Raw genomic sequence first — 72,089 nt, forward strand, 5'->3', positions numbered from 1 at the left:
CGGAGACAAGAGACTTCAGTTTGCCCCGGCCCGACCGAGCGGGCAGCTCCGCGCCGGGCCCGGCCGGGAAAACCCGGGCGCTGCTGAGGCGGCGCCGCTCGCCCGCGCCGTAGCCAGGCAACGCGTGGGGCGCGGCGCTCTGTGCCTTTAAGGGGGAGTCGAGCGCCTACTCGGCGGATAGGCTGCTCTGCGGCCCCGCCCCCCGCGGGCGGCCACTGAGTGAGCGGATCGACAGATGCGGTGTTGGCGCCGCGGACGAACTCGGGGCTCGGCCGGTCACGCCTGGACGCGCGGGGCGTTTGACGGGCCGCCGCGCCGCGCCGCTGCGGCAGTTGCCGTTCTCGCGGCGCCCCGCCCCGCCCATGGCCTCCGCGCTGGTAAGGGCCCGGCCCCGGGCAGCCAGGGCGGCGCGTCGCGGGCAGGCGAGCTGCGGCCGCTGGCCTGCGAGCGGGCCCCGCGGCCGGCGGGCCCCGCCCGGCGCTGAGGGCTGAGCGGTAGCAGCCGGTGGGAGCGGTCAGGGTGCAGGGACCACTCGCCGCCGTGCTCCTGTCGCCTGTGGGACGTTAACAGTGCCCGAGGGGTGGGGGGGCTGGCGGGGGGGCCGCCCCCGCCCGGCGGCTGACGGTGCGCACCCTCTCCCCCAGGAGGACCCCGTCCTGATCCGGCCTTTCCGAGGCCACAGAGCTGCGGTGACGGGCGTCAGCTTCAACGCGGACGCTGCGGGTCTGGGTGAGTGCGGGGGGCGCGGCGGCGGGGCCGGGCGCCGTTTCCTTTCCGGGCGGGTCGCTCGCTCGCTCCCTCCCTCCCGGCAGCCGGCGGAGCCGCCGGGCGGTTCCGGGTGCAGGTCCGGGCGCGGAGGCGGGGCGGGCTCCCGTGCCGGCCGGGAGGGCCGCGGAGTCTCTGCCCCTTCCTTAAGCGACAACTTTTTGAGCAAACCACAAGGCGGGAGGAGGGGTTTGTCCCGCGGCGAGAGGGGGGGAGGAGGAGGAGGAAGTAAGTGAGGGGAGCGCCGAGGCCGGAGGGGCGGGGGGCTGCTCTGCTGCCTTCTCTGCTGCCCCGCTCCCCCCGCGGTCCCCCGGAAACCTCTGGGCCCGCTGCGGAGGGACTGGTAGCCACCTCGGCCGGCGGCCCCAGCCCGAAGCTGGGAGTGCCTGCAGCCCCCTCCGTCCTGGGGGCGCGGGGGCAGCCAGCAGTGGCGCCTGGAGCTCTGCTCTGCTAGGAGCTGCTCTTAATCGCCTACGATGAGGATCCGTCTGGCAAGAAGATGGACGTGGGTCCGCAAAAGCTGCGTATTTCTCGGCTTCTTGATGATCGCTTACTTTGTGGTCGAGCTGTCGGTTTCTTCCTTCGGTGCCTCCCTCGCCGGGGAGAGCATCACCAAAGGGAAGTGGGAGAGGCGCTTTTCTGACAGAGCAGAAGAGGCTGTGGATTTGGCTCGTCCAGTTTATGACAAATCCCCGCCTGATCCTTATGCCCCTGGAGAATGGGGTAAGCCCTCTCGCCTGCAGCTGAGTCCCGAGGAGAAGAAACAGGAAGAAGAGCTGATTGAGAAGTATGCAATTAATATTTATTTGAGTGATAAAATCTCTCTTCACCGGCACATTGAAGATAATCGACTGAGTGGTTGTAAAACTAAATCTTACGACTACAGAAGACTGCCCACAACATCTGTTATAATTGCTTTTTACAACGAAGCCTGGTCAACGTTGCTGCGGACCATACATAGTGTTCTTGAAACATCACCTTCAGTGCTTCTAAAAGAAATTATACTGGTGGATGACTTGAGTGATAAAGTGTATTTGAAGACTGAACTTGAAAAATACATAAGCAGTCTGAAAAGAGTTCGTTTGATAAGAACCAACAAACGAGAAGGATTGGTTCGTGCACGCTTAATTGGCGCTACCTTTGCTACTGGTGATGTCCTCACGTTTCTAGACTGTCACTGTGAATGTGTCTCTGGTTGGCTGGAACCACTGCTTGAGAGGATTGCTGAGAACGAGACTGTTATTATTTGTCCTGTCATTGACACCATTGACTGGAAAACATTTGAATACTACATGCAGACGGCAGAGCCCATGATTGGGGGGTTTGACTGGCGGCTGACGTTCCAGTGGCACTCGGTGCCTAAACATGAACGCCTCAGGCGCAAATCTGAAACTGACCCAATCAGATCCCCAACTATGGCTGGTGGCTTGTTTGCTGTCAGCAAGAAGTATTTTGAGTACCTGGGTACCTACGATACAGGAATGGATGTTTGGGGAGGGGAGAACTTAGAATTATCATTTAGGGTTTGGCAGTGTGGAGGCATGTTGGAAATTCATCCATGCTCCCATGTAGGCCATGTGTTTCCAAAGCGTGCGCCCTATGCTAGACCAAATTTCCTTCAGAACACGGCACGTGCTGCAGAGGTGTGGATGGATGAGTACAAAGAGCACTTTTACAACAGAAATCCTTCAGCAAAAAAAGAAAACTATGGAGATATTTCTGAGAGAAAGATACTAAGAGAGCGTTTGAAATGCAAGAGTTTTAACTGGTATTTAAAAAACATATTTGCTGAGTTGCATGTACCGGAAGATCGTCCTGGCTGGCATGGTGCTATCCGCAGCGCAGGAATAGCTTCTGAATGCCTTGACTATGTCTTACCAGAACATCATCCTACAGGGGCTCACCTTTCTCTCTTCGGATGTCATGGTCAGGGAGGCAATCAATTTTTTGAATACACATCAAATAAGGAGATTAGATTTAACTCTGTAACTGAGCTATGTGCTGAAGTCCCTGAGCATGAAGACTTCATAGGTATGAGGAGCTGCCCAAAAGATGGATCTCCTATCCCAGAAATTATTATATGGCATTTCAAAGAAGATGGGACTATTTATCATCCTCATTCGGGAAAGTGCCTTACTGCTTATCGTACAACTGAGGGGCGTGCTGATGTGCAAATGGAAGCTTGTAATGCTGCAGATAAAAATCAGATTTGGAAATTTGAGAAATAATCACTGCTGGTAGTACAAGTCAAATGGACTGTGATCTCCAAGGTTTTTATATGCGTGAGCAGATAGTGACGTTTAGTTGTATACCTTGGAATGTCTTCAGATGCATTTCTAGTGGTGTAAAAACTATATTTGCTGTGGTGAACTGTATGGAAAGCAAAAGTAAATACTGGGATTTAGTTTCTAAAACATTGAATACAGATCTAATGTCTTTTATTTTTGTAAAATTTTGATCTGTTATTTTCTTTCTTTGGTCTGTCTTGATTATGGTTAAACAAAGGCTTTTGAGTGGACTGAGAAGGGATTTTTTTTTTCTTTAAAAAAAAAAATTCTACAGATTAAACCTGCAAGATAGTGTTACATGAAAGTAAAAAAATCTTTACTTACCAAAGTAAAAGTTAAGGTTCTTGCAGTGGAATTAACTGACCTATGTTGCAGTTACATTTTCAGATATGTATCTAACACCCTAAGTAATGCTACAGTAGCATGTGATTGAATCAACATCGATGTGGAAAGTTGAGTCTTAAGCCTTGTAATATTTTGCAGTTTTCTGGGAATTTACAGGCTCTTAAGGGTTTCAGGGTGACAACTAGCTATATTACAGTGAAGAAAATGAAGTTTTTTTAGCAGATGGGCTTTGGCACTGCTTTGCAGTCTTGTGCCTATTCTGGAAAACTTACCTCATGAGGGTGAGTCAGGAGCTCTCATGCGTTTAGAGTGAGGTAGCAGTGGAACCCAGGGATGTGCTGGCCATACCACAAATGGGAAGAAATAGTTGCCTTACGAGAATTCTGTTTAAAGGTAATGGAGAAGAAAAGAAAGCACAGAATTGTATTGGCTACTGCTGTTTCTTAGCTATATCTTTAATATTTACGTTGCCTCTGTGTAAGCTTTTCCACCTTAAGCCTGGCATCCTAGAGACACCTAACTTAGGTGACCATACAATGTATCCTTTTTTTTTTCCTGTCAGTAGCTTAGAGGAAGGAGATGCAGAGGAAAACTTGGGCTGTTTTATTTTGCATTGTTTGGCAACAGCTGGCATGCATCAGCCCTAGGTAGAGTTTTGAGATAATGCAGCATATGTTTTCTAGCCACGGTAGTACCATGGAGACCTCAGGTAAGGTTGGGAAGCTGGTGTTCCTGAAGTGAGGGGAGTTGAAAATGCAAAGGGCAGCTTGGAGGAAACCAAGATTTGTTGGTTAGGTGGTTCACAGAACAATTTATTTAGGATGTTTTCTATATCCTGTTTTGCTGAGTTTTGAAGAACATTGATTCTTGAATTGTGTCACTAATCTGGTTTGAGTGCGATTATAGGCAGTAGATGTGATAGATACATTGTGTACTTGAAAAAAATAATCTTGTAGCTTTATATGATTTAAGTTGAACACTTAATGTTTCAGGCATTCCAGCTTTTTTGATTACTTTCACTGAAGTGATGAATGTTTTCAGTAGCCACAGTGTAATAATTCTTGACATGGGGCTGGCAGGTAGGAACTTGAGCTAGTGAGCAATAAGAATCTGGATACTTGAGGAATGTAGTAGCTGGGCATTTGCTGCAGGTGTTAGTAGGTAGAAGGGTTAAAAGGGAGCAAGTGAGACCTGAAATAAATGAAGATTTGCAAAAAAAAAAAAAAGGCAAGAGTAATTTAAGAAATATTCTTGAATCTTAGTGGTTTTAAAGATTTGAGAGGTTTGGGTGGAAGCAGGCTAAGATAGGAGGGGAACATAAGAAGAAAATTTGGAACGGAATGTAGCTTTGAATCATGCTAAAAATGCTTGCCACTGTGTGGCATGGGTTGTTTTAAGTCTTTGACTTATTTTTAGGAGGTTATTCGCTATTATTTTTTTTTTCCCTAAGCTGATTTTTTTTTTTTTTTTTTTTTCTTTCTGGAAAAAGGGAACTTCTTTACTATATAAGGGAGACAGTCCTGAAAAATTCCATTCCACTCTGCAGCAGCAAATTCTTTTGTGGACCTACAAGTTATGAACCATTTATCAAATTTTAAAAGGCAGCCAGTCACTATGTACTGGGGCAATAAATTATATAAAGTATGTCCTTTTGTGAAAAACTTGCTGTAGACTGTCACAATCAATAGAAATGACAGGAAAAAGGCCTGGGTTCTCCTACATGGCAGAACATAAGTTGTATGTGCGATGCGTGTTTCCTCAGATGAAAGTAATTAATTAAATGGTGTGAATATAGACTATGCAACTTTTATACAATTAACTTTTTTAGGACTTGGCAAAAACTACATTTCATATAAAGAACTACCTTCATGTTAAAACTGACATCCAAAGTGTTCCTTACCTATTTAAGCAATAAGTCTAAGTGAACCTGCCTCTTAAAGTTTGGAAAGTTACTCTTTCTGTATGAATCTGAACCCTTCCTCCTTCTTCCTACCACCTCCTATTCTATTTTCATGGTTATTTAAAAACTAAAAAAAAAAAAAAAAAAAAAGCATAAGTAAATAACCTGGCCCTATAAATAAAAAAAAAAAAAAATTGTTCCCAATGGGAATAAAAAAGGTTGGGGGTGGTAGAGGAACTAGAGGAGGAGAGAGAAAGAGAAAAAAAAAAAGACCTTGCCGTTTCAAGTTCTACTAACTTTGAACTGAGTTGCAGCAATTCTACAGAAATACTCCAATCCAGTTGTTTTTCAGTGTGTACGGATTTCTAGAAAATCTGAAACTCTGAAAGATTTTCTTTGCTGTTAGACTTTGAAAACTTGGGGAACACTTGTGTATATTTTAAACTACTGATTTTAAGTGACTTAAAAGAAATTGAATGTAAGCTTAACACTGAATAAATGTGGGAGGGCTTTGGGATTTCTTTCGAAAAAATAAAATCCAGAATTAAAAATGCTGGCTAGTGTGTTGACCTCTTTTTCAGTTCTTTTCCACTTGTGTAAGTACATGTGACATACACTAAAAACTGCCATGAACTTGAACTTATGGAAGTTATTAAATGTTCACTGTACTTAGAATTCCAGATTGGTTCCCTTGAGAGAGGTTCAATTAATAATTGTTTTCCTCCAAGCAGGAAATCTTGCAAATCACTGGTAAATGTGTTTGTATAGTGACATTGCACTTTATCACACTGAGATTTGCAAGGTTCCTGTAAAGTGTGTGGGTTTTTTGGTGGTGAGTATTTGCTGGTTGAGTATTTGCACACGCATCACATGCACAGCCCTGTACTCCATCTGACCTGTAATTCTTGCACTGCCTGAGATAATTATGTTGGAGGTGCTTCAGGATGTGGGGGGAAGAAAGGGTGACCAAGGGGTACATCTAGCTGTTAAAGCCTGGCAGAGTATGTCTCTTCTGATCTTTTGCACAACTTGTAGTCACTACTGTGGTATTCAGGGAAATGGAGTGTAATGGTAATTCCATATTGCGGCAACTTGTGTCTTCATATATATATATGTGTATATATGAAAATGTATACCATCAATATTCACAACTTGTAAATTGAATTTGATTTCATCTCAAATACTGTAAAAAAATTTTTGTGGCGTATGTGAAGCCCAGATATTTGTTTAAGAGAACTGCAGCAAAGCAGTGTGTAAACTTGGCCTTTGCTTAAGGCCAAGTCTTAATTCTTTTGTGTTCAATTCTGTTATGACTCATCACCAGAAAAGCAAATTATCTAGAGATGTGTCAGCTATACTTGGGTGTGTGCGGAAAGCACTGATGTTAAAAAAAAAAAAAAAAAAAAGCACCGAGGCTGTAAACTGGACTAAGTTGCATATTGAAGTCAGCTCAGTGGGAATTTTCAGTTTTCTTCTAGTTATATTTTTCAGTTGATCAAATATTTTCATTTCTACATCAAGGACAAATTTTGTCTTTCACCTTTAAACATGGTTCTGGTTATGTTGTGTCTTCTGGGATACATGAGCAACAGACCTGTTTGTGGTACAGCCCATCCTATAAATTTCTTTTCTACCTTCTGCGTTTCTTTTGTTTCGATTTCAATATTTTAAATTTAGCCTTGGAGATCTGTTGTGGACTGGTGGTCTGGTAATTGAAAGTCAGACTGCAGGGCTCTGGCATACTTAGCAAGTGCTGACAGAACACATCAACTGGGTCCGGTCTGTGTTGCTGTAGGACCTCATGTGTAATCTGTCCTGGAAGGTTCTTGCTTCCCTCCTTTTGAACACTTAAATACATGGACAATATGGACTTGAGGGGAGAAAAATGCATAAAGGATTAAGAAGCAACCCTTAAGATCCTGTGCTTGTGTAAATTGGAGAAGTGTTGTTATGAAGTAGGCAAAATCCCTTAAAACAGAATAAAAAAAGAATTAGAGAAGTTTATTTGATAATAGTAAAGTACATTTTTCATGTATTAAACTGTTTTTAAGATTAGTATTGATAATGGAAATCATTACTGGCAACATCATTACCCTATAGACCCTTGTATTTAGTGCCTCTGGTTAGCTAAGATAAGATGTTTACTGTTACAGCAAAATGCATAGGTATTGGCCATATGCACCAAAATTGATTTCAGCCTGCCTGAACAGGGAATATCTTGGTTTGGCTGAGGCTTGTTAATGGTAAAGAGACCTGGCTTCCTTGGCAGGATAAGGGCCAAAGTTGAATATAGGTTCAGAGTTTTGGCTTAGAGTTTCTTTGTCTGGGTTTCTGCCTCTCCTGTGCTTTTCAGATATAGAGTCACATCAGCCTATGCTCCTTAGGAAGATAATTCTGCAGCAGGTCTACCAGTTACTCACCCTTTCCTGTGCAGGTCCTGAACTTCTTCCCTCCTTCACCCCTGTGGTGGTGTCAGCTGGGCTGGAACTGCAGTATCAGAGATAATAATAGCCTTTGAGTGTCATGGTAATGAGCGTGTGGCTTCAAGAGGGAAACCTACCTAAGGATGGAGAGAGGATGCTGTGTGAGCGTAGGCAACAGGGAGAATAGGGAAGACGCTTGTGGATGTCCCAGGGAAAGGAGAAGTTCAGATCCCTGCTTGTGTCTCATTAACCTTGGGATAATCCATCTGTGAGAGAGCAAGTTATAAGAAACCAGACTTTGACTTTATTGTAGTGTCATCTTTTAACATACTTCCTTCAGTTTTTAGAACTGAAAGCAAAGACCGCTGGTATTACACGGCCTTTGTGCAGTTCATAAGGTACCACAGGTATTTGCTATTTTGTGCATTATTTCTTTTAGAAACCATCAATCTTGCTTGTTCCACGTATCCAACGTGATGCTTTCAAATTCTATTTTAGCTTACATTTCACTTTTTCCTTTCTGTTTTATGCTGCTCTAGGTCACATTTTTCTGAATCAAATGGGGAAAAAAGAAATCATTCGTGTACTATTAGGAAGAGCCTGCTGTAAAATAGAGTTCTGAAAAGTTAAAGGGGGGAAAATATCCTGTATTTCTGGCCAAATTTCAGCCTATTGATATGGATGTAGGGATAGTCTGGTCCCATATCTTTTACCAGAAGCCAGTCTTTTGGGAGTAAAATAATATCTCAGTGCCAAATCTCTAAGGAGAATTTAATATATAATATTTTGTTCAAGGCTTGCCTTGACACACATGCTAATAAACGGACTCCATTTCTTTGTGCTATGTTGGTGCTTGAAAGAGGTTGGGAAGGGAAGAGCCATCCTTTTCATGTCCTCCTCAACTTCCAGGAGGTTCCTGTTCTTCCTCTCCCTCCTTTTCTGTACTAGGGATAGGAATTTTATAACTGAGGGGTGGGAGTTTTGAATCCCTTGTTTTTATTTATGTCCTGCATGCTAGCACTTAGCAGAAATGAAGATAATAGGGGTGTAGGAATATCACACTTGTCCGTTTAATTCAGCTGCTCATTGCTTTTGCTGCTTATAGTTTCCTGAAAAAGATCAAGCTCTGGTAAAAGTTTTATGTCTGCCCTCTCAAATGTAGATAGTATGGGCCACCTGTAAAGTGACTGCAAAAAAAAAGTTCATGGTTGTTTTTATTACTGGACTGAAAACTTCACATTGTGTTTTGAACTAGGCAAATGTTAGTATTAAAAAAATTCATACTTAAATACCTGTGAAGAATTATCCTTTACTCCTCCCAGTCTTCTGATGTCCTTCCAAAAGCCTGGTGTTGGCATTGCTGTCTGTTAGGCTTCTGCTTAGGCCAAGTATCCCATTAAAACCCAGTAACTGCTCCCTTTCCCTAATACCCAGTAAGTTCACTGGTGAATCCAAATTCATAGTCATTAGCTCTGATTTTTCTAATGACAGTGAGTGGACTCATAATATTGTTTATTTCTTGGCAGCTACCTCCTCTTTGGATAGGTTTCTTATGGTGTGGAAGCTGAAGACACAGTGCAGAGCTTACAGATTTGTAGGCCATGCAGAAGCCGTGACCAGCGTACAGTTCTCACCAGATGGGCAGCTACTTGCTTCAGCTTCTCAAGATCGTACTGTCAGACTATGGATTCCTTGCATGTGAGTATAACTGGACAATGCTGACTATGTGTTTCATTAATGTGAATATTGGAGTCTTTACCCAAGAAGAGTTTCTATTTCCCTCCCACATTCCTGGGCTTTGACAGAAATAGAGTTTGGGGATCACAGGCAACATGGTTCTTTACTGTCTCATTTTGTTCTTACTGAATATTCTGTAGTTTCAAAAGAAAAATATAGCAATTCACAGGTGATAATTTCATGTGTGTAGGACTATGCTTGGTAGTATTTCTCCGGCTTAAAGAATGTATTTCTTTTAGTAAGGATTGCATGGCTTCACTTCATTTTGGGGAGACAAGTGGTGAAGGAAACAAAAAAATAGCATTTGTGGAAAAAATATTTTTACTTGTCTTTTTAGACTGTTCTTAAGTAGTAGTGATTACGAGAACTATTCAGAATGATCTTAGAAAGACTGGTGTTACTTTAAGCATTTAGTAGATTACTATCAAAATATAATAAATTATTTTTCAAATACTGTATGGAGGCTAATGTTGCTAGTTAATTGCACTGTTCTCTAAAATTGGTCATATTAAATACATTTACTTTAAAGTGTTATTCTAATAATCAGTATTCAAATAAGGTAAAAAATATTGGCAACACTAAGATTTAGCCTGTATAAGTTGCTTTTTCATTGTATAAGATTCCAAATATGTTAACTTTGAGTTTTATGGGATTTTAAACTCTCAGTTTAATATAATTGTGTTTTGGTGGTTGTTTGTTTGTTTGTTTTTTTTTCCCTCCCCTAGTCATGGAGAATCATCAGTACTGAAAGGTCATACTGCATCTGTTCGTAGTGCGAGCTTCTCGCATGATGGCCACTTTCTAGTTTCAGGATCCAATGATAAATCAATAAAAATATGGAGTGTTCGCCATCAGTGCCTTTTGTTTTCCCTGTTCCAACACACTCATTGGGTTCGCTGTGCCAAGTAAGCATTGTTTTTATTCTCTTTGTAAAGAAGCAGAACTCCTAAAAAAAGGGGATTTATCTCCCAGGGCAGAACTAAGAGATGAAAAATCTGTGAATGATAAATATGATCTATCACTAATAATGAAATTTTAATAAATCAATCTTATGCACACACATTTTATATATGTTTCCTAGTTGAAGTCTGAAAGCTTGCTCTGTGTAATATGTGTACGTATTAAATCTGTTGCTGAGTGTTAATTCTTTCACTTTAAAGGACAAATAGGGCCTTCTGTATTTATTTTCAGTCAGTATTCTGTCTTTCCCCAGTCTGGCATGTTTTTGTGCTGTATGAACTTACTTCACAGCATTCACTTGTTTCAGGATTTGTTATGCACAGTAGGGGTTTTCTCAACTATTCTTGGAACAGTAGTGGCATAAAACGAATGGTTATAAGTCAAAATGAGTTAAGCTTACGTCATTGGAAAAGGTAGAAGAAATAGCCTTTGTACTGCAAGTTAAGATTCGCACTCTATTTAAAGGCAGGGCAGCTCTTCAAAGACAAGAAAAGATTGTTCTTTTGCTGATTTTTTTTTTTTTTTTTTTTTTTTTTTTTCCCCTCCATATTAATGGAAAATCTGCAGTTGAGAGGCCTGATTTAAACCTCTTGAGAAAGAAATTTAACACTGGTGAAGTGCAGAGCCCTACAAAGTTCCAAAGTATCTGATTGTTAAAAAATAAATCATATTTGAAAGTTCTTGAACAGTGTTCTAATGTCCCTGTGCAGTTGCTCAGTATGAAAGATAGTAATGATTGGTGAAATTATAGAGAAATCAATTTTCCTGTTTAAAAACCTAGTCTGCTAGTCTAGGAATAATCATGAATGTTTTGCTGACAGTCTGTAAGTCTAGAGAGAACTCACAGGAGAATATATATGTAGGTTAAAATTGAACGCAAGGTTCTACTGTGTCCTCTTTGTCTTTTTGCCTATAGTTTTCTATAATAATCTCTTTGGCATCTGAAGTGACAACCTTAGGCTGCTGTTACCTTCATCCCCTCCCCCTTCTCTTGTTATTGCTCTGTTTTTAATTGTAGCTGATTGTGAAATGGAGGGGAGAGGAGTGAGGTGAGAAGCTTTTCTTTTCAGTTTTGTTACTCCATGAGAAATATGAGAAATTCAAGTGTCCTCTGCATGTTATACATTTTAACAAACAGGCTTTCTTGGTTTTGATGTTTTGTTACTTATGTCTCTAATGCTAATCTAGGTAGTATCAGTTGTTTAGCAATCTATACACTTGCATGTTCCAGATTTTCACCTGATGGAAGACTAATAGCATCTTGCAGTGAGGATAAATCTGTTAAGATCTGGGATACAAGAAATAAAACTTGTATCGATAACTTCTTAGATTATGGAGGGTAAGTGTTACTAGAAAAAAAGGAGAAATGTAAATGTGTCATTTGAATGAGATTAAATTCATGTTTTGTGGTATTAACGTCTATATGTGTTATATCTGAAAATAGATCAAACTTCTACCACCCATGTAAACTAAAATAATTAATTTCACGTTTTTCAAAAAAGGTTAACTGACTGTATTTATCCATCTGTTTTCCAACAGTCAAGGAGTAGGCCAGAGGGAAGTCAGATTGTTTTGGGATTTTTGAATGTTTTCATGTTTTTCCTCCATTTTGATAATGGATGCTTCAAGAATAGAAGTTTGAGTTCTCCACTTGTTGAAAATGGTATTCTGTTAGCTTCAGTGACCTGCCTCATTTACGTTTAGAAAATACTTGCTTTTACTTATCTGCAGTTTTCTTAAACATCTTGAGACCAGAGTTTTAATTAAGAAGTGCAATGGAATATTAATCTTGTATACGTGCTTTGCTAATTTCATGGCTGCCTTCTCTATCCTTTTTCTAAGCTAAAAGGTTGTGATACCTAGATATTCTGTTCTTAGACAAAATTATTTTACTTGCTGTTTTCAAACTCTTTGCAGCACTTTCTTCTAGGAAGTTTGTACTCTGACGCAAACTGTGAAGGTTTGAGTCAGGACAATTATACTATCTTTTTAACAAAATCCAGATTATATAGTCTGACTTATCATGCACATTTTGTTTTCTTCTGCTTATTTCAGTTGCTTGAAATACCTTATTTGATTTTCCATACATGTGGATTCCACACAAGTTTGTAGCAACTTAGGGTTAATTCTGTGGTGTTTTTATATATATATATATATATATATATATATATATATATATACACACACACACACTCCCAAATATTTCTGTGGCAACATGTAATCAATCTATTTTCATTTATATATTTAGATTTGCAAATTTTGTGGATTTCAACCCAAGTGGTACGTGTATAGCTTCTGCAGGTTCCAATCATACGGTGAAACTCTGGGATATTCGAATGAACAAGCTACTGCAGCATTACAAAGGTAAAAATGATTTAGTTTATTATATTTTCTTTAGAATGGAGCTCTTTGCAACAAAATGTATTTATTTAGATTATATGATTTCATTCCTTGATGGGGAAGGTGGACAAGCAGGTCATACTGGCATTTTGTAAGTAATTTTTTGTAGTCTAGCAACCCTAAAAATACAGTCTGAATCCTGATTATTCCTTTGCAATGCTTCTCTTATTTGCTTAGTTCCGTGCTGAAAATTACTTTGTAGAGGCTACTATGTCCTGACACTTTGGTTGTTTTTCTCTTAACTGAAGTAGGTTGTTCTTTGGGAAGTAAAAAAGAGCAAAGAAATTAAGTATACATTTCCTGTTAGTAGATATCTACAGTCTTTGAATATTGTCTTCTGTAAATTAGTTCACAGAGCAGGGGTTAATTGTGTATCATTCCATCCTTCTGGTAACTATCTCATCACTGCTTCTACTGATGGTACCCTTAAGATTTTGGACCTCTTAGAAGGAAGACTTATTTATACTCTTCATGGACACAAGGTATACACAATAATCCTATTTAAATAGACATTTTAATAGATTATTCAGTATCTTTTCAAAGGGAAAGTAACATTTATGCCATTGTGTCTTTTATCTGCAAGTTGCAAGATACACTTTATTGGGCAGCAAAGTGTTGTATTAATATACATTGTCGCAAGTGCATAAAGAAATGCATCAATTTTGCCTATGACCATGCAGTTAATCTGCCAATATTTTATGCATGCTTAATGTTAAGTAATAGATCATGTTCTGAATTCATTAATAGTTCACTCCCTTGGTTGTCAAATCTTTTTGTCTATTGAAAAACAGTGCTTTCTAAGGAGGGGGAAGCATATGGAAGGTAACTTCTGTGAAGAATGGCAGACATTTTCTCCCTTTCCTCTTAATGCAAAACAAACCCTACTTTTGAAAATGAATCACTCAAACACATTGTCTTGAGTAATGTAATATATATTTGATAATTTTTTATTGCAGAGTTAAAGCATAAAAATCTAAGGAAAATGCCGCTATTTTCCTGGTATTGATTGTAGTAACTGCAATGCAGCATTGCATTACAGATGTGCAATATTGACTCTTCAAGTTGTTTTGCAAAAATTTCACTACAGTTAAATTGTTCCTTATTTTATTAAAATTGAAAAATCTATTTATATTAGATAACGGCATAAATGTTTTTCTCTTTGCATTAAAATACCATGATTACAGTAATAGCATAATTTTACTCTATGTTTTTTTTTTCTTTCAGGGACCTGTACTTTCTGTGGCTTTTTCAAAAGGTGGTGAAAAATTTGCCTCAGGTGGAGCAGATGCTCAGGTTTGTGGTATTGTCTCTTTAAATTAAATGTCTTAATGCTTGTTACAGTGGAGGAGAGTTAAATATAGTGTGTTGCAGTAACATGCTAATTACAGTATGCTGACATGCATTCTGACTAGTAGTGTGCTATATAGACTTTGTTTAGCCTAAAGGTAAATTTGAGGAGAAAAATAAATACATCATTTAAATGCTTGATCTTAACTACTTTCAGTTGGATGTCACAATGAGAAGACCATAATACTAGCCAGTTCTGTTTTACATATTAAACTAAACGAATGACTTTTAAAGAGAAATATTTAAAATGTTGCAATTCATTGTCAACAAAGTAGTTGTGTTGCAACTAGTATTGATGCCTACGTGCTCCGTTAACTTTTCACTTCTTTTAAAGTCAGTACTCTGTAACTGTAAGAATTAAGTTGTACTGGGAAAACTTTGGCTAGAATTGGGGAAAGATATCTTGTGTTAGCTTTGCTAATTTACATGGGTGGAACAGTGAAGTACTGGATTTCATATAAGGAAGACTTGTTTGAGCATTTAAAACAAAAAAAAATGTAAACAGCAAATCATACACTTCATCTGCTGTGATAAATCTTATAACTACAAAAATACTGTCAAGCTTGGAATCAACTCTGTCAGGTTTTTATATTCTCCAAAAAAGAACGAACTTGTGTAGCCCAAGACTTAGAGTTTTACAGTCTGAAATGTTCCTTAATACTAGTTCTCTTTCATTGTTTTCTGTTATAAAAAACGAAAAACTCAACGTAGACACAGAAAGCCATGCTGTAGAAATGAAGATCTTTTGAATTCACCATAAATCATGTTTCTATTTTGTGGAGTTTGAAATATGTTTCAGCTAGTAACAGAGACAGTCTTGAAAAATAATACATACTTTTAAATTAAAAACTTCAGTATCATTAGAAAGAATACAGTCTGCTTCTGGTTTTTATTTGCTGCTTCAGATAGCACACTTTCTAGAATGACTTGAGAGCACTCAAAGAAAACTTAAAATTGCTTTCTATCACAAGACATCAGAAGCAGTGCCAAGGCTTGCAGCTATTGGAAAAGCGAAAATGTTAGCAAACTTCCAGTATTAATTTTACAAGCAAAAAAAACCAAGCCCAAGAATGGGAAAAAGATATTTATTTATTCCTTAGTCTAATCTTTTATTTTCTGTACTAAAGTGGTTTTTAATTAGAATTTTTTAGTTCCAAAATGAAATTTGATTCTTAGGTAATCCTGAATTGTTGACCTTACTTTTTATGAGTACTTTCTTTTATGATGATTGGTATATTACACTTAACTTGAGGAAGTGAAGTGCATGTATTAAAAATGGGGAAAGCTACATAAAAAATTTGAATAACTTTATGCTGGATTGGGGTGATGGAAGTAGTGGAACTACACAGCTGAGGAGGAAGAGAAAGCAGGACCTACCTCTTACAGCACAGTGAGCTGCTGTGAATCAACTAATCTAACACTTAACTGTCCTGCAAGTGCCAGGTTCTGAGGCAGGTTTATGTGGTTTGTACTGAGATCCATGCATCCCGGTTTCACTGTTACTAATGTCTGAGTGAGTGAGGGTCCATCTTTATTGGCGCACTGTCTCCCAGCACACGTTTAGGGTCTTCCACTCGAGTCATGCAAGATGTTGAACCTGAAATGAACTTGTAACAATGCAGCTACTTAGGAATATATTAAAAATATTTAGTCTGCTTGGAATTTCTGTGAACAAATATATGATTTGTGCTACTTATGTGTAGTTTTATAATTTCTGAAAAATACTTCTAATGGTTGTCAAAAATATTTTCGGCTGGACAGGCAAGTAATTTTAAGTCAGATCATGGTCCCATCTTTGTTTCCTCTAATTTAGGGAGCAGCTATAAAAATCAGTGTTAGGCTTTTGGAAACTGCCATCTTCTAATTGTTATGAACTTCCTTTTTAATTTTATTTTTTCCCTTAGCACTTAAAGTAACAAAGCTGACACAAATCATGCAAAGTTGTGGTAAACTTAATTGTATTTGTAAGTTATTTAATTGTTTTGTGACATGAGAGAGCAATAGCGTGCATTATGATTTGGTTTTGTGGTGTATCCGTAAGGCTGGATAGACTACCTTCTGCTGTTTTACCTCTGCATTTTATTACCTTACTTCTGCATTTGGCCATGATGTGACTGTTGTACATTGTTTCTAACTTGAATGTAATTGGATAAGGTTCAGAAAACAGATTCCTGTTGCTAAAACACTGGAACCAGGTGCTTTAGAGTTCTGTGGAACTCTGTCATTTCTCTTACCTGCTCAGATTTTCTCATTTGACCTGCAAGCCTTTATGGGGGACAGAAATTTGATAGTATATGACTCCTTGACTTGGCAGAAAAATAACTTATTACAGTCCAGTGGGAGAGAAGTTTGCTTTGTTTTATGATTATTGAGACATCTTTTAGAGACCTCCTTTTTTTTTTTTTTTTTAATAGCTTGAACCATATTTATTAGACTTGAAGTACAAGATACTCTGGGGAAGTGCCTGTGCTGTAGTAGAGATCAGACTAAGTGATGAAAGCAGTCTCATTCTGATGTTGTGATCTATTAGTGATAACAGACTTCACTGAATAGTTATGTTTTGGGCACTGAATAGGCTTCAAGTAGTTGCTGATATAATGCCTTCTTACAGGTATTATTATGGAAAACCAACTTTGATTCATTTAATTATAAAGAAGTTCTTAAACACCATATTAGAAGAACACATATTGATGGTCCTCCTCATCTTCTTGATATTTACCCAAGGTCACCTCATCTCCATGATGAAAAACTTCAGTCAGTTGAGGTGAGTGCAATAAGTACACTAATATAGGAAGCCAGAAGCTTATGTAAACGCTGTCTGTCTAGCATTTATAGTTTAATGTGTTTTATGTATACCAGAGAACTTTTTGTTATGTATAATACTTTGGAAGTAACCATAATTTATGAATCCCCTTTAAGGTTACTAGACTAGCTGATGCTGTCAGATTTATCCTGGTGAATTCCTTTCATGTTTCTTGTGTAAGTCTGTCCTCTACACCTGATTTAAACAAAACATAGGTGATAGTCTGGTTTCTGAAATGTGGCAACTGTTGCAGAAGATATCTGAATCTTCAGTGAGCTTTAGGATACTACTCAAAATCTAACATTAGGTGATAAGTGTTGCACCACCTGTGGCAGGACAAGGTAGTGTTATTACTGAAAGTCAAATACTCGATTGTCACCAGTTGTCCCTCTTTCCAAGACCTTTAGGTATTGTGAGAAGATCTTGCTATCTAAAAGTTTAGAAAGCCTTTCTAGACTAGTAGTGTAGTTTATGTCACTATGTAGTCTGTTTTCCTGATAATTTAGTTCTTCAGCTACTTCACTGTTAAACCTTCTACCAGCAACCCTTGAAAGTATGGGGAGTTAGGGAACCAAAGTGAAATGTCAAATATTCTGTGTCAGTATTTGGAAAATCCTGTGTTTGTCAGGATGTCTGAAAGCTATGCTAAATAGGAAAACAGTACTATGCCTTAGACAAGACTTGTTTATGCTAAAACCCCAGGGATATATTTGTGACTGTCCTTGGTAGATCTGGCTAGCTTCTGCATGGTGATTACCTATACTTTTACCTGGAGAATATGAAAGAAGCTCCAGGTACCTCTAGTGTCCATGAGCTTTATCTGATATAAATCTAGGAACTTTCAGCTTGCTGTCATGTACTATAGAAATTCATCATTACCTGCTTTTGTTCATTTAAAATGCAGATACTGCTGCCACGGCATTTGTTTCCTGCTCAGACTTTTAAAATGCTGAGATTTGAGGATATTGAGCTTTTTGAGTGTGTATATATGCAATATGAATATATACAATATGAGTAGTATAAAGATTGAAAATATTTTGATGGAGGAGGGGAACCCTAATAGGATCCTTCACTAAGTATCCTCATGTGTCTGGTTCTGTTGTCAAGTTGGATGTGAAGCTTTCTGATGCTTAGCATTTTAGTCAGAACAAGATCATGCCAACTGCATGTATGACAAGCTTCATAAAGAAACTTCTGTCCTAAACTGTCATACTCATTGTAAGGTCAATGAATGAAGTTCAGTTTACTAGTAGCAGCCTTCAGTATAGGTGGTCAGTGCTGGAACAAACTCAATCACAACATTTGCCAGCAGATTTAAACCACTCTTGCTGTATCAACAGTTTGCTTCAAGACCCATTCAAACTGCACCCAGTTATAACATGTGCTAAACAAACACAGTAGCTTATAGCTGCAGGGTTCAGTTACTTTCTTTTCCAGACCTCTTCTGCTCAGATGCCTGTCAAAGATATGAATAGTCTCTAAAGGAATTTTCCAGATAATTTTTTTTTTTTTATTTTCCCTGCTCTCAGGTAGCTGAGAAACTCTGGAAAAACATTGAGTTCAGGCTAAAGTTAAACTAAGGCTAGGAAGCACCTCATTACCAATGCTGAAAGGGCACATAAAGGAAATTTCATAGTTGAATATCAAGAAATTATTTATCAATTAGCTTTGACAGATTTCACTTAATCTAATGCCTGCATTTCTTCATGGCTGTGACATTTGTAGCATCTTACAGGCTTCTGGGTTAGGTGCTCCGTAGTAGTGAGAGGGCTCTATGACTTTTTAATTTGTTGTAGCAAAGTTTTGGGCTCTTGTGGTATATTTTCTGTCTTGATTTCAGGATTTTAAGAATAAGCTTGCTGTGTTTAGTTTTCTACTAACATCATGTTAGAATATCTTGCTCTTAAATAAACATGAAATAAATTATATTCTTTGAGACAGAACAGTGTCTGATAGTTTCATCAAAAAAGATATTAATGTACTCTATATTTCTAAATTAAATAACATAATAATAATGATTAGGATCTCTTGCAGCTTATTTCCAGAATTAATGTAATGATATAATAGTTTAGAGAGTGTTAAAGTGAAGTTATCAAGTTTTGTTAATCCATATGTCTTTTCCTTTTTTTTTTTTTAACTGCCCCCTGTCTGTCTCAAAAATTATGGGTTTTCTGTTGTGGCAAGGAAGAATGGATTTCGCCATCTGAACGGAGACATAATTTATCCAGACAAAACTAGTATCAGGTTACTACCAGCAGTAACATGCTTTAGTGGCACTAACTATGCTTGAAATTTTTCAGTGTTCCATCTTAAATATTTCCTCCTGTAACTGAGAAAAAAGAGCATTTCTAGCCCCACTGTGCTATGCTGTACTCTGGAGAAGAAAAAAAGAAGAAAAATATTTTTGTCCCTTTTTAGTTAAAACAAACATACTTTTTTTTTTTAAACATCCCAACCTCTTTCTAAGCAACAGGCAATATAGAGAATTGTAGCACTAGGCAGTTCCACCGCAACACCACCCTCATCTTTCTGTGGCTCATCATGTTTCTAATATATGAGGAAAAGGACTAACTGAATCACAGGCATGTCAGAGGGAGCTTTTGGAGGTCATCTGGTCCTGTTGCCAGTGGTACATTGAGTCAGCCATGTCTGTGTCTAGTTAGGAGGCCTTGAAGAGAGGTGGAGATTCCCCAGTCTCTCTGGGTGATCTATTCCAGTACAGCACAGCAATTGTAAGGACACGGTTTTTGCTAGTATCTCATCTGTACCTCAGGTAAAATGCAGAACTACCTCCTTTCTGGGAAGATGATTGATCTTAATTAAACTGAAGTAACAGTATTTTAAGGGACTTGGTAACATATGCAAGAGTTTCAGGCAGGGGGAAATAATTCTGTCCATGCTTTTTAAATTCCTAATGTTTCATGCCTATCCAGGTTTCTTACTGCTTTTGAATAATTGTTGCTTCTCTATCCCTCCTTGCCTCAATGTGGCAAGGTCCCTGCTATTCCAGAACTTTGCTCAGAATTTATTCAGTTGGATTCAGACACAGCTGTAGTGTTTTCACACATCACCAGTTGGAAAAGCTGTTTTGAACAAAACAGCTTGCACAGGGGCATTAAGAATTGTTGGTATTTTGCCTTCAGGATAGTGACAGAAATGTGGAGCTTGGGCATACTCTCACCTTTTCTTAGAACTTTTTCTTACTCATCAAAGCTATACGCAGAGCCAGTAATAGTTAAGATACCTTCTATAGGTTTTTTTCTTTCCCTCTGCCTACTTTTTGAAGCATAATTAACTTTTACAAGAAATTCCTTACTTGTATCTCCTTCCCTTCAGACCAGCAGTAGCCTGAATTTTAATGCAATGCTGAATTTCATGTTCTTGACTTATAAATCTTTACACTTGTACTCCAACTGCACTGATCAATGTGATTCTTGAATATTCAATCAAGTAGAGATTTAGAGCTTACAATCATTACAATTGTTCAGAAAATTTGGAACTGTAAGTAAATGACTTTTTCTCTGAAGGCACCTACTTTTTTTCCATTGACCATAGAGGTAATCTTGGATGACCAGCTCAAATACAGGTGTCTAGCAGTATGTCTAAATTTAGATGAGAAAAAAATCCCAGTTATAGCCTTCCTTTGAAATAAGGAGCTTTTGGGCATATTTGAAAATAGTATGTTTAATCACTAATGCGATTTTAGTGTAATATACTAAAAGAAATGCATTCCATTTGGTGACAGTTGTATTTCTGAATTTCCTGTGTTTGCATATAATTAATCTTTCATATACTAGAGACCTCTTTAAAGCAGATGGAAGATAAAAATAACAGTTTCCTTTAAAAACATAGAAACTCAACACATCTTAATATGTTCAAACCTCGATACTATCTTGACCATGAAAGCTACTACTGATTTAGTTAAAATTTTCAGTATAATTTCAGTTCTGTTTTCTTAGATGAAGGAAACCAAAATATACGCTAGGTGGCAGTAGAAATAAGAATATATGGCTTACTTGGCTTGAGGGCTTCAGTCTAACACAAAGAACAGTGTTTAATCAAATTAAAAGCTAAATTTCTCTTGCTATGTTTCGAGAGACTATTTCACAGCTAGCTACATCACTTTCCTGGGAAATACTTTGAGTAATTTAAAACTTCCTCTTTTAATTTTACTAATTTTTAGGTTTTTGATATACTACCAATGTTATGAAATACATTATAAAAATAAGGTGAAAGGTGGGGGATTTTTTTTGAGATTGGATATACTTTATTAAAATCAAAAGAGGGATATTTGTAGGTGCATAATCATTTACTTAAAGCGTATGGCGGAGAATCACATAGTTAGTTGAGCCTGCTTCTTTTGTTACTCCCCTAGTTCTCTGTCCTAAGCAGTGATCCTTATTTCTGCCTCTCACTTTCTTTAAATAATATATTTTTGTTTTGCTCCACTTCAGTCTTTAGAAATCTGTAATTCCGTACATTAAAGGTTCTGTAGAAACCTTCCTTCATTTTCTTGTGCTGTGGATCAAAATGTGGTAGTTGTATCATCATATTGGAAGATGATAATGAAAGTACTCATATATCAGTTTACCAGGTAATTAAAGGAAAGCTTTGTAAGACTGTTTTCGAAAGCCTTTAATACATGACAGTTCTCTCTACCTTGCTTTTTGACAGTTCTCTCTACCTTGATTTTAGTGTTCTGGTTTTTCTTTCTTGTTTTCTAAAGTTAAGTTTTTTCCAAATATGTTTGGTGAGATTATTTGACAGCTAACTACACCACCTTGTCAGGAAATGTCAAGTCATTTGAAACTTTTACACTTAGCTTCGTTCCATTACCCCATTAATGTTTAGTGTGACATTAAACATGAATATCTTCAAGAAGGGTTTAGCTATAGCCTTCGTGTTTTTGTGCTCTTTTCTTTAGACACTTTGCTATTTCTGACTTATTGCTTAATGATTTTATTTATCTCTATATATATGGATAATGTCTTTTTATGTGGCCTATGACAGTTTTTGCACCCCTATGCAATGCCCTCCATCCTCCCCTTATCTCTGATAAAGCAATGAGCAGAACTCTATGCAGAGGAGACTTTCATTCCAGCTCCAGGATGTGACAATTCCACATAATGAGCACATTTTCTTAACTTAATCATACCATGTATTTATTTAGTAACCCTGTATCCAAAAAAGCATTTAACTCATTCTACAATATCTCTGATGTATATAACAAGGAGATTATCTCACAGAATCATCTAGGTTGGAAAAGACTTTGAAGATCATCCAGTTCAACCATTAACCTGACACTGCCAGTTGCCAACTACACCATATCCCTCAGCGCTATGTCAACCCGACTCTTAAACACCTCCAGGGATGCGGACTCCACCACTGCCCTGGGCAGCCCATTCCAACGCCTAACAACCCGTTCTGGAAAGAAATGCTTCCTAATATCCAGTCTAAACCTCCCCTGGCGCAACTTGAGGCCATTACCTCTTGTCCTGTTGCTTGTTACTTCATTAAAGAGACTTATCCCCAGTTCTCCGCAACCTCCTTTCAGGTAGTTGTAGAGGGCGATGAGGTCTCCCCTCAGCCTCCTTTTCTCCAGACTAAACAACCCCAGTTCCCTCAGCCGCTTCTCGTACGACATGTGCTCCAGACCCTTCACCAGCTTCGTTGCTCTTCTGTGGACACGCTCGAGTAATTCAATGTCCTTTTTGTAGTGAGGGGCCCAAAACTGAACACAGTCATCGAGGTGCGGCCTCACCAGTGCCGAGTACAGGGGTAAGATCACTTCCCTGTCCCTGCTGGCCACGCTATTTCTGATGCAAGCCAGGATGCCATTGGCCTTCTTGGCCACCTGGGCACACTGCTGGCTCATGTTCAGCCAGCTGTCAATCAACACCCCCAGGTCCCTCTCTGACTGGCAGCTCTCCAGCCACTTCTCCCCAAGCCTGTAGCGCTGCTGGGGGTTGTTGTGGCCGAAGTGCAGCACCCGCCATTTGGCCTTGTTCTTAAACTCAAAGAAGATGTTTCAAGAGCTATTAGTAATAACATAGCTCCTCTACATTAGAGTACTGATAGGTGATAGGCACCTGCTGTCCCTCTTCTGGAGAGTCCTGCAGGTGCATTGCCCTCTCTTCAGTCCCCAAATGATGCATGTCAGAAAAAGACTTTAGGCTTAGATGTCCATAGTATGATTGACAGACAGATAACATGTTAATTATACTTATTGCAGGACTGACTGATGGTCAGAAGCAAATGACCCTGGTTATGCTGGGCACTAAATAACTGTGAGGTCTTTGGAACAGTTGTCTGTCTAATCTAAATAGACAGGGTATGTATAGAGTGTGGGGGGGAAGTAAAATCTGCAATTCCCCTCTTCCTCACCTTAACTCTGATAAAGTGGTAAGCAATACTATATGTAGAGGGGACTTTGATTAATCATGTTTCTGTAGAGAAGAATTTAAAGGAGAAGTTCAGTTAAAAAGGTAGAACTTTCAGATAAATGGAAAGTTATTATTTAAACCATGTTACCTAGCTTTGGTTCTCCTTTTTTCCCTTTCTTTCCTCCAAGCCCATTTGGCAAAATTGGAAGAAAGCAAGACTTGATCCTAATATCTGCAAATTGAGGGAGAATTTTAAGTTATCAGCTCTGATGGCCCGGTAGCAGAATGGATTTTCCTGCTTGTCTCTGGGTAGCTTATTCTCCACTGATGAAACTGTAATCTGATTTAAAAGACAATACTTACAAAAAAGAGCTCATGGATGAAGAATGGCTTGTTGAAACTGAATCCAAGAAAGACCTAAGCACGGCTCGTCAGAAAGGTTAACTAGCTTAAAAACAGAATTAATATCTCCCCTGAAGGAAGGCTTGTTTGTAAGTGCTGCAAAGTGCGAGGGTCACTTTCAGTTTGAATAACCAGGTAACATCTGTATTTAAATGTCTTTTTACCTTCTTGCTTGCTAGTAAGCTCTGTTCATCATCTTCCTTCTCCTGCCCTTCCACCCGCATTTACCAAGGAGGTTCTTGCTTCTGTTAGTTTTAACCTAAATTTCTGCATGTAAGTTACGGAAATCCAAATGAACTGAATAAAAAGGCTTCAAGAAGTACAAGATACGATTGCCTGCTTTCCCTAGCTACTAATTCCAGTTTTAACATCTCATTCTATCTACTTAACAAATGGATCTCTGACCTAAAAGTCTGTATGCCAAGTATGGACCCTAGCATCAGGGATTTTTGCTTGTGGAAATAGAACTGTAGCTGTTACTGACTGAGCAGCTCTGGCCGAGCCAGAGTTTTGACAGTCTTTAGGTGAAATGGTAGGGTCTTTCTCCTTGAAAAGGCAAAATAAAATGGCCCTTGTATCTAATAAACTTTTGGCAACTAAAATATAACCCTGTCACTAGGCAAGTCTGAGTTTTGGTGTTTTTCTTTATTTTTTTTTCCACTTTCAATTAAGATGGTTGGAATTAATGCTGTCTCTGATAAGGCTGCTGTTGGATTACTGATAAAAAGTTGAAAAGGAAAGTTCATTTTGCTTTACTACACCAGACTTCTTGGTGATTTGAAAGTCATCTAGTCTTTCTGTGAATTTTGTCAGTTCAGAAAATAATAATAGTACCTCCATTCATCATGCTGAGAGGGCAAGCATTAGGCTGTGATACACCTAGATAATACAATAGTAGGGAAAGCACACACAGATTTTTATAGGGAGGATTTTCTGATCCTTAGGTGAAACATAATATCAGTAAAAGCAGCAGCTTTCTCAAACTTCATATTCTCTTATATTTTTGTTTAATGCTTCACTTTCAGGAAAGGACATTAGCAAAATATTGTTGAAGTTTTCGATTAACTCCTATAACCAACAGTAAGCAAGTAGTCTGACTGTGGTATTAAGACATCAGAATTGCAGATGTTGTGATGACATATCTGATCAATCAGCCTCTGACATTATTCCAGTATAAAGCAGTTTTTCCTGTGGTTTTAGGAACAGCATGGTTTGTGTTTGGCTGGTTAACTTATCACAGATTTCGGTGTTACCTCCTACCTGTTTTTCAAGTTATTTTGACAATCAGAGTTGGTGTGTAAGAAGCAAGCATGTCAACAGTCTGTCTGCTTGTTTGCAATAGATGACTTGAGGAGCTTCTGTGAGTTGGGAACTGATCAATCCAGGCTGCTAAGTTTGTGCTCACTTTCAGCTTTGGTGCTAATGCTGCACCCACATCAGTAAGGCAACTCAGACTTAGGGACTGGCCTGGTGCACACACTCCTATGCATTGCTGAGCCAGAGTGGCTCAAGCTGATCCTAGCTCAAGCTGAATTGTAGTGGGACTTAAAAGCTGTGGTATGAGACTGTGAGTGAGGATGTGCCGTAAGTAAACTACAACAGGCTGGGGACCAGTGTAACATAAAAAAAAACAGAGTGCTGCATAGTTGTATATGGAAACCTCCACAAGTGGAAGGTTGCTGCTGTCCTCGGACTGTAACAAGCTATTTGAGCATCATTGCTAGAAGGCAGCTTTCAGGTCCAGAGTTATCCAGGGCAGCACACCACTTCTGCTGGGGACAGTCCTCCTGGTTGAAGGAGGAATAGGAAAGACTGCCTACAACTGCACCCATAAGTGATTGATGCTGGAAAGTAAAACTCAAAGGTGACTTTCAGGAGCCCTTATAGTTGTTGTGCACATGCAAAAACTTTCAAAAGCACCTACAAGTGACAGTTACAGATTTGGGAAGTTGTCTGAATACTACCCACTGTTCAGTATTTCAGCAACATCATTGGCCACTCTGTCAATTGCACGGCTATCTTGGTAAATCCATTTCAGACTATACTTCTAACTTCATTTTTGTTGATTTGTCATACAACTGAACTTCTTAATACTTGCACCTCTTGTGGTAGAAATCCCCTGAGTTAGTTTTGGATAATGGATGTTTATGAAGTATAAATTATATTTCTGTAATAAATGTATATCTGGATTCTCTTTCTTTATTACATGATTGCATTTCACATGGTTGGATATTAACATCCTACCTTTATTTTTACAGATTTTAAAGACTGTTTCCAGTCCTTAGTGAATAGTGGTGCCTTAATGTAGCAAGTGGTCCTTTTTATTTCAGTCTTATTTCCCTTTCTCTATTGGTCCTGAAATAATAATATTATAATTCATTTTCAACAGGTCAACCCTACCTTTGATGTGACTAGTACTCAAACACTTGACCCACCTGTCATAGAGATTAGTTCCTCTTCATCTTTCAGTACTCTGGTAAGTTGCCTTCTGGACAGGGGTGGAAAGATAGGGTATAGGTTAAACTAACATGTTATCAGAAATGCGCTCTTTCTGTCTGTATGAATGAAATCTATTTCTTAACAATTGTTGACTGCTCAGAGATCAATATCCTAACTTTTCAAAACTTAAGCTTTCTTTCACAGTTTCCAAGGCTAACCACAAGATGGTGTAATAGCAAAGCTTTCACTTCATGCTAGTAATTTTACCCATATACTAAGCAGAAATTCTAATTATAGGCCCATGTTAATTATATCTAAATATTACTGTTAAAATTTGTGGCTTATTCTCAAACACTTTTTGTAACTCTGTCTTTATCTGCAAATAATGGGAAACCTGAAGAATAGTTGCCTCATCAATAAAATGCCAAAAACTATGTTTTAATTTATCTCCTTCTAAGGCATCTAGTAGTTCTCTAGGAGGAAAAAATAAGTAACACATTTTAAGATGGTATCATAGGATTAGATACGTCTAGTGTTAGCTTTTCATATGACATTGGTATGGCATGTGGGAGGAAAGGAAGGCAATCTTTTAACGGTAGTTTCGTAGGAGGAGAAATATGCTCTCCTGGTATGAAATCTAAAAGACGTACTGTTCTAGAATTAGGTTAAAATGAGAATTTCTCTTTTAGCTCTGAATCTGTTTCTGTGAAGGCATAAATTGTATCTTGACTGATTTTAGTTACCATAATAAAAGTTTGTGTGGCTGAAGGGTTAATATATATGAATAGACAGCAGGTGTGGTTTCTGGTTTTCTATTTTGTCATGAATGCTTTATGAAGAGGTATGTTGTGAAGGTACTTTATAAAATTCATTAAGATCACTTGTTGAAGATCATGATACAGAGGCTGATGTCTAAGAGAAACCTTTTCTTCAAAACAATCGTGTCATAACTTTTATTTGAGAGATGATAATTTCATATATTTTAAGGTTTAGCAGTTGTCATGTTTTCACAATAGAAATATGGTTCTTTAAGATAACTTCAATCAAAAGTAATTTGCAGACTACCAGAAATCTCTGTTAGTAGGCTTGACAGATAGTGGATTGTGGTGGATATAATTTATTGGCTACTTACCACTTTAAAATACTGTGTTCATTACTTCCTGATGTTAATACTGATCACAGAATTCAAATATATGGTTACACTGTAATTCTTTGTTACATACCTATAAATCTGCCAATCATTTCATCTTCATTAATTTTTTTGATATGAGAGCAGTTTATAAAACTTTATGTCTAGAACTCATAGTAGGAATAAGTCGACCCACTAGAGACAGCATCATTTTGATTGCTGGCTCTCTGGCTTTACAGTTGTCTTCATTACAAAAATGTTGCTTCAAAATTCATGCCTTTTGCCAGTGTCAGTACTCACTACGTGGGTTTTTTTTCCATTATCTTGATCTCCTGTTCACCATTGATTCTCACTTTTCCACATCTCAGCATTCACCATCTGCATCTTTTTCCATCTAGCAATATTTCTGTATCCTTGTTATTCAGACTACAGACTTAAGGACAACTGCTCTGTCCAACACACCATTATTGACACAAATCCAGAAACCATTTGCATGTTTTCTCTGTTGCTAGCATCCTTCACCAAACTATCTGATCCTCTCTACTTTCTAATGTCAGTTCATCTTTTAGTGTCATCATCCTGTCCAGTGTCTGCTGCATTACCAGCTTCTGTTTTTTGTGGAATTATCATCTGTTTTTTAGTCCGGCCAGCCATCCAGTCTCTGTGTCTTGTTTCCAAGGGGTTCTGGATCTCAGTGACTTGGACCTTTTCATCTGAAGCTGGCTCAATTTCCTTAATGTATAGAGGTTTCATGTGTTCATCATAAAAATCAAAGGGGGAAGAGCAGATGCTGGATTTCTTCCCAACACACCTTCACTGCTAGATTTTCTCTTGATACTGTTTGTCCTCACTTGAAAGATACTGTGCTTGTGCATTTTTTTGTGGTGGTTTTTTTTTGTTTGTTTGTTTTAAATTTAATCCTCCTCTAATTTGAGGTTACCAACCTCTAGTGTAATTCATTGTCCTCCCCCATCCCTCCCTCTGATTCCAACCCCCCTGGGTTGCTCTTTTTCTACTGGTTATCAAAGACAATATCACTGTGCACTTTTTTTTTCTGCAAACTTGTCAAGACCCATCTTAAAATTGCTTATGGGTTTTTGGTACTACTTCTACTGGAAGAATGACTAAACGTCTAAAAATCTTTGATCAGGTTGCCAGGTTAATTTACAGATGTCCTGTCTATACCTACTTTTTTTGAAGTGTTTTGCTCTAGCTTAAGCAATTCTTCTGCTCTTCTGATATGTGTAGGGAGAAAAATGTACTCTGCACTTACATATCTTTAAGGGTTCTTGTTCAATGTCTTTATCACACATGTAACACAGCAGGGCCCTAAGGTTATTTACAAAACACCTTGGCAAGTCCCTGGACCACTGGAAGTAGCTAATCTTCAGTAGCAGAAGTAAAATAAATATGTTGAAGATACAGTCTGTATCTTCTAGATCGCTGTCTCAAGTATTTAAAGACTGGCTTTGTTGAAGCTGTGATAAGTTCCCTAAAGCTCCCTGAAATATCTTCAAGGAGACTGGAAGTCTATACAAAACCCCGTAATGTTTTGTTGAATGGCTATCAAAATTCCTTAATGGTAAGCAGGCAAACTCCCATAGATCTCAAGCTACTCCAGGAAATAGGAGAAAGTGTTCTCCCTGCTGAGAATCTGTTCTTCATCTATTGGAACTGTGTCCTGTCCTACTGGTCATAGGAAATATGCTGTTACTGCCCCTAAGATGACTTATGGCAAAGCAAAACAGTATTCCTTTTCTTTCCTTCTGTAAAGATTTGTTAATAACAATGATAAAGCAGCATAAGTTGAGAGGGATGTCTGGAGTCATTTCATCTAATTTCCCCATTAAGGCAAGGCCAACTTGGATGAGGTTCCTGAAGGCCTTGTCATTTCATTTGTTAATATGTGTAAGGATGAAGATTCCGCCACCTCTCTGGGCAGCTTGCTCTAGTGTTTGACTAGTGAAAATATCTTTTTTCAATATATTTAGCTAGAATTTCATATGTTCCAACCCATCTGCCTCTAATTCTACCACTGTGGCCCTCTAATAAGGGTCTGGCTCTGTCTTCTCTCTATCTGCCCATTAGATATTTGTGATGGCAGTAAGATCTCCCTGTATCCTTCCTCCTTAAGGCTGAGCAATCCTGGTTCTCTGTCTTTTCTTGTATATCATGTGTTCCATCCCCCTCACCATCTTGCTCTCGCTTTGCTGGACTTGCTCCAGGATGTCAATGTCTTGTATTGAGAAGCCCAAAACAGGACACACAACTCCCGATAACTAAGGTGCAGCTAAGTATCACTGTCATCTGTTCTTGACAACAGTCTGCCTGAAGCATATTTGAAAAACAAATATTTAAAAATTTAACACTCTTGATTCTTTATTGTAAATTTAAAATATATGTTTAGATATTTCCTTAGCAATTCATTTATATTTTGAGCTTTATCTGTATGAGGAAATACTGGTATTATCTTTTCCTCCCACTCCTCCTCTTCTTTTCAAGGAATTTTAATTTGTTGCTTCATCAAAGCCAACAATCCATAACAACTTCCACACTTAAAATGCCTACTTACGTGGGCTTTTTAAATTTACTTGTATTTTCTTGCTTCAAAGATTAAGCCAAGATAGGCAGGTATGGATGTTCTTGTAGGCATTTTGCTAGAAAACACTTAAATTATTAAACTCTCTGAACTCTAAACACCTTATCTTTTCACCCTGTGTTCTAACTTAAAGCTGTAAGGCCAGTTTTTTTTGAATGCAGTGAAAAACCTGTTTTCATCTAAGATTCATGCTGATGCGACTTCCTTTGTAAACTTAGTGAAGGGAATGTGGTCATTGTGTCAGTGGAAAAACTTGAGTGTAATCTTCAGTATGGAGTTGCTTTCTTTTGGACTATAATTACAAAAACATGAAGAATTCCTGTCTGTGTATTATTATTGTCAGGAAAATAGCTTTGAATTTGATTATTCATTTATTCAGTTCTCCTGTGTGTTACTTGAAACCAGTATGAAAACAAGCTTTATATGCTTAACTACCTGGTATTTGCCTAATGCCCTGACTTTTCCAAGGGTAAGAGCCATCATATGTTGCAGTTATTAAAAATGGGGTGTGTTCTAGCCCTTTACACTCTGAAAATGTTCACTGAATTGGGGTCAAGTTTCGGGGGCTGGGGGTGGTGTTTCTTTCTCCTTCCTATCTCGTTGAAGACTCCGAAAGCATTACTGCCTCTCTCCCACCTCTTCTATGTGTGTTGAGCACCTTAATATTGCCTTTGTTTTCTGAACTATTGAAAAGGAAGAATTGGAAGTCTTGTTTCCCTTTGGCACTATTTCGTCCTGTTTCATCCTCTGGTTTTACTTGTAGTTTTGAGGGAGGTTGGGTTTTTTCAAGTCTGTAAGGCAATACATCGGTAACCTCCGGTCCCTGATACGCTGTTGCGAACAAGGGAAAGTTGATGATGTCTTGGTATTTTTTACTGACAGCAGCAGGAAATCACTGTAGAGGCTCTCTAATGTTCCATCTCCTGACCTTGCTCATGTAAACAGGATTTGGAGGAAGCAAAGCAATGTACTGTAATTTGGAAGTCAGACTGTCTGTGCTGGCTGAGACATGTTTGTTCTTTTTCTTCCAGTGCTAGTTAACACCAAAACCAAGACATGTTTATTGTTCATTTACAGTATGATTTCTACAAAGTTAAGACTGGATTAATTATTGAAAGGGGAAAGATAACGATTGTTCCTGTTTGGAGCAAAAGGAACATACTATGTTTTAGAATAGAAAGTGACCAAATAAATTCCACCCCCACACACACAACTTGTAAAATATGTGAAAGCAAGTAAGAGCATATGCAACTTTTATTCCTCAAGGTAAGACATTGTTAGTTTCTGTATTGCATTTTTAGTAGGTATCTTGATGTAAAAAGTAAAAGTATCTGTACTCTCAATTTATCCTATACACATTGCTTCCCCAGTATGTATTTCAGGGTTTAGGTGTTTTTGACATAATTTTTTCTGCCTTTATTTTGAGTACAACCAGAAAACACCCCTACCTAAAAGACATCCTATATATTTTGCAAAGACGGCAATTATGAATGCAAAATTTGTGTCTGTTCTTCCATCTCTGTGTACATGAAGTCTTACACAACTGTTCTTCCTCACAGCAACTTATTTTTAAAAACTCTTAGAGTAATATCTCTTCCTGGCATGCCATAATACAACTCCAGAATCCTGTAGAAGAGGATGACAAAATAAATTTTATCCTAACAGCTAAAAACACTGCATATTTTCCGTACCATGTAACTTCAAATTTATTCTGATCTACATCCTTTCCTGGCATCAGCCTTACACTAACTGTCTTCGGTGAGGTTAAGGGAAGGGGTAAAGGAAGAAAGGAAAGAATAGGAATTCTAGACATCAAAGGGAAGAGCCAGTAGAGCAAAACTCATATAGCACTTCACTGTGCACAGTGGTTCCCCTTACTGCTTGTTATAGTTCATCCGAAAGCACAACAGCTTTCTGTAGTTCATGGATGTCAGGTTTTCTTGGGACCTCAGACATTTAGCCTTTCACTTAAACTCTGATCATTGCATGATAGGCATACATTTTTCTCTACCAAAGGAAAGTTCTGGCACTATCCCTCTGAAAGGAAGACTGGAATCATTGTCCTCAAAGAAAAAGAGAAAAATGTCCTGCTTGTGTTCCTTGTCCAAAACTCAGTTGCCAATTAGACTGAGCTCTGCACTAAGGAGCAATCCCACCAGTAGAAGGGCTTTGATAAAAATTGACAGTTCCCAGCCTCTCCTATCACCTTACCTTCATTGCTCCCAGGCAGAGAAATAAGAAAGGCCACTCCCTGAATAGCTATGGATTTTTTCTTATACTGCCATTCTTCTGATCACCAGTAAATGCATATTTGAACAAACTGCCAACTCCGTGATTTGAACTCCAAATCACAAACATGGAATGAAAGTAAGGAATAATGTGAAGAGATCCTGTTTCTCCAGAGTTTTGAGGTAAAACTGTCTGCACCTTTTCCATAGATGAGCATACCAAAACCTCTCAAACAGGCTCTGAATCTCTAATGCTAGATCTTATAAAAACATAGATTAAGTGCTATAAATAGGGGAACTCAGTGTTCAGTGTGGCAGAATAAAAATAAGAATTTGTAAACTCTGGTCTTGTGTCTTTGCAAATGAATCCTTCTCTCTGTCCAATCTTGCTCTTACACAAGCAATTTTTAGTGTCATCTTGGCTTACAGCACACTGCAGACAGACCTTTCTACTCTTTGTACGCTATGAAGGGGTGGGGCTGGGGGAAGAGGATAGGCTGCCTTCTCCCCACAGCTCTGCAGCTAAACATCTTCAGCTGTTCTCAGGGAAGGAAAGTCTTGCATCCCTCCCAAAGGCTGCACCTAATCCATTTGGAGTAACCACGAGGTACTAGAGACAGCCTTTTCAGTTGCCCAGCTAGGGGCCTTCCAAAGGTATGGTGTATATGAACAAAATGGCTCATCTTCCGTCACAAGCACCAAAAGGATGAAGCATTTGGCTACTGAACAGTAGATTTCTGAACTTGCAGCTTGAGCCTCTGTGGAGGCACAGGCATGTTTAAAAAGATTTGTGTACTTAATCTTAAAAGCAATATGCTTTGATACCTCTAGCATCAAATAACACTTAAAGATCAGATACATGAAGGTGAACTCAACATTTATAATAAAAGAAGAATATGATCCAAATGGCCCTTGCATTTTGCAGTGATGCTATTCTAACACAGCGTGTAACTGCTGGTTTACAAGGAGAGAACAGGAAATGTGTTGTGCCGCTACATAATTAGGTAATAATACATGTCTTGATGTTCCTTAATAGGCTTCATTATATTTGAGTGAACTGGAGCTTGAGAGAAAGTCAGGTTTTCATTGGAGACAGAATTCTGAATTTGGGCACTAGAGAATAGAAGAATATAATATTTCCTATACTATTCTTAGCCTGCTTTCCTGAGGAAATGTACCTTATGAGATTGTACTGTTTATTTGTCTGACTCTGTCTTGTCTCCCTAATAATTTTTGAATCAAATAGTTGATGGGGAGTTTTTTAACCAAGTTTGGAAATAAGCAGTTACTAGAATAAGGTAATATATTAGTGCTGCCACTAAGGAAAAAGCCAGTGGGATGTGACACTGAATTCACTGATACTGGACTAGGCAGGGACTAGCTACTGGTGACCTGTCCTGTAAGTGTCCCAGCACACAGGGAGGGAGCTTGAGTTACTGCAGGACAGGAAGCTCAGGAGAGGGACCTAGCAAGACCCCCCCTGCCATATAAAAGATAAGCTTCAGTATTTAGTTTCCTCACAAGGCAGTTTGTTTAATTATGTTGCCTTTGCCCTTAGTGACACTATTAACAGATGCTGTTGTTGGACTATTGGTACTGTTTTGTAAGATAAATGGCTTGCGGTAGATGACTTTTAGAACTGGCAATATTTTACTTTGTATAGGGTCTTACTTATGGCAACGGTACAATGCTTCAGGAATGCTTTTCAAGTTGATCCATGCCTGTATATTATTCCTTTAGCAAATCAGCACATTTCTGAGAACTAGAGGGATGGAAGTTCCAGGTATTATTTCTGTTTCAACTTCCTGAGATACTGTACATGTATGCTCTTGACCTTGTCTGCCCAAGCAGTGATTTCCCCCTGCTTCGGCTGGGAATCTAAGCTGTATTCACAGTTCTCACAGCTGATTCTGCGGCATGCAGAAAATGCCCGACAGCTATCAGCCCACACATCCAATAACAACTGGTTCCTTCCTCTTCCTGGGGAAGAGTAACATCCTCTGAGAAGAAACATCCCCTGTGGAATGCAGGAACAGCAGCAAGCCTTTCACACAGGAAATTACTACTATAGCACTTGTAGAAAAGTGTTTCTGCACTTGGATTGTCAGTCTGTAATGAGCTTCCTGCTGACCTAGATGATGATTTACTACTGATCTAAATGCCATTTGTGAGTCATTTAGCTTAATGGAAGTTAATGAAGTTAGCATTCAGTAGCTCTGTTACTCTGTAAACACCTGTTTTAATCTTTTTTCATGCAGTAGAAAGTTAAGTTCTGAACTTCTTAATATTCATGGGACTTTAATAATTCTGAGATTGCACATTTTGTGGGACTGAGAAACAAGGGAATGTTTAGATTAGTTCATTGTGCGCGACTCTCTTAGAGAAGGTTGCAATGTTTTATTTTTGTTTATCTTAAGTTGGATAATAAAGCAGAGCTACAGATCAAGCATGTCAGAAAACAAGATGCTTAAGCTAAAATACTGCCCTTGAATTACCCTTTGTTCTTAAATACTACTGGAGTTTAAGTTTAGCACAGCATACTTGCAACTGTGGTGGAACCTTAAATATATAATGAAGTATAGATTTATATATAAGCAATATGTTACTCAAAATGGTTAATGGAAGTTTGTTACAAAAGCAAACACTTTAATACCGTTTCAATATTTTCTTATTTTTTCTAAATAAGTGCTTGAACAAGTGCTAGCAAATTCTATTTATCCCTTAGATTACAGTGATATCTAAACCCAGAGGGTGCTTTCTGCCTGAAGGCTTGTTTGAGTGTTTTCCAAATATATCAATTGGTCTAATACAACACATCTCTCCTTGCAAACCTTGCTGCATTACTGTCTAGTTTGCTGTAAGAGAATTAGTTACTTGCTTCATGTGAGATAATGGAAACACTGAGTCAGAACCAAAAATTACATAGGTTGCTTAAAACAAGACTGAGAGACTGAGATTTTTCAGCACCAAGGGCAAAAATGTTCCTTCATCAGGTAGATGTTTGATATAGAAAAACTGTGAAAGCATCTTGGCTTGTATCTTCCACCAAAATAGTTTTGTGGTCAGAAATTAGGTAGGACAATGCTAAAGGATGATTTCACAGTCATTTTAACTTAACAACTGTTTGGTTAATTCCATCCAAGTCATTTCCCTGATCTGCTCAGCTATCCTAATGCTAATACCAGCACAAAGGAAATAATGAGAAAAAATTATTAGGAGATTAGTGCTGGCTGTAACCTAACTGAGGTTGACTGATGTCCATGGAGCCATGTATCCAATGTAATTGTGCTATAACATACACAGGTGTGTTACATGCATGACACATCTGAACTTCATCTATTTTAAGACGCAATGGAAAAATATGAGCAAAGGAGGTGGTAGTAATGGTTTCCTTTTGTTCAGGCAGTGTGTTGGATTCAGTTATTTTTTTCAGCCTAAGGGGATTCAGCTTGCTTTCTTCTGTCTGCATGCCTGTAACCTAAACAGCAGGTGACCAAGACAGAAGCTGAATGGGGGCAGCTCCATCCTTCATGCTTGAATTTGAAGCACTGTAAAGTGAAAACAGAAAGTGTATGTCATCAAAGGAAAACAAGTGAGAAGCAGCCCATGGTTAGTGACTGGGATGTTCTTCTGGAAGAGAAGCACTGGATTCCGCTGCCATTATGCATTTTGCAATACATGGGGGGGGGGGGGGGGGGGGCGGGGCAGGGCAGGGAAGCAAGAGCTGTGTGACTGACACCATAAGTGGAGATACATGGCATCACTATTCTGAAAAGCTGTACCTTTTCTTTTGTGTTCCCTCACGGTATGGTACTCTAGTTGTACCAGCCTGGGAGGGAGGGAGGGAGCGATGCTGTCCTCTGGCATATTCTAACTGCGTGGAGATTGTACTTACTGCCAAGGTGTTAGTTCCACACTGCACAATCAGATACCTGGCATAGGCATTGCAGTACAACTGAGTTGACTATTGAAGTAGTTTTATTGTAGAGGAAGACCCCTTTCTTGACATAGAGATTTAAGAGAATTCACTACTTTATCCTTAACCTCCTTAACCTATTCTTAGATAAATCAGTGTCAAATGTTCCTCACTGAAAAGATTACTCTTCCAAGCCATGATTTGTTCTTATAGGTATTTCCTCATTTCTTACACATCTCTTAGGACAGGAATTCTGTGGCCCTGCTTCCAATTTTTGCCAGTGTAGTGTAACAGTACAATACTATCTCTTGATCAGTACTTTCAGCTCCTTATAACTAAATGTAAGAAGTTACTGTAATTCTTCATTCAATAACCTTATAACATCAAAGTTTTATCATTTCACTCAGTTATATATTATGTCATTGTAGTTCTTTTCAACACCTCTGCTTCCTATAGTAGGTTACTTTAGAGTGTCTTCATCTCTGAGATCTTACATGTGTACATAAGGCTACATTTGGACAGCTGGCTGAAGTCAGATTGCCGGGTAACCCCAACTATTTTAATAGGTTTCCAGTATGCCTTTTTGTGTTGTCTGTAAACTTGGTCTTCCAGATCGCTGATACCTTTTGCATGGGACTGAAACAAGAACATATTTCAGTGGAATCACTAAAACCAGCATAATTCTGTAGTAACCTTCTGATTCAACTGTTTTTGAAGAAACACTATCTAGATAATTGACTTTATACTGCATTACAACCTAAAATGTGTTAATTAAAATTTTAGTGTGCATATTATGGATTTTTTTTAAAAAAAGGTACTTTTATCAGGAACAGTTTGACTAAGTATTTCACTAGAGAGCTCTTCAGTTTGACAGATGCTTTCTTTTCTGTCTCAAACCACATTATCCCTTAAATATTTGCTATATGTGTTCTAAATCAACTTTTCAGTGTTTTTCCCTGACACAATTCTCAAGCTGACTGTGACCTCTGACCACACAGTTATCCTGTTTATCCTTTCTAACTACTAATGGAATGTCAGCTTCCCCACTGCCCCGGTATTTCTCCATTATTCCAGGATATATTAGAAATCAACATCTTTACCTTACTTTTAAAGTTATTTCAAAACCATTGAGTTCAAACTACATAACCTCAGATTTAAAAATATTTACATACAGTGTAAATTGTTTAACAGTCTTTTTTGCTATGGTTAGAATAGAAAGTATTTTGCCAGAAATACAATTGCAGCATTTTATTATCTTCCAAATTGGAAGATAAAAATGCTTCACTAACCACTTTAAAAAAGTTCTGCATCACTTTTTAACACCTCTAGCTAATAAGTGTGCCATTGCTAGGACTTCTTTTGTTCCTGGTATTTGTAAAGTACATAAAATCCTTGAATGGCAGAAATTATGTAGCCTAGCTTCCTACAAATCTGTGTTTCATAGCTGACTGTAAGGTTTTATGTGAAACTTTTCCCTCGCTTTGAGGTAATGCTGTTTCTCTCATGCATTCTCTGGTCTCCAATAATGTGTAAACTTATGCCAGAGCCTTTCTCCCAGTGGGAGTATTTACTGATTTTTCTCCTTTAGCTGGCAATCTATTCTCAGGAAACTTATATGAAATCAGCTCTTTCTAGGATATCTCTTCCTTCATCAGACCTTCTTAAATCTGCAACAAGTTCAAAACTTAGAAGTGAGGTGCGGGTACAAGCAGACAGAAATGATAGTCCCAGCATTGTTTCCTTAGGAAAGTGGGCTAAAATGTCCTTTTTATTGCTTCTAATTCTAATGGCTATAGAGTTTTTGCGGAGGCCTTCAGTTATCCTGATCAGCAGTGTTTCATCACTTCTAATTTATGGTCATTTGTATTTTTCTGCCTTTTACAGTTGTAAAAAGCAACAGCATATTTTATCTGTGAAGGCTCTAAATCCCCAACAGGAATTTGGCATTTAGGACTGGAATGTCAGCTGTGGATCTGGGATTATAGTGCCAACTGCTTTCGTTTTTATTGTCATTTTAACGTCAAGTACGGAGTGCGTCACACAGTAGGGATATGCCTTCTTCCATATCCCACTAAGGGTGGCAGCTCTGCATCTTGACTAGCCCACTACCTGTCGTAACTGGTATGGTACAATTGATTGCACATTGTTTAGCTCTTCTATGCAGTTGCAAACACAGAGTCACTGTGAATCAAACGAAATTAATAAAGGGGATGGAACAGTATGCTATTCTGTTTTACATGCCTTTTAGCATAGTTGTGTTTATATTTGTTATCTATACCCCAGTGGATAGTATTTAATGCAGTTTTTCATTAATTCTGATTTAGTTAAATATTTAAGTATTTCTTTATATATCTTTATTTCATTTCAGTTATATCCCTAATCCAACTCTAACCCATACAACCAAACTATTTAGAAAAATGTGCTTTACTTTCAAAGAAAGTGCCACAAGGCCATGAGCACAAGGGAGCGCAAGGACATTTCAGAATCTGAGCTGCTGTTCTTAGCAGGAATATCTTATATGTAAGTGTTAGGTGCTTAACTTGATTGATCTCTAGAAAAGATTTGTGTTAATGTTGTCCTTTGCTGCTGTTGTTATTATAAATTATTTTCCTTAAGATGCAGGGACATAAATGTCAGGGAGTGCCAGTGACACTGTGTTTTCATTAGAGTATGGGAATTGGTACATCCTCTTGTATCTTGCATGGACACACAGTTCCACAAATTCTTGCTATCACCAGGCTGCTGCTGGTGATAATAAAATACCAAAGTTACCTTCCTTTTAGAAGTCTGAAAAGATCATAGTACAAATAAGGGAGTTTTTTCTAAAAATAGAAAAGTTGTAGAGAGGCTGCAACTTAGTCATCATTGCAAAACAAGAGGGCTTTAATTTGAATCCATGGTGATTCTTAACAGAATTTCTGTTCTGTTTCTTCGTAAAGCGTCAGACCTCAATGCCAAAGAAATGGAAAGCAGGAATAGAATAAAAGTTTCTGGTTTCTCTTTGTCCTGGTCTAATCAGAGGACCAGATTTACAGAACAGATTTGTAGTAGTTTACTGAGATACAGTGACACGAGCAAGTTCTACTGTTGTGCTTCAGCTCTGAGTTGTACATGTACTGTGGCTTTCAGTCCTACTTGTGGAACATACTGACACTCCTGTTTTGGCTGCCAGTGTGATTAGTCACATTAAAAGGATGTTCCTTTACACCAAAAAGAAACAGTTGATGATGTAGATTAATTTTTTTTTGTCAGAACTTTGATGCAGCATTCATACAAGAACATACTGAATTGTGTAGACCTACATAAAGACAATTCACAGAATCACAGAATTGTCAAGGTTGGAAAAGACCTTGAAGATCATCCAGTCCAACCCTCAACACAACATTAACAGTTCCCAACTACACCATATCCCTCAGCGCTAAGTCAACCCGACTCTTAAACACCTCCAGGGATGTGGACTCCACCACCTCCCTGGGCAGCCCATTCCAATGCCTAACAACCTGTTTTTTATTAATTGATACTGAATACTGTTTTAGACTGTGAAGGTTCTGGTCTGAGTATCACTAATACAAATAAAATTCCAAGACACTTTTTGTACACTAGAGCAGTAGCATGGTGTCCTGGTTTAGCTAGGATAGGGTTAGGTTTCCCCAGCAGTGGGGGGAAGCTCTAGCCGGGTTATTCAATACCATGCTGACCTCACGTCTGGGCGCCGGAGCGCGGGAGAATCGGTGAACGCATGTTTTGTGCCATTGCTCTCCTTACTGCTGTATCGGTACATATCTTGCTCTGTTCATTGTTATTACTGTTACTGTTGTTGTTATTATTGTTGTTTGTTTTGTCGCTGTTGCACTGTTGTATTAAACCTCTCCTTATCTCAGCCCCGGGGCTTTGTATTTCACTCCCTTTGTGGGGAGGGGCAGCGGCCGCGTGGTCTCAGACCCCGGCAGGGACTAAACCACCACAGATGGTAAGCAAGTTAAACAATGACTTAGTCTATAGAATTGTGTTGCCACATTTTTTTGCATTTGAACACATAGAGAATACTAATGTTAATCAATGTTTTAAGTTTGGCTGTTCAAAACAAAAACCCCAAACACACACCACAAGTACTACTAATGTAGCAGCAAACATATGGAATGTTTGCAGAAGAATTGCCTGGGTGTTTAACAAATTAATTTAAACCTAGGTGGATGTATGAATAAAATAATACAATGTGACCAGCGGAATTTAATATTTATCTTCAAATGGTAAACCCTTTATTTGGTGTTTTCCATTTATTTTCCTACTACATACGTACATACAGCTTTAAAGTTTTGCATGTTATAGGGGACAGAGCTGTAGTTTATTTCTGTTCTATTGTAAGGTGTTTTGTGTGTGTGTGTAGGCATATACATATATGGAATACATCCATGTATCTATATACACACATAGAAAAACATTATATATGAAAATACATATAGGAAAAGTGGGGTGTGTGTGTGTATATATATATAGCCTTTTTATATATCCTTATATTCTAAGGAGATATTTCTTTGTGTATGTATTTTTTTTACCACCCTATGTGATGTTATGCTGTTTTTTGAATATTCATAAATTACATTGTTTTTTCTACTTATATACATTAAATGGAGAGATGTGCTAATCGACAGTGAGACTGTTCTTCAGAAGCTCTTCTGTACAAAAGATGCTACACCTTGCTGAATGCAGCATTGGTCATGTTTCTTGTTGTGTATCTGCTTGTAATACCTCAGCTTGTCTGGACACGTAAGTGTCACTGCAGAGAATGGAAAACTATAAGTGGAGTTTTCTCTTGTACCAAGAAAGGATAGTAAGGTAGGACAGCAATTGGATCTGGAACAGAAAGTTGTGAATTGTCCTGGACACTAGACCAAGTTGCTTCCCTTCTGCTGTGTTCACCAGCTGCCTCTCTGCAACTCAGTGTCAAAGGAATTCTGTAAGAATCATGAGGCAGAGCTTCCTCAAGTTGTTGGCCTTGTAGCATTTTGCTGCTGAGGGAGGCAGGAGTTTGTACTAGATTTCCCCCCCCCCCCCCCCCCCCTCTTCTTTTACGTTGGCAGGGAGGAAAAGCTGACTGCAAAGTAGCCGGCTGTGTCACATCACTAATAATATGAATCAGGATCTTAATCCATAAGACATTCTCACACAAAGAACTAAGGAAAAAGGGAGCTTTCTCCCAGCATCATTTGCAGAAGTGGAGAACAAACCCCTAAGTTTCAGCTAACTACTTTCATTATTTATTTATCCATATTTATTTTAACAAAAGTCAACAGGGTTGTGGATGTGACCATTGTGATATTAAAAACATATGTTGAGGCAGAAGTGGGAAGGTTTTATGCTATAATCTAAATTTTGTACATATTCATGCTTCTTGAGATTAAATAAATAAATAGTCATAAAAGAAATTGCTGTGGGAGATATTGTCAGTTGCAAAATAAGAGATTGCTCAGCGTGAATGGTCTAGATGCAAACTCCTCCTCGTACCTGAGGACTGGATTCAGTGATCAAGACCTCTTCTAGTAGTATGTTCCTGTGAAATTTAAGAATAACAAATGTTCTTGGAATTGTAACTCACTGAGTTGGACACTGTCCCAACCCTTCCCCCTGCCTCGACCACCCAAATTCAGAGTGGAATTGCCATTTATCCCATGCTGACAGTTCATCACCTCCAATGCTTTGTTAATTTTTGTCACTTTAGGTAGGAAGAAATTGGCTAAAGTACAAATACTAAGTGTCAAATAGGGAGAATATAAGTCTGTAGAGCCTGGTAGCTAACGAATTGCTTGAGCAATGAAACCCACTCTCTCACTTTATCACAGAGGGGTTTTTTTTTTTAATTCTGATTTTAATGAACTGGCAGAACTGCAGAACATATTCTTAAATCACCAAGGTGTTTATTTTAGTTTCCTCAAAGTTCCAACTGTCACAGCCCAACAGTGGGAGAAAATTATGAAGCATTTCAAAATAAAGCTATTATTGGCAACCTTAATGCTTTAACTGTAATTTTTATTGTTGTTGAGTTTCTTTTTTTTAATACAGCCAAGCAGAACCTATCTACCTACCAATCTTATGTGCCAACACATTTAGCATTTTAACTGATGCTGAACAATGTGTGTATTTTGACAGAAGTTTGTAATAGAATGCTAATTAAAATAAATGATTTTTCAAGAGTATAACAGGCATGTCAGGCCACTCCAAAGTTAACATTTCTTGGATATTTGTATGCAATTCTCAGTTTCTGCAGCCCTCTAATTTGATTCCTATCACAGCAAATTGTAAAATGCAACTGATGTAAGTACAGTTATGCTAGTGCCACTAAAGCAATTTTTGAAAATCCCACCTCTGAACTAAGCTCAGCAGCACTGAGTATTGTTTTCATCCGCACAAATTGGACAGCTTATCCAAACCTTCAGCATATTGCCAATGCTGAGCTCTGAAATAGCTCAGTGTAGACTTTTGCTTCTTTCTCCAGGTATTAAATGAAACCTAACAAAAGCACATAAATTTGACTTTTCAAGGAAAGTTTTGAAGCTTCATTTTATTCTTATGGGAGTTTTCTGTGACACTGTTGTTAAAGTATTTGATGTCCTTGTCAAACCTTTCTTCATCATCTGTTATAGGTGTAACATTTTATTAGCAAAAGCCTTGGTCAAAAGCTGAGGAACAGTGTTCCTCTATTACATAGAATATTTTTTTTCCTGGCTATAATCAGGGGGTTTCAGTTCTAAGGTGTGAAATATTTGGCATCTTCTTTTTAAAAAAAAACAAATAGTAGCATCTGGCTCTTTGGCAAAGTCTTCAAGCAATTCTGCTGTACCTATTGGATTTAACTTTGGACTCTGCTATGCTGGAATGCTAACTTGGTTTCTAATGCTTTTTACTCCTTGATATTTTCTTGTAAATAATTTGAATTTGAGAAGATTGTTTGCTTCATAGAGGTAGGAGTAGAAACCCAATGGTATTGTTGATAGCCACCCAGTCAAGTGGTATACCCTCCTGTTTTTACCCCTGCTCTGGAGGGAAGTCAAAGCTGCCAGATCTGAACTTACAAGAGAAGATTTCTCTGTGAAATCTTTGTGTGGACACCCTGCACCTCCTAGCATCCCCTAATGGGAGGCAAGCTAGGTTTGTCTATGCAACAAAGTTATGTTATGAAATTTATACCAAAAAAAAAAAATTCATACCATAGCATTGACACTATTATCTTGTCAAAACCCACTGGTACGGGTGCAGCTGTGCCAACAGAAAGGAGCTTCTGTTGGCTTTCCCTATAACTTTGAAAGAAGGTTGTGTGTAGATATGTATGTGTATATTAGTATATACTTATGTATGGGCTGGCAAAAAAGATCTTATGTGCTGCTTCTACAGCAGGGGGCTCTGCTAATGTAGTATGTGTAGGTGCATGAAGGGAGGCTCTGCAGTGTAGACAACCCTACACTGGATCTGCTGTGCAGCAGCCTCTCCCACCCTTGTGAAGCACCAGACACCTGGTTTATGGAGCCTGGAGCACAGGGAGTGCAGCTCTACTCAGCTTTCAGCAGTTTAGGAGGTTACTAATGTCCTTCAATCCTTCTTCTTGTCCTGGCAAAGTCTGTCTTTTCAGGATTTTGTCTTCAGTAATTGTTCATTCTTGTGGAGAGGTAAGGTTTAAGATAGAAGTGTGTTCCTTTAGCTCTTCACATTTACATACAGTGTAACTTGATCAAGATTAGTTTTACCCCAACAGGTTAACAGGTTAAGTATGAGACACTTATCTGAGAGAAATCAATTACAAATTTTAAGTTTGAAAAAATTAATATTAAGAAAAAAGGCTTTGGTTTGGATTTCCTAGGAGTAAACGTGCCTTCAAGAATGAGAAATTTCTTTGGGTTTGTTGAATGATCTCTTTTCATTGTAAATTCATTTTGAACAATACTAGCGAATATACGCCAGTCATTAGAATTAGATAGATGAAGTACTAGTCCTTATATATATTTTAAGACTCTGCACAATAAATCATACTGTTACCAGCTATTGTTTCTTTGTAAAGTTCAGTTAAGACTTATTTAGCTAGCCATTGGTCTAAAGCAGAGACTTTCAGTCAGTTTCTTAAGTAGGGTGAAGAGAACAGAAAGAAGTCATGAGCAGGCAATCCAGAAGAATGGCTGTTATTTCCTGGAGTAGATGTGTTCCTGGTGAGGATGCTGTGTTCTCACTCACACTCAGAGGTAACCCTCCCTTCCTCCCTCCCTGTATTTGATGCCCTCTGTGGACCTCCACAATCTGCTACTCGGAATATAGGCAGTTTGCCCACATGCTAGAAAAGTCCTAGGTTTTTTGCTTCTGTTTTTATTCATTAGTAATTATAGTAGCAAATATAGCAGAATAGTCTATTTATAGTATTAGAAAGGATACTTTGTCCATACAGGGTTATTAATTTGCTGTCATTATTTCATTTCTACTATCTATTTCGTTATGTTTCCAGTTTTTGTTACAAGTATTCCTCCTGCCCTCCTTCAGCCCTAGTATGGATAAGAAGTTCAAGCACAGTATGTAATATAATTTTTATTGGGACTCTATCTGGGTAAAAAGAACTCATCACTTGAAACTTTAGCATTGATTTTTAGCTATAAGATGTTCCCTTGGATGTGCACACATGCAGTCCAAAGTAATTTGCCTAAATTAAAATTGGCTACTTTATTTTGTAATTGTGAGTAGTGGGAATGTTTCTATGGTTTCATGTTATCTGTCCTCAGCTTTATAAAGCTTCTTGCTGAAGATATTGAAGATAATTTATTACCTTCCTTTAAAAATTGTTATTTTTAGTGCCTGTGGTGCAAGTATTTTTATAATTCATGAAAGTGTTTGAATATGGTCTTCCTGAACTGTTATATTTAGAATTCACTTCCTGGCAGGGAAATTCTCATCTTTGGAAACTGAACCTCTAATGATTTCTGTGTAGTTTGTGTGGGATGTTCATGAATTTTTTTTTTTTATTTATTAACTTTTCAGCAGTATTGCTTGTTTTGTGGCGGGAAATCCTCAGTTTTCTCTAAATCCTTAAAATGTAGTGGTTTGATTAGAACATGTTTGAGGGGGCTGTGGGTTTTTTTTTTCCATTACAAGCTGTACAGCTACTGTATTTAGGTACTGTATTTCATTTTAAGGGTTAGGTTTATCTAAATCCAGTGGAAACAGAGCATAGCTATTCAGTGTTTGTGGATCCCTTTACTGAAACAGACTATGACTGGGCAGGGAACTACTGATGTCAGAAATTAACATCAATGAGCAAGCTCAAAAAAAATTATCTGTTTTTAAGTAAAGCTTAGGTATTACTGATGATCTATGAGTTTAGAAAAATATTTCAGAAATATTTGTTTCTAACTGGATGCACTCAAATATTTGTGGACTTCCAAGAGATTTTTATTGGGGAAATAGAATTAATTCTTATATTTCCTGGAGAAAGAAAGGCTTGGTTTTGGTTCTTTTTCTGTGTTCTATTGACATGAATGGAATATGGAGAAAATCTTTTGTTCTCTACTAGATTCTGTACACATGGAATTGCAGAATACTCAGTACACTGTTTTAGTGTTTTCTCAGACCATCAGCAGCAATCTGAAAAAGCTGACATAACAAAACAATGTAGCCAGTTTCTCATTGTGTGTATGAAAGAACACTTGTAAAGTATGATATAATTTCTTTACGTAAAACTGTCTATTCAGGATATCTTGAGATGTGCCTGTGAACAGAAGCTTATTATTTCATGCCATCACAGCAATGCTAAATTTAACATAGCTGTAATCCTGATAGAAATAAATAAATCTGATTAATGAGACCATAGCTGTAAATGCATCAGGATTTCAGTTAATTTTCTACTGATATTTAAAAAAAATTAAAAAACAAGTTAGCAGCTATTTTTCATTGTACTGTACTGGCCTCATGACCTCTATAAACTCAGTTAGCTTTCGGCTGAATTTGTTGTTTATAGTTTAAAGCGCTATTCCATTTTAGGTGAAAATGCCTGTTTTGCTAAGGAATACAGTCTGATAGTCTGTCTTGGTTTGTTGGCTGTGAGTTTGTATCCTGATACAACTACTCACAGTCAGGTTCTAAACTGAAGGATGTGCTACCTTCAGTGATGACACCTGTGCTACAGAGGACGAGACCGAATATTTATTTGTCAGACTGAATGAGGTGCACCTACATTAAGTGCTTTCAATTTTTGGTTTTAGCTTGGACGTTCTTTTAAGAACTGGAGAAGCCTGAGATGCATAAGAAGCCATGTAAGACTTTGAATTAAGTGTGAAATTCTGTTTCGAGTTGTTCTGAAAGAGTTCTGCTCAAGCTAGAAATGCTTGGCAGAACTTTGTTTTAGATGCACTGCACAGTTTATCTCTATCTTGCTTGAATGCAAAATTCCGATTAAAGTTTGCAAATAAATTATACCAGAACTACCTTGTCAGATAGCAAGGGGCAGAAAGCTGCAGTTTGGCACATAGCAGGTTTTTGCTGATTTTTGATTCATGTGCATGTGAGAGGAGAGGAAATGAAGAGTGCTGTCATCAGCTGAAACTACAGGGAAGTTTTCTGCAGTAGAAACTGATAAAACAGATTGTGATTTAACGTACTCAGTGTTAGCCTAATAGATCAGAGAGCTCTGTTTTATGTGGATCACTTATTGACTGGGAAAAAAAAAATTTCAGAGCAATAGAAAGTGATCTGTGAATAATTAAGGCATATGAAAAAAAGGAGAAAAAACCCATCTCCCAAATGGTTCCATTTAGCATATCCACAGTGAACTATTTTTGTTCAAGGATAGGTTCACAAAATGGAAGAAAAAACATTGATAATGATAGTAGTATTCCTTCTCCTGAGAAACTTCCCATGATTTCAAATGACCAAACAACACAGGAAATCAAGGTCTGGTAAGGTGGGAGACCACTCTGTTATGCCTTTGCTCTTTGGTCTGTTTGAGCTTAATGCCCTACTTATGACTAATTGTTTGTAGTTGTTTTAATCACAGTATCAGAAATGTTTTAGTATTAGTAGGCAAATGTACCATGTGTTCAAATTTTAAAGGATTATTTTTAAAAAGCAGACCATGCCAATTTTTATGATTCATTAGGAAGCTTACCAATGTCACTTTTTCATATAAGCCCATTTTAATTATAAGATCATTAAGATATTCATTTGGAAGCTGTTGTCCATATTTTCTGAATTCGAAGCTCTTAGAAGATTGGAGACTAATGATTTTCAACTGAGTGACAGAGACTTGTATTTTTTAATATATTTTTCCTTGAGGCAATTTTTTTCCTCTATAAATAAAAATGCTCAGGCATCTTTCTATATGGATGCATTTTACTCAGATTCTATTCTTATGTATCATGAAGCAAAGGGAGACTGGGATGCAGTGTTTGTTTCTATCTGATCTGTGAATGTTTTGTGGGAAAACATTTGGGAATAGGCAGAGGTGATAAGGTTATGTATAAGGATTTTTCACAAATTGATTAAGTACCACCCACAGAGTTTTGGCTATTTTACTTGACAGAAGACAAAGATGAGCAATTATGGTTTGCTGTTTGTGACATCATTTATAAGCTAAATTTAATTTTCTACTGAACATCCGCTTGGTAATCTCATGGTAATAACTTCCTATTGATTAATTAAATCTGTTCCTTCTCCTCCTTGTTTGTAACTCGCATGAAGTTGCCCAAATGTGAGTCCATTTTATTACTAACGGGCTGTGAATGGAAACACAGTACACATTTTAATTTTCTTTTTAGCTTTGCTCAGAAGTAACGATTTAAAATTGATTGCCTGATTCAAATTTATTCTCTCAAAATAAGCTATAGCTCTGAAGTCTTTCAGAATAGTTTGTTTTTTTGAATCTTGAGGCATTTTTACTACATTGCTGGCAACATATAGAACTGTTTATGAATTGGTAGTATTTAAAGTACTTCAGAAAGAGGCTAATTTGAAGGAAGGAACATCTAGTTCTTGAAACACTTTATGTAAAATAGACTGATGGGTAGAAAGAGTTTCTTTAAAAATAACTTTTTTATAAAAGATTATGCTGAATGAAAGTGGTGGACATGAACAAATTATCCAAAATTAAAGGAAATCTACTGAAACTAGTGTCACTCCTGTATAACAAGGTTTTGGCATTTCAGTGTTGCATTAGATTTCAGCAGTTTTAAACCCTTCACTGAGCTGGAGAAGATTGTAAATTTAGATACTAGGAAAGGTTAAAATATAAAGCAGGCACCTCAAGGCTATAGGAGCATACTTGATGTCTGACAACATTTAAAAATCTCTACAAATTTCTAGAATGGGATAAAAATAACAACCATTTTGGCACGACTTAGATTAGTTGAAAATTGGAAACTGTCTCATTTCATTTCTCTCTTACTAATTTTGAAAGCTCAATTATTTGCTTATTTATATTTGATCATTTCAGATTTGACAAACATCGAGGCCTTTGCCTTATTTATACAAGCACTTTCGTGTCGCATTGTCCCTATACGTCTTTGAGTATATAACAGAAGAATCTCAATTTCCTGCTTAACCCATTAAACTACAAGAAGACTTTTCCAGTACTCTAGCTTGGCAATGTTGGTGGCAATTTACTGAGCTACAAAGCATTTTTCACAGCCTATTTGTCTGATACGTTGAATTTTGGATCAGATTTACTGTAAGAAAAATATGTTAGGTGAGATTTTTAGTAGTTTAGCATTTCCTCTGTTTACCTGAATTGACAGCTTTCCTCCTTGGGTTGGAAGAATCTATTTAGATTGGCCTTAATAGCAAAATTTGTAATCACTTTGTGGGAGCTTAAACTGAAATCTCTCCTGTATTTTCAGTCTGAAGTACAGCAGGCTTGTTTGAAAAGAAACTGAGAAACACCAACCTCAGAGTGGAATGTACTTCTCAAAACATTAGAAGAAGTAGCTTTGTTAAGATCAGACAAACTATGCTAGGTTTATTTCCAATGAGCTTATTGGTATTGGTGTCTGTGAAGACATGGGTTCCAGCCTGGGTCTTTTTTGCACTTCTGGAACTGGCATCCTTACTCCCCTTTGGAGCTAAGGAGTGTGAACTCGTAGACCTACAGGAACTTAATTACTTCTGAGACCCCTACCTCTTCATTAGGTTTGATTAAAATGAGCAGAAGGTGTCAAAATTTTCAGAGGACACATACAGGTGTCTACAAAGGATAATTGCATAAGCTTTACAAATTGTTTCTGCACCAACTGACTGTTTTTCACTAACATTTTTAACCTGCCTTATCAACTGCCTGCATTTCATAAGGCATGTGATGACTAGGCAAGTTTGCTGCTGCCATGCAGAATATACAGTGCTTGAGTTCCACCTGTCTTTCCTTCAACGTGTCCCATCTACCCCGTCTCCAATTTTCCTGAAATTTCTTGCAGCTGAATCAGTGAGCCCTCTACCTATCTGTCAAATTTAGCCAATCCTGGTTGAGGTTTGGAAGCTTCTGGGCAAGTAGTCAAATTTACAGACAGAAGCGAGACTTCTGTAATCTCACTATCTTTCTATAGAAATCTCACTAAGAAGTCTGTTCTAACAGACTCTCCTGTTGTAGTCAAATACAAGGATGTTCTTCATTGTATGATTCGTTGTAAGGCAGGAATTCTTTAATGTATGGCAATATTTTTTCTTTAACATTTGAATGCCAAATTGAGCTTAACCTTTTCTGTGATAATCAGCATTTGAGACTATCTCCATCCCGTGATTTAGTAAGCGTGCCAAAAAGCTTCCATTAATCCTGTTTCCCAAGGACCTCAGATATAACTTGGTAAGTCAGAAATAACACGGTGAATCTGAGCTCTTCTAGGATTGAATTAATGGTATCTCATGTAACAAAATCTGCAAAGAGAAGATATGGACAGTCTTAAGATGCAATAATCCTGTATACTTCATGCCCATCTAAAAGTACATGGGATACATTGTGAGCCAGAATATTGTGAGATATTTGGAACACTTTCTTTTGAGGACTTCTAACACTTTAAGGCAAGGAGCTAAAGTAAAATTAAATGAGAAAACCTTTTTCTGCATACCATGTCCAAAAATCAAACTGTTTGTATTCAATTTCATTTTGTTCTAACAAGTGACTCCTTCACAATGTACAATTCTTTGGAATAATATGAAGTTGACATCACAAGATTTTTAATACTGAGAAGAAATTTTAATTCATGGTACTGGAGAGAAAGATGTAATTGAACCATCTAGTTAGGAATGGGGAAGTTCTGGGTTCAAATCCTTTCTCCTATGAAGTCTATTCATTTTATCCCCTTATATATAAAATACAAAGCTTTTCATGGAACGGGACTTACCTGCTCCTGACTGAGCATCCTAACCACTGAACTAAAGCTGCTTTCTGTTGACTGGAGACAAAATTTGAACAGCGTGGCTGGAGAGAGTACCCTTTCTTCCACAGTTTTGTGCCTTTAAAAGGCAACAGCCTGGCTGACAAAACATTGCACTGTGAGTCATAAATTTAAATAGCTTTAGACTGAGAAGGCCAGTTCTCTGTAGTCCAGTGCAAATATTGTAACCATTAGGACATTCTGTAGAACAGCCTCAGATGTTTAATGTTTGAAACCTGTAGTTTGATGTCTAGCACACTTTTATTTTTTGACACAACCCAGTATAAATACAAATTACTGATGGATTTCAGTATTAGTTGCATCAGACCTGTATTACTTGACTTGCTTAGTTCATTTGCATAAATCGGTCACCAAACGCAGAAAAGCGGGCTGAAAGGGAACTGGAGGTATCTTCTAGTTAATTTATCTGCTTCTTTCATCATAATGAAATCAATGAAGGTGACATATCGCCAAATACGATGGTACTGTCAAACCCCTTGAGAAAGGGTTCCTTGTGGTTTTGTAGCACTGTAAATAAAGATCTGAAGTATATGCATGGGTATGTCCTCCTATCCCTAACAAGCTCATGCTCTGCACTTCATGGGTTCTTGCTTGGAGGGCTGAGACCTGTCCTTGCAGAACTTAACTGCACAATGGAGCTTTTAACCCAGAGAGGGTGGTGAGACTTTCTTCTTTGCCTTCTACTTCCTAAGATACGAAACCCACTTACCCCACCACAGTCTTCTACTGACTTTGTGTGTGGCATTTTTGGTTTCCTCTTGTACTTTGCTAGTAAAAAGAAAAGCCCTTCCAACATGGTGGACACAGCCTGTCTCTTGCGTAGTTCTTTCTCATTGATGTAGATAGCACAACTCCAGCACTTAGGGAAGAAAAGATTTTGGAGAATCAGCAACAGTGAGTCCAAAGAACAGAGCATGTTAGTTGGTCAGGAATGTGCGTGATGGCACTGAAGACACAGGAACAGTATTGTGAATAATGCAGCAGTATAAGTTCCTCATAATATTGATATGATTTAGTATTACTTATATTTAAAATCATGACATTATCATAGTAGTAGTATTTCATCCATCACTCTGATCCTACCTGATTCAAAGGCAGGGTCGACTACACATAAATCATTCTTGACAGAAACTCATCAACATGCCTAGGTAATACTGTAAAGGTTTGCCACTAATTCTGCCTAGTAATTTGCATTCTACAAGATTATTTTGTAGACTTAGGAGATTTTTTTTTAATGGCTGACACTGATTTTAAGACTCTTGAATATCTGTTTAGCTTTACAACATAAATATATTTTGGGTACATTGTAAATATCGTGTATTTTCAGTACATCAGGTAAGACTGAAATTTCTCCTGTGCATAGCTAATGGATATTTTCATCAGCTGTCGATAAATTTCAGAGAAACAGTTAAATTGTGACCATGTAAAAGTTTTATTTTGTAAATGTTGTGGATATTGGAAATATAATTAGAGATAATAAAACTTGACTACCTCAGTTTATTTTAATGTAAAAATAAACTAAAATTATCTGAAGGTATAAGAAGTTTTCAAAGAAATCTCAAAAAGTCATTAATAAATCAGGTAATGTTGTTATGAAGGACCTTCTAATGAATTAACGATGATTTAACCTTTTGTGACTCAAAAGTGCCATTAAGAACTTCAAGGCACAAACAAAACCAGGAGTGATTGAGAAGATCATGCTTTCTCACTTACTCTGGAGCAATATTTATACATCAAAGTTATTTCTCTTAACTTTGCATTGTGTGGGTCTTTTCTGTTGTTTCCTCCTCCCATTTTCTAAAGGAATCAGTTTCTCAAAATGTAATGCCACTGAATAAACAACTAAAAACTACTTGTTGTTTTTTTTTATTCTGAAAGAAGAGGTTAATTTGTACTAAACAAAGGTTTCACGTCTATGAAGTTGGAAGGAACTTTTGTGATCATCTAGCCACATACGGATTTTTCATCCATATGACTGCTGTGAATGAAGTCCTTTGTGAACTAGAGCTATCTTTTTGAAGAAAACTTGAGTCAGCATTAGTATTTATTTGAGCTTTAATTCAAGCTGTAGTAGTACAACGTGTAGTTCCTCAATCATATGTACCTGAAACATGTACCTGAAGACTGCTGAGATTTCTCTTATTGCCTCATCCATCACAGCTGAAATTCTCTCTTAGGTCAGAACTAATTGAAGTGTTATGAATTGGACCTGCTACAAGAAGCAAATCTGAAGGCCCTTCTGTGTGTGCATATATGTGTAAATAGATTTTTTTAAAAAAATTAAAAGCCAGACTTTTCTCCCTATCTTCTTGTGTGGTTTCAATTAAATGAGAACAAAGGCAACTGAATCTTCAAATGGTGTTTCTGTATTCAAGGATGATGTCAGCAGTGAAGATCTGCAGTATCCCCCTGCTTCAATCTTGGCAACAAGTTCAAAAAGGAAGTCAGAGAATGAGAGCGAATCAGCTGTGCATAATGTGAACAAGCAAACAGGCATCTCCCCCTCCCTGGGTAGTGCTTTGGAGCACATTGTGGAGCAGCTGGATGTTTTAACTCTAGTAAGTATGCAATAACAGATAACACTTGCAGTGGAAAATAATAATGCTATCGATGAGCAAAAAAAACCCACCAGGAACCATGTTCAGAAATCAGAATATTAAAGTCTATGGAATTATTTTGAGTACTTGTATAGTCAAGTGACTGTTTTGTTTTTTTCCTTTCAGCAAATATTGATCGCGTGTATTGTGTTGGCTACAGTGAAAGCTTCCTGCTACATAATCAAAGATTATTGTTGTATTTTTAACTCTGGAGGAAGAGAGTTACTATTTTTCAGTAGTGAGATCCAGCGTAGATTTGCCAGAAGCTAGTTGTTTAGTAGATATTGTCAGATTCCATCTTGAACAGTCATGCATTAGCAGGGGATGAACAAAGTAAATTGGCAATGTACCAATAAATCCCTTTTCAAATTTAGTGTTTAGGGTGTTGTCTTAGGTAGGAATCTAAACAGTGGAATAATTCCTAGTGTCAGTGAAACTGCACAAATATTGGTTAGTCTCAGTCAGTGACTCTGAGTCACTTCTTTGTAAATGCTCAATACTTCTTTTTGGTAATCCAGATTTAGCCAATCTATGTTTTAAGATGCTAATCTGTAGTCTGTAATATATTAACATTAAATCAAATCAAAAGGGAGTGGCTAAGGTTTTTTTTCTGCATTCTTTTGCAATATGTATGTTACTTCTCAAAACTTATTTCTTGAGTTATCAAGTCAAGTCATCAGTTGAAAATGGTCTGTGTACTAAATTGGATTAAAAAGAAACTGCCAGCCTGTGTCCAGAAACCTACCTTCTCTGATGAAGGTAATCTCTTGAAGAATGCCTTTTAATAGTATATTTTTCTCACTTCCTTTTTTGGGGGATGCCTTAGAAGTTTCTTTTAGGTTTTTGGAAGGCATCATTTGGGTCACCAGTGATGGCTGGTTTTCTATTGAAATACAGATACAACTTTTGCATAGTATTTCAGAGTAATTTATATATGCAGATACAGATTTTTTCTCTCAGCAAAAATATTTTGTGAAAACAATTTTAAATGTTTAAACAGTCTCCATAGATACAAAGCCATTATTTTTAAATACAGTTGTAAATAGTGGAGTAGCTAAGGAAAAGCCATCTTAAGATTTTTTTCCTGTTGGGTTAAAACTATTTTTCTTATATAGCTATGTTGCACACTTTTATAATACTGTGTAAGTAAAATAAAAACAAATTGAAATTACTGTCCTCTTCATTCAGACTATTTCAATCCTGGAACAACGTCTGACTTTGACTGAAGATAAATTGAAAGAATGTTTAGAAAATCAGAAAAAAATGTTACTTCAGGGAAGACAGGAAGAATAAAAGATGAAAATGAACTGTATTGATGAATATGTTTCATATATTCCCAAGAAAAGAATGTTACTTCACTGGATTTTCCTATAAGCAAAAAAAAAAAAAAATCCTCCTTTTCTTACGAGTCAATGTAATAAAAACTGAAGAAAAAAATATACAACACATTTTAAACATTGGTAGCAAGCAGATATTCTGGTTATATATTTAATAAAGTGGAGCCCAGCCAAAACTAATATTTTCTAAAATCATTCCCATTGAACATTACAGGACTCTTATTTCATCCTAATAAGGTCTTTGAATACAACTAAGCAACAAACTACGTATTTTTAGATGAATAGCAAGTATTATGGAAGTACACTATGTAGGTTTTTTTTACTTGGGTAAGGATTGTGAAAATAATGCTCTTTGTGCTATGGCAACAGTACTCAAGCACCTAAATTAAATAAGACCTAATTAGCCCTAACTCCAAAAATGCCAGAGGTTTTCTTTGTCCCTTGCATGCTCTCAAATATTTTACCAAAAAGTGGCAACAGTTACTCTGTATCTTCTAAACATTTTAGTGATGGTTGCAGGAAGATGTAATGTAAAAACTTCTAGTTACAAATATGAATATGAAGTCACTTAAACTTTGAAACTGTAATTACATCTGTGTGAATTCAGCTGCGAGACTGATACAGTTGAGCACTTATGCTTACCTCATCTCCATGGAAATTCATTTTTCATATTTAGAAAAATAAAAATCAGCTTCATACTTCTGAAGAATATATTTGAACCAAACACACAATGATGCAAAATCTATATCATAGATACAAAAGATTCTCATCCTCCAAGGAATTCCACAGGTGCTCAAGCTTTGTATGCTATGAATGTTCCCCATCACTTAATGCATTATGAATGCAGCCATAAATCAGGAAAGACTTTGCAATGTATGATGATTTTGGTTTTATTTTAATAAAAATGCAATTTTTAGAAAGATGATTGTAGGTCTTGTTTTTTAATAGAAAACATCTATGCTTCTTTATGTCTACTTGTTATTTTTTTAAATGGCAATTGGAGAACACCAGTTGTAAATCCACAATCAAAACTAGGTAGTCATCCATTTCTGCAACTTCACATTTTGTATGTTGAAAAATAGGAAACTTGAAATGGGAGGAGCATTTTAATCCAATTCTGCAACTGACTGTATATAGATTAAGCCCATTTCCCAGGCTGAACCTCATTAACATCAATAGAGTTCAGCTTAAGTACAGAAGCTCAGTGTACAAATACTCTTGCGGTTTGACCCAAAGCAATGAACAGTCAATTTTTCTTTTATAACTTTTCATTTTCTCTCATAGTAATCACCTTCAAATAGCCAGACATCACCTCACTTTCTTGGTAAACTCTGAATTTCACCAACAAGTACTACATATTTTCAGCTCAGTCTTAAGTAGTGCTGTTTATAGTGAAGCAGCAGTCTCTTATATAAATTTTAGATACAACTAATTCTATGCAACATCCTAGCCACAGATTTTTTTGTGAAAGGATGGTCTTACATATTCCGGTGTAAACAGCCTGACCTTTGATTATGCAATTGTTTATAATGCTATATAACACATAGTTATGTAAATACTGTCTTTTAGGTCAGATGTACTTTGCTTTATGCATTTGCAAATGCTGTTGTAGTCTTTGCCTTTTCTTGGCTCCATTAGAAGACACAAAACCATGTAGCTATTAAAATCCTTTGCTTGTTTCTTGTTTTCTCTGAGTGGACTACACACACACATATATATATACGTTTTAAATCTGTAGGGGTTTTTTTTTATTAAGCCTTTCAGGATTATTTATCAACAAGATTTGGAAATGTCTTTTACTTCTGTGTTTTTTAATAAAATCTGCTGAAATTTTCCTTTCTGCCTTAGGTCCTATCAACTATTCCTTCCTTATTTTCAGTACCTATTACCTGGAGCATTTACTATTTTATCCAGTTTATTCCTCTGCTGTTCATGAATCTGGTGAACTAACATAACATTTCCAAATTAAGATATGTTCTTGTCATTCTGTCGGGTGGTCTGTTGATATTGAAACTCAACACACTTGGCATGTGTGTATAACTAGAGATGGTTGGTTGAGAACAAGATGGAGATATTTTCCTCAAGCTGTGATAGCTCTTGTAAAACACAACCACAACCAGCTAATGTGATGTTTCTTTTAAAGGAACATTGATGTGGGCTAGTTATCTCATTCCCTTGATCCATATAATTTCAAATAAAGCTATAGAATAGAAGAACTTCCTTTAAAAGCACCTGAAGAGGCCGGTTAAACTCTCAGAAGCATTTACTCTAGGGTTTGTGCTCTGGCAAATAACTGGTGACTTGAGTAATTTGAATTATCTTATAGAGCTAGAGGAAAATGGCTGCTGTTTAGCCTTAGTTGTGCTTCTGCACCATGTGAAAAAATAATTGCACAGGTCTTTAAATGATTATGAAAAGTATATCTGTATTGCAGACTGCAGTGAAGTACTAAAAATCCATACTTGTTCTAAACGAGCTGAACCATGTATCTGATGCAGTTCAGCTTTTCTCAAGCTAAGTTATCCCTCTGATAGTAAATGTAAATAGGCTATCCTGTTGAAGAAAGACTGCTTCCAGCATTCAGGCTAGCTACTGCAAAAATGGCTCAATTACTTATTAAAAAAAATAACACCAATGTCTGAATGACATGCAGTAGATCTCCAAGGTTTGTGGGGGAGATAAAGAAGGTGGCAGCAGGAATAACCTCTCCTGCCAGCATCGCTGGGAGATGCTCTGGAGGAACCCAGCTTCAGATTCCTGAAGTGTCAAAGCATTACGCAGTAGCTCAGCAACTCATCGTACGTGCTTCTGCAGACATTTTGAAACAAAAATGCTCTTCCAAATTGAAAGAAATACTGTCAGTTACTACTGCGTCTTAAATTTTATCTGTAATTCCCATCAAAGTTTAGTGAAATTTTAATGGAATTTTTATCCTGGGCATTACATAAAGCATGATGTTGAGGCAATAAAGGTTTTTTTTTTCAGTTTTTCATTTGGATGGCAATATTCACTTCCTCTGGGAGCACGTTTAGAGGTTCCTAATTATCACTGTGGGGGCAGACACCAAATGGCTAAATGTTGCAGTGTTGGACCTTAAGGCACTTCACTTTTTCTTTTGATCTGAACACCGAGGTTTTCAAATACCAGTGCAAAATCAGATCGAGACACCAGTTTATGCCAATAATCCATTGTGCTTTACGGCCCAACCTCACAACTCAAACTGTATTCTGGGTTTTCCCTTTTTTATTGTTTGGAGATTGTTTCATTTTTTGGTTTTTGGTTTGTTTGTGGTTTTTTTTAAAACACACCACTCCATTCTCCAAAAATCTTCAGTATTTACATTTTACTACTGCTGACATATTTTTTATAAACTCTCTGTTTTGGAAAATCAGTTCCTGGAGGCAAATGTATCTGAATAACTCCCTCACCTTTGGGGGATTGTTGCTTCTTGCTTTTACACATGTAAGATAATAATTCATTGTTTCATTATCATTATCTTTATGGTTAAACTGTATTTTTAAATTTTGATTAATTTTCTGGCTGGGGAAATTGTGGTAGAATAGGTTCTCAACATTTTAGGATCCCTGTAGCATGAGTGATTTGAGACATACAACTTCCCACCTTTAATTATTTATATTTATTTAAATTATGTATTTATATTTATTTAAATATTAAGTAAACAAATATGCTGTACTATTTTTAGGGTAAACAGGGGGGGTTTTCTTCCTAAAATTCTTATTACAGTGTTGCTGAATTATTTTCATTGCTATATCACAGCACAAAACCACTCTTGAGTTTTCTGAGTGACAGTAGCTGGGATGTGAATGTATTTCCAGGGACATAGCTTTATGTAACCTGTTTACCTTGTAAGACTTGTAAAAATCAGAAATTCTGTACTCTTTGCCCCAAACAATTAATGAATATGTATGTTCACAGTGGATCCAGGAACAGCCTGTTTTTGTCAGAGTGCCCCCTCAGGGACTTCTGCACGCTTCAGATGCATAATACAATTGAAGCCGTTTCTTTGTGAGAAAATAGGTTAATGACTTGCCAAAAGGCAGATGTTAATTGGAAAAAGTGCATACAAGTCCTTTTCTTTACAATGTATATGGGTTGCATTTGTTATGACTTGCATCCAAGAACAGGTGCAGTTTCAATTGACTCAGCTAACAGGATGTGCTGAGTACACTCCTCACCAATTTCACCAGAAATTTTAAATCCAGCAGAAGAAAATGAGTTTCTAAACTAGTCAGTGAGCAATAAGCTGCATTTATTACCTGATACAGAACATATTTATAACTTAGTATTGTACTTCCACTTAAACATCTTAATAATATAGAAATAAGGTGTTTGATTATTTATTGGTATTGAAGAATTTTACTGGTGAGCACTGAGGAACTTTACATGAGACAAAATGTGTCATCCCTTCCAAAATACTTCTTTTGTAAGAGTCGGCAGTTCTAGGCACGGTACCACCAGTGTATTTGTAAATGCAACTTAAAGCTTATTTTCACTCACATGTTTCCTGCCACCAAGCAACACAACCAGCTTAAGATCTTCACCTTGTCTCACTTCATTTTCCCTGTCTTGAGAAGCAAAAATTAATAAAACAAGTGGAAAAAAGCCATCTGTGTGTGTCAGGATCAGAAGAGATGCTCTTTGATAGTTTATGAGGATCTCTGGGAATTTCTAGGCTACTCATATGAGAGTCCAGTGGAGCAGGGACTTTGGTTTGGATCTATGTACCTAACTTAACCTCATCTTTCAAAAGTCACTCTCTCTCACCTAAGGAGGGCTGGATGTAAATTCGGCTGTCTGGGAAGCAGCGACAGTCTAGACCAGTGCAGTAACATTTAGTTCAGGAATCCCCCAGGAGCTTTGGCATTAACGGGGCTACTGAGTCTGCTGGTGACTGGGATTGCATGATTTTTGCCATGCCTATAGCAGGGACCTCGGCATTACAGGGCTCAGCACACTTGCGGAGGCAGGAGTGGGCTGAGAAGAAATGCTGAGGGTCTCAATGCCATCTAAATGTAGAATTCTGCAACTCAGAGTAGTACTTAGGTTTGTAAGCCCCTTTATGGTCTGTGCCCTTACAGACCTGGGTAAAACAGAGGGACCCAGCTTCTCTTCAAAGCTGCTAAAGAGGAGGCATTTGCCAGAAGAAAAGACAACCATTAGCTATCTTTTTCATCAGTTTTGTGCTTTGTATTCTAATGAAATAGTACCTCTGTCTCAAGTTTTTTCCTTGTCCTAATTCCCAGAGGAAATCCCTGCTCCTTTTAGAGAGATAAAACCTTAGGACAAAGAGAAAGTAGAAGGAACTCTGTGCTAGAGGGTGTCACTGAAGCCCTTCCTGGCCACAGTGATGGAAGCCAAAGGCTTACAGCGCTTATTCCAACACCTATATCGAATGTCAATTCTCTCATTCGGGAGAAGATTTATAGGATTCATAAGAAGATTTAGAAGAAGATTTATAAGATTCATAAGCAAAGCATGTTTGCAGTAGTCTGCTGTTTATTGGGACTTTATGAACAAGTGTCATAGCGACAGAAGTCTGGAAAGGTCAAAGCAGTAAAATCCTTTCTCTGAGTTCTTCTAAGAAAGATTCAGGTGAGCCATGTGCAAAGGGTCCTGCTGCTTCATGCTGCCTTCATCTTGCACATCTCAAGAGGAAACACGTAAGATGCAATTCGCTTGGGTGATGAAGAGGACAGAATGCTCCCAGGAGCAATTCTTCCTCATAAGAGCACTTGTTGAACATTTTTTAATCATTCTTTTTATTAATATTTTCACCCTATGATGCATGCTGGGAGCATAAGACTCAGGATGTTTTCTAGAGCCTTAAATCAACTTGAAAGAGAGACATGAGATGGTTGGTGATGGTTTCTGACTATGTCCAAGTTCTGCACTGATTACTGGGGGTATTCTGTTAAAATTAAGTGATGCTACACCTAAAAATTGATGTTGCAAGCAAAAGCGGGACTTAGTTCTTGATCTGTAAGACTTGAAAATTCTTTTACTTCACAGGACCAGCTTTCACTTCTAAGACAATTTTATAAAGTAATAGGATGCCATTAACTTTTCAGTTAAGCAGTGAGCGTAATCAGGCAAAGCACAGTAGATTATAAAATTTAATTGTATGTAACTGTACCGAGTGGTTTCGATCTGCACTGATGTCTCTCTACAGCTTCATTGCTGAAACACTGTGAGCTTTTGTGCAGCTTCTGCAATCTATTCAGTATAGACCTAGCCTATAAATAGCTGCGTTATTGAAAGACTGTGAGAGGTTCATTAGAGAGGTTGTGACAGCCTCGTTCGAGCTAGGGCTGATATAGTACCACTCCAAATTACCAAAGAGTTTCAGCATGTGGGTAACATTAAGCACGAAGCTGGGCTTTTGGCCATGCAGCAGAGTAGATGCCCCTCCAGTCATCCCCTCAATCACCCCGGCTGTGGACTATCACAAAGTACACTGCACTTCTTGCCGGCTCTGGGCACAGGCATTTCTTTCCAAACGAAAGCACGGCATGTGAGAGCTCGTGGTCATGCTGATCTCGTCCCAGCCCGGAGCCAGGATACAGCTAGGGCGTATGCTGGGGGCCGGGGCTGCAGGACATCCTGCCCAGTGTACCTACCCGCCAGGGCAGACGCAGCCAGGGAGATTAATCATCTTAAAATCACACGCAGACATAAGTACTTTGCTGACTCAATAGGAAGTCGCTGGCTGAAATCAGTGGGACTTCTCACATGATTGAAGTTACATGCTGAAAATGTCTTAATCTTGTGCACTGTATTCACATAACTGGGGGGCAAAGAAAGAAAATTTGAATAGCAGCTGATGGCTGTTTTCTTTCAAAGCTACGTGGAAAACAAATATAGCCATTATAACTTGATCTTCTAGTTAGTTTAAATACATACTTTTCTATTTCACAGGTATCTGAACTAGAGCCTCCCACTTCTGGCTCTGGCGCTCAGGTAAATGAAGAGTATGCAGGACTAGGTCCTCAATTTGTGTGCAGAACTTCTCCTGCAGCCTTTTAGGTACTCCTTTGGAAGAGATGCTAGAATAAGAGACGTTTCCAGTGTCATTCAAAACTATGAAAGAGGAAATATCCCTCGTTTTGTCTTTTTTTCTTTTATAAAGAAAAATGCTCTCAGCTATTCAGCTATTCCAAGTTGTGTATGTGTTTTCCACATTTCTGTCTTTTATCTAAATGTTCAAGTTAGTAATTTCAAAGTGGGCGAGTTATGCCCTTGTTACATAATCTGAGTATTGGGAAGAAATTATCCATATTTTTCTGTCTAATGGATTTGGGACGAACAGGGAAGAATGCAAAACTAACGATCTGTAATATCTGAAAAATGCAGTTCAGAATGAAAAAATGATGGATACAATAAGCACTCTATCCTCACCCAGCATCTTACCATTGCTTTTACATTTGTGTACATTGTAAGGTAACAAAGCTGAGCCTTCAGCACTCATTGTGAAAAACCAGACTGAAATGCCCAAGGTCTCATTTTTAAGATTTGCCCAATATAAGGAATCACTTACAAAACTATATATAATGTAGCCCATTAATGTTAGCTGTGACACACACAGTTTCTTTCTTCTTTTTTTCTATTATTATTTAAGGAATGATTATGCCATAAGAAACACTGGCTGGGAGGTTTCCAACAGCACAGGTTTTTGTCAGAGAATGCCGATTTGTCGTAAGCAAAATGTTTTGCAGAAGCATCTCTGTTTGGATGAACTTCCGATGAAACACAGGCAGGTTTCCATCACAAGCCTTCCTGATTTCCTGCCAGCTTGCCTGGCAGCTCTCCAGGCTCCGCAGCTCCAGGACGGCTCTGGACTGAACCTGTAATTCTTCCTGACTTTTTTTTTTTTTTTTTTTTTTTTTTAAATTAGAGGGAAAAAGCCCTGGGAGAAATACACATTGGCTCTGCCTGGCTTTTTCTGATTGTTCAGAATTTTGATAATAAGGACCTTGTACAGCCCAGTCCCTTGGTTTGTTATGTGGGAGACCCAGAGCAGCTTTCCTCGCTTCCAGAGAAGCTGCTCAGGTTAAACTGTCCTGGAAGTGAAATATTTTTTGTACCACATGGAGCTTAATTTCTAAACATTTTCAGGAGACCTCCCGATGCCGATATTCTCTCCTTCTCTGTATTTGCTAAAATGCCTAATTGCACTGTGGTTCTCCTGTACTAACTGTGCTCGTCAGCGCTGTCTCCTCCACTCACTTCTCCCAGGCCAGTCTCTGGTACAGAGGCTACATCAACCTTTCTAGTGTCTTCTGAGCACTCATGGCTGCTAGAATTGTGGTCATGAGGTGGTTTCTTGGGACCCTAGGCACAGATATACTCTAGAACACCACCTCAGTGCCTGGCTGTTTGTGCTTCGGCTGCTGCTCCCTGGTTTTTCTGCTCCATTTTCCTTGGAGCCAGAGATATTTCTCTGCACTTCAGTCTGAATCACCTCGGGGGTGCCAGTTGTTTCATTTTTTTCTCTTTAATGTGGGGTTATCTGAAGGCAGGACCATGCACAGGCATGTGCCCAGGATCCTGGGGTCTCAATAGGTGAAGCAAGCTGGGAAAGGCACATAACTTCTCTTTCACCTCAGGGCTCATGCTGTAAGAAGTCAACTTTATTTGCCTTTGTACTCTACACTCTCAACTTCTAACAGTCTCCTATATGTTTTTTTTTCCTTCAGCCCATGAGTTTCATCAGGATGTTAATTGTGTCTGTGTACTTGGGTTAGCTTGGCTTTGAAAAGCATCTGACTGAGAAGAAGCATTTGGCCAACACTGAGAAGATCTGGTGATTTAAACTCTGGGTTGATTTGGTCTTGGTGTTACCAAACAACAGAATCCAGCTGTAAGCATCATTTTAATACTCTCTTGTATAGAGTATCTCATGTTTTCCAGACCTCCCAGTTTTAATTATATTTTCTCTATCAGGAAACCCATTACATCCAAAAGTGGATTGTTCAAGAGGCTAGCACAGCCAACAGAATCAGACTGTACTGCTGTCACAGCATGGTCAAGAGCTATAGAAAGAATGGGAAAAGAAAGGGATGTGCCCGAGTGTCATTTTCTAGGCGATGCTGTAAGCCCTGCCAGACCCCAAAACCTCCAAGGAGAAGAGGCTTTAAGTTTTAGGGGTGTGAGTGGAAGAGGCAATACCAGCAGAAGCTGAATGGAGGCAGAGAGAGAGACAGGGAGAAGGCAAACATGAACCCCATTCTGCCTAAGTACAGCCTCTGATAATTAGGTTGAACAGTCTCCCCAAACATACCCACAGTCTCTGCCTCCTTCTGCACTAACACTTTGTCCTGCTTATATTGTCCACCCTACTGCAGCCCATCAGTTCTTGGCTTATCACTTCCTCTCTGTGTTTTCACCCTCTCTTCTCTCCAGTCCTTTTCCTCTGAACAAGTATTTTGCAGCCTACAATTAGTGCACTTGGCTGAAGTCTTGTTGGGCATATCAGGAAGTTTTCTGGATCACTCATGGGTGGAGTTTCCCAAAAGCATCTATTTGGTATTAATGGTGTATAAACAATGGGTCTGCCAAACCCTGAATAGTGTGAAGCAACCTCAAAATGTTGTGCCTCCTTGCAGATTTCTCTGGTGGATTACCTCACACTGCAGAAACACCGTGGCCTCCACTGGCACACAGCAAAAAATGACCATGGGCATAACCTCAGCATATGCTGGAGGAATCTGCCTCATTTTTACTTGTTTCTTTTGATCAGCCTGATACTGTTCGGTAGATGCCTGTCCAAGTGGCCGTTAAGAAGTCATGATGGGTAACACAGTTAGAAGTGCAGGCACATTTTCAAAGTTGTGTGTGAATTACCAAGCTCATTTCTGCCAGCTGTCGTGGGATAACGAGCTGTATAATAATGACATTGCAGCAGCTATGGGATCGAGTTTGAATCAGTACATTGTCTACAAGAAGATTTTAAGTAAATATTACAGTTCATACAGCACTAGTATGGCTTGACATACAGAATCACTTAGCTCATTTGGGAGCCCTTACTCCCAGTTAGGAAAGCAGTGGGTAAAAGCTCCTATAATTATTTCAGCCACAGACTAGGAGTGCCACAAATAGCCCTCATTTACTGCATTTCTTTTTGTAAGAGGCTGTTCCCACAAATTTCCCAACATTTGAATGAAATTTTCCATGCTAGGTATCCTTTTCAGGATGAAAATTCTAGAAATTTTCAGCCTTTTTGAAGAACAATATATGTGACCGCACTTTGGACCTTTCCTGGAGACCTTCTGACATCAGAAAGCATACAGACAGCTGATGGGAGCGAACTGGTGTAAGAGACATTTCTTCTGAGGACACCGTCAGGCAGCTCACTGAAAGCTATCACAGAGAATGACCCAGGCCAGATGAAATGCAGATACAGTGGGATCACTGAGAACCTCAGAGTGGATGGAGACAGTGTGAGATGTCGAGGAGTTTGAAGCAGGACCGAGGAGATTTGTAGTGTTGGGAAAAGTCAGGCTTGGTGCAACAGGAAGAAATTACCCTGGTCCATTAGACCCTGTTCCCTAGCAGTTTGTAGAGCAGCCTCTTGCTCGACTAAACATCTTTTGAGCCACTTGCTTGGTATCTTCCTCAACTGTGCCCCTTCCCTGTGGCGTGAGTGAGCACAGAGGATAACACCCTGCTACTGCTGTTGGTATCGCTCCACCTGCTGAAGGGGCAAAGGTCGATGTGGTGAACCTGAAGGCATAAAGAAAATGCATACAGAGAAAGCTATCTGGAACTGTATGTTAAAAACATTTTACAAAGGTAGCTCTTGAGAATTGAATTTTATCTCTGCATCTGTATCATGAACCTGGCAGCTGTACTCTGTGTAGGAAGCAGTGGGATGGAGATGTGAAAAGGCTGGCAAGGAGGGGGATGTAAAACCCAAAACCTGCAGACTGCAAAGTTATAAGCAAGTGTTTTGAATTCTTGGTTGAAGTCTGAGAGATGCTACAAGGGAGAAAGCAACAGAGTTTGAAGCAAGAGACTAAAAAGCAATGCTGTGATTATAGGTCCAGTTAATAGCTTTTATGTCAGTAGGAAGATGAAGAGAAGAGAGAAGGGCCTTTAGAGGGAAGTAATTAGTTTTGCATTAGAACTCTGAAAAGTAGAAATATGAAAAGCTGCAGATGAGGTTGCCTTCTATGCTGCCTGAGAAAAGGGTTCTGCTATCTATCTAACCGTGGTTTTATGAACCATAGACCATGTTTATTTGTTGCTCTTCCTATTCGATTTTATAATGGTGAGTGCATCCTTTTGCATTTTTGAAAATCAATTTGATGCTTGCAGATTGATTTGCCACACTAACATCCTTTCCCTCTCTCGATCCATTCAGCCTCTAATGAACATGCCTTCCTCTCAAGTGTTCATGACCCCGCTGACTCCAAGGCATTTTCCAGCCTCCTACATTCCTACATTTTCCTGCCACATTCTTCTCCTGCTCCCTCGCCAGTGGCACTGAGTAGGTATCCCCTTGGCTGCCATGCCTGCTGCTGCATGCCTGTTGAAGGCAGGAGGTCCCACTCGCCTGCTAGATGTGTATTCCTCGAGCACAGGAAGCTCCGTGCCTGGGAAAGGTGGCGAGCTAAGCACAGCATCATCAGGGAGCCTAAAAGCTTTGATTTCCTACAAAGCCCAGCACTGCCACTGAGAACGCTTTGCCTCAAGCTGCGTCTGCTGCTTCCCAGTTTGCTTTCTCCTGGAGTCCGTGGCATGGTGCACAACACCTGGCTGCATGGTGAGGGGAGACAGGGCTTGCTTTGGAGTGTACAGTGAGGGTTTGGAGCAGCAGCCTCAGGTAGATGCAGGGGCAAAAAGAAAAGAAACCTGCTCAGTGAACTAGAAATTCCCACACTCTGTTGTCAAACATACTTGTTCACTGGTGTGGAAAAGGGAAGCTGAGGAGAAGAGAAATGAATTTGAATGCATTTTAATTGGGATTACGGGCATATGGTGTGGTGCCATTTGTTTTCCTCTTCCTGCTCTGCAGTGGGGCTCTAATACCTTCACACATTTGCCTTTATTTGTTATGTCAAAAGGGGAGACAGCAAGCGGCTTTTTTCTCCCCCGTCTTTGGGGCCAGGCTAACAGCTCTCACTTTGCCCTGAACTTTGCCAAAGGAACAATCATGATTTTCAGAAAAAGTGCAGCCAGATTGCAAAAGCAGATTAAGCAGCTCCGACTTATTTTTATTAAATTTTTCAGCTGCTCCTTGGAGGACCTTTGCTATTTTCCAGCAGCTGAAAGGGATAGATTCAAGGGGAGAGAGGGGACGTGATGTCCACAGTACCACATGCACATAATTCACCAGCAGCTGGATAGTTAGGTTTTATTGTTATGATAGTATATTTAGTGTTTTGTAAAAAGCTACTTAGGGAGCTGTTTCCCTTGTTGTACAGCAGTTTGTTAGCTCTAAGATTCAGACATAAGCCTTTAATTATGCCTAGCATCTCCGCAAAAGCAATTTCAGTTCTCTCCCCTGCCTCATGTAGCATCTTAAGATATTCTGCATTTGAATGTGAACAAGCTATTGTTTAACATGGCTTTAAATCATTACAGAAATGTTGTGTAGCATCCACTGGGAAAGCCTGCTCCCATCTGCCCTGCTCATTTCTCACAGTCACTTTGGGAACCAGGGCCAGTAATCACAGAAATTTTGTTTAAAGGTTAAGCACAGAGTAGTGTTATCTTCATACACTGTACAAGCTAATAACAGGTGAAGGTGTCACTCAGAAACATTTGAAGAGGAATGTAAAGCTTAAGATTAAGCATCTTTCCCAGCCTTCACATAAGCGTCCTTCCATTCATTTTCCAAAACTGTATAGGACTTGCAGGGGACTTACTTAGAAGCTAATACCACTTGAAATTAAATGTCTCTAGCAGAGTTGAAGCCAGTCTGAATCTGCTTCTGCTTCCTGTGACACAAACCCTCTGCAGTAGACTTTGGACAGCTTGGTGCCATGACATCCCAGCCTGACCCTAACTCTAAGTCTGTAGCTGCTGAATAAAAGTTGAGACTTTTATTTTCCTTTTGAGAAATAAGTATTTTTTATTATGGCTTAGGCTTGCAGAAAAAAGTATAAAACATTGACTAATGTTATTCAGTATATCCTATATTTGATGCTCCTTTTGTCCCAGAGTTTCTGTTTCAAATAATGATGAAAAAAGTTGTATTAAATTTACATCAAAGGAAAGTTGGGGAAGCAGAAACACGAATAACAAACACATGCATAATGTGATTCTGAACAAAGAAACCTGGGCCGTCAGTGTGGGGATAGGCCACGTGGGAACACATATATGTCATTGCAGCATATTGCTAACACATGTGGGGGTCATCCAGATACATTCAGGGGCAGCTGAGATCCCTGTTTGAAGGTAAATTTGATAGAATCTGGTTTGTAGGTACTGTGGCAATGACTGCACTTTACATCTTTATAGAGTGGTTACCACAATCCTTTATGTGTTATCCAGTACAGGCTTCCATATACAGCATGTGCCAAAGGGAGAGTGTAAAGAATATGTAAATAGTCAGTGTAAAGATTCACTGAAAAAAAGAATTACAGATGATAATGATATTCTGAAAGTAGTTCATACACATATTTGAAATGAATGAAAAATAAAAATACATTAGATTGACATGAATTTCACCCACCCAGACCTCAGAGCGCCATAACAGTTCAGCAGTTTTTCTTCTTCAGCAGTTTGCATTATTACCAGCTTTTCCAGTGAAACACAGCATGGCCAGTGGGCCACAGCTCTGCATGGAAGTGAGGACGCATTTGCCCAGAGCAACTGTAAGGCTCTGGATTCAGGATCTTAGTTCAGAGCTCTTCCACAGGAGCTGAGGACATGCTAGCCTTTTGCAAAGGTAATTCAGACTGTTTGCTCTGGAAGTGATTTAGCATTTTATACTTGTTAGGCAGAAATAGGTATGCTTGACTTTTGTTAGTAATACTCCTGGTTTAGTTTGGTTTCACCAGGTATTTGGAATCTTGAACAGACACTGTGTAATACTCTGAACGCATTTCTGCTTTCTGTTACTATCAGCTCTGGACCCTGTTCTGCTGTCCTTCACATGAACCTCAAACTGAGGCAGCACTCCACTGACTGGTGGTCTTTATCACCAGATTTTCTGAATGTTCAGCACCCATAACATTGCAGCAGATTTTCAGATTTCAGAAGCAGGCAGCCATCAGCTATGGTAATTACAGTTAGGGCCAAATTCTCAAAAGAACTTGGCATACTGCCTCAAATCTGGTCCCAGGCATGGATACATAGTGTTTTCCTGCAGGAATCACAGCTCCAATTTTGGGAGTCACCTAATTCTGTGCCCCACAGAGGAGTCCTGCCTGGCAGGTGTGACGTCAGCATGAAGGTGGCAGGTCTGTCACACGTGGTGATGCAGGTTTGTGATGCTTGTAGCACCAGAGGAGGACAGAAAAAAATGAGAATCCAGCTATTACAAAATTATAGTTATGAACAGGAGGAATCCATAAATACAATACATATTTTATGTTAATAAGATCAGGTGGCTGGCCCACTGCATGCAGGGAATGATGTGAAAATAACCACTTAATTTTTGGCACATTATAGCTAAACGTACTAGAGCAGGTCTTTAAACCTTGGGCCCCTAAATTACTTTAAATTGATCTCAAAAAGGTACCTAAGGAAACTAAGATTTATATTCATTACCCTAGGATCTTAAACTTCCATCTATATTATCACTGAAAGATGCTTAGAGCTGAACAAATCCAAAACAGTTGAAAAAAAATCACTGGAACACAATTATAATCAACCTTAAAATAGTTTTCAGGACAGTAACCACTAAAGTCAGTTGTAGAGGTAGGTTTCTTGAACTTCTGCCTCACCAAAGGCAGAGCCAAGAATAAAATAAACTGGATGAAATCACTGAATGTAGGATTAGGGTTATCCAAGGGCCTGTTGGCCCTTCTAACTGACCCTTGAAAACTATGCTACCTATTTTGGGAGCAGAGTAAATGAAGGCAGTTCACCAATTTTTAGACTAATCCAAAAAATTTTAAAAAGACAAACAAACAAGGGAGCAAACAAAGAAAAAGTCCCCAAGACAAAACCAAATAAGCAATCAAAGACCCCTGCCAGTCCCTTGAGGTAGGCAAGGTCACTGCCTGGGAACGCTCTCATGAGTCACAGGCAAAGCTGCTCCAGCTCTGATGTGACGCAGAAAGCCATGACAACATGGCAACGTACTGCTGCTGGCACGTGGGGCTTGGCTGGAGGACGAGCCCTCACTCCCTAGCTGTATTTCAGTGCCTTGCTAGCACTGCTCGGGCTGCCATCCCCCAGCCCTACAGTGAATAAATGTGCTTGCGGAGTGTCTGAACGCTTGCACAACATCCCACCACATGCACAGGCAGTTGCTGAAGCCCTGCCCTGCCAAGGTCAGTGGGAATTTTTGTCATTGACTTTGGTGCAGGCAGGATTTCCCCCCATGGACACACACCTCCTCCCGGATGCATGTGCATGTGGGTGTTTGTGTATATCCATATGCTTTACAGTACAAAGTACTTACAGGAAGGCATCTTCTCTCTTTAAATGTTTTTCTTCATATTACATGAAGTCAGACCCTCACTGTCACAGACAGTTTCTCACAGCTTAATGGTGTTAAAGAGCCCTTCTTGCTCCCAACTGCTGCAATAACAATCAGGCTGGGAGGAAGGGGAAATGAGCAGTGTAGCACACACTGTACCTTCCAGCCACCAGCTATTGTTAAGAGCACGTTGCTCCAGACAGAGTGGCAGCAAGGCACAGGGTGGGAAGCAGGTGTAACCTGCCAGGAACACCAGTCTAGCAAAAGTCAATTTTTAATTCAGACAAGTACCTCTCTTGCCTCAGCTGCCTCTTGCCACCAAACTGAAAGTGGTTTTACATTCCTGTTGCTCAACACTTGAAAGCTTAACAAATGCCTTTATGGCAAACCAAGAGCTCATTTTCTCATGTCAGCACTTTGGTCATTCAGCTGCAAAGTCACCAATCTTTTTTGATTCAACTCCCTATCATAGCATAGCATTTCACATGCACGTCTGCTCTCAGAAGGCACGTTTCCAGACGCTTTGCTATAGTTTGGGTTCTTTACAGAAGAGTCTGAAATATTTCCTCCTTGCTTACCCTGCTCATCTAGCTTGTTTTTCTTCTACTCTCTTCAGAAAATCCCACCAGTAAAGGCTGCCCAGGCTGTGGTAGCCCCAGTGGAGTACTTTGCTCAAGCTAGATCTACACAGGTGTATAGCCTGGCACGACTGTCCAGGTTTGGACTTCTGCTGGGTCGCCCAAGCCCAATTCAGTTACCTCATCCCCTAAATTCAGCTGCAGTGTAGTGTTGCAGAACTACTCTGTCCTTGCTGAGCCCCTGTGCTGTTCTCAAGACACCCTCTAGGATGGTTTATAAACATGAAGCCAGCAGCCCACACGTTCAAACCCCTTCTTTAGTGCGGGAGTTACTGTCCTGCAGTGCAATATTAAAGTCTATTTGTGATCAGGTTTAGTTCACTGTGCTCTTGATCCGCAGCCTTTATTATTACCTTGTTTTCGGATATCTGCCTGTTTGCTGAGCACTCACACACCGTGCAGTGCAATATAAATGAGCGTATTCAGCCCAGCTGCCACACAATAAACAAGCATGATGAAAGAACATCACACCTATGCCTGCTACTACCCATCAGGACATTATCTCTGCTCCCTTTCCTCCACCAAGGCCTGGGGATGAAGTATTGCCTTGTATACAGCTCACTCATGAAGTGCATTCCCTGGCTGGCTGTTCCCTGTCCAGGATTATCCATCAGCTGCAGGACACAGCTGCTTGGCAAGGGAGTCAGTGGACCATGAGAAGGCCTGGCATTTTCTGTCCCTTACTAAGCATTTTCTCCACTTGTCCCTTATATTTCTTTTCGCCTTATAGTTATTGGTCCTCTTTTACCACACGATCATTTTTGGGAAAAAGAATTCACCCATCTCCTCCTCATCCTCATGCAGCAGCTTTCAACTCCAGTTGGACTCTGCTTGGTTTTCTTCAGGAGGTAGCTCAACACCCTGCCAAAGCCTCAGGTATTTCCCCCAGCAACTCATCCCTGACCATCTTCCCCCCTTCCCCAGCAGCTCTTGCATCACTTACGGGTGATACTGCCCTGTTCCTGCTAGCTTGACTTATTTGGCTGGGCTGGAATGATGCTGAAAAACCGTGGAAAAAAAACCTCAGAAATGGTCTTTCCCCCAAGGAAAATTCTCCTCTTTAAATAGTCCCTTTGCATTTGGGAGGAAAAATACAATTTTTGTCTCATTAACATGATTCCCCAATCATCTGCACTTCTGATCTCTGTAGCTATTTTATGTTCGTTCCCAATACATATGATTTAACCTGGAGCTATGATGCATAGATTCAGGCTACAGGAAAAGGACTGGAGACTTTGTATTAGTAATCAGTTTGGCTTTATTTCACTCAGCAGTGACGCTGGACAGTAACAACTTACAAGCAATTTTGGACCGAACAAGATACATCTGTCCCTGCGCTGCAACGGAGATGCATCTGTCTCTGCCCCGAGAGCTGTCATTGTCTCCTCATCTATCACTTCCCACTTGTGGCATCACTTCATCTAGTCAACAG

At 38.7% G+C, this 72,089-nt stretch overlaps 2 protein-coding genes and 1 long non-coding RNA gene across 6 annotated transcripts in view; all 3 read left to right on the forward strand.

The window, feature by feature from the left end:
* Positions 1 to 252: 252 nt before the first annotated feature.
* Positions 253 to 55,326, forward strand: POC1B (POC1 centriolar protein B). 4 transcript variants are annotated; one of them, XM_074827092.1, is made up of 12 exons: positions 266 to 377; positions 645 to 729; positions 9,248 to 9,419; positions 10,184 to 10,363; positions 11,650 to 11,757; positions 12,667 to 12,782; positions 13,167 to 13,300; positions 14,043 to 14,111; positions 16,777 to 16,929; positions 26,143 to 26,229; positions 52,848 to 53,030; positions 54,258 to 55,326. In XM_074827092.1, exons 1-12 carry the CDS (start codon positions 363 to 365, stop codon positions 54,360 to 54,362), a joined length of 1,407 nt encoding a protein of 468 aa, XP_074683193.1. In that variant the 5' UTR covers positions 266 to 362; the 3' UTR covers positions 54,363 to 55,326. The 4 variants fall into 4 exon arrangements, with proteins under 4 accessions (XP_074683195.1, XP_074683193.1, XP_074683192.1 ...); XM_074827091.1 differs by lacking the exon at positions 54,258 to 55,326 and adding an exon at positions 53,196 to 54,240; XM_074827094.1 differs by lacking the exons at positions 645 to 729; positions 54,258 to 55,326 and adding an exon at positions 53,196 to 54,240 and having other exon boundaries at positions 253 to 377.
* Positions 801 to 5,855, forward strand: GALNT4 (polypeptide N-acetylgalactosaminyltransferase 4). Its single transcript, XM_074827090.1, has one exon. The coding sequence runs from the start codon at positions 1,242 to 1,244 to the stop codon at positions 2,991 to 2,993; it is 1,752 nt and encodes a 583-aa protein (XP_074683191.1). The 5' UTR covers positions 801 to 1,241; the 3' UTR covers positions 2,994 to 5,855.
* Positions 55,327 to 71,292: 15,966 nt separating the features above from the next.
* Positions 71,293 to 72,089, forward strand: part of LOC141923789 (uncharacterized) — a 1,027-nt gene continuing 230 nt past the window's right edge. Inside the window, exons 1-2 of the long non-coding RNA XR_012623403.1 lie at positions 71,293 to 71,533; positions 71,929 to 72,089. The exon at positions 71,929 to 72,089 is cut by the window's right edge and continues 230 nt beyond it. This is a non-coding gene — a long non-coding RNA (uncharacterized LOC141923789). The remainder of the gene's footprint in view (positions 71,534 to 71,928) is intronic.

The sequence above is a fragment of the Strix aluco genome, chromosome 5 (genome assembly GCF_031877795.1).
Source record: "Strix aluco isolate bStrAlu1 chromosome 5, bStrAlu1.hap1, whole genome shotgun sequence".
Classification (NCBI taxonomy): domain Eukaryota; kingdom Metazoa; phylum Chordata; class Aves; order Strigiformes; family Strigidae; genus Strix; species Strix aluco.

Bases quoted from the DNA above. Each gene is read 5' to 3' on its own strand.
- POC1B (XM_074827091.1), top strand. The intron at 12,783-13,166 runs GTAAAAATGATT...TCTGTAAATTAG, and splicing joins GCTACTGCAGCATTACAAAG to TTCACAGAGCAGGGGTTAAT. The intron at 53,031-53,195 runs GTAAGTATGCAA...TTTTCCTTTCAG, and splicing joins AGCTGGATGTTTTAACTCTA to CAAATATTGATCGCGTGTAT.
- GALNT4 (XM_074827090.1), top strand. From the start codon at position 1,242: ATGAGGATCCGTCTGGCAAGAAGATGGACGTGGGTCCGCAAAAGCTGC.